The 63,480-nt window shown below is 40.2% G+C and overlaps 3 protein-coding genes across 3 annotated transcripts; 2 read left to right on the top strand and 1 right to left on the bottom strand.

The window, feature by feature from the left end:
- Positions 1-4,052: 4,052 nt before the first annotated feature.
- Positions 4,053-11,724, bottom strand: slc39a1 (solute carrier family 39 member 1). The gene is made up of 4 exons (XM_073464333.1): positions 11,441-11,724; positions 10,042-10,172; positions 8,962-9,288; positions 4,053-6,607 (listed from the first exon to the last, which is right to left on the bottom strand). The coding sequence occupies exons 1-4, from the start codon at positions 11,553-11,555 to the stop codon at positions 6,254-6,256; spliced, it is 927 nt and encodes a 308-aa protein (XP_073320434.1). The 5' UTR covers positions 11,556-11,724; the 3' UTR covers positions 4,053-6,253.
- Positions 11,725-13,250: 1,526 nt separating this feature from the next.
- tmem208 (transmembrane protein 208) lies at positions 13,251-18,182 on the top strand. Its single transcript, XM_073464367.1, has 6 exons — positions 13,251-13,475; positions 15,188-15,283; positions 15,485-15,544; positions 15,659-15,795; positions 17,309-17,393; positions 17,498-18,182. Exons 1-6 carry the CDS (start codon positions 13,470-13,472, stop codon positions 17,633-17,635), a joined length of 522 nt encoding a protein of 173 aa, XP_073320468.1. The 5' UTR covers positions 13,251-13,469; the 3' UTR covers positions 17,636-18,182.
- Positions 18,183-36,771: 18,589 nt separating this feature from the next.
- LOC140994778 (mothers against decapentaplegic homolog 6-like) lies at positions 36,772-60,210 on the top strand. Its single transcript, XM_073464556.1, has 4 exons — positions 36,772-38,200; positions 40,202-40,255; positions 40,825-40,902; positions 59,224-60,210. The coding sequence occupies exons 1-4, from the start codon at positions 37,462-37,464 to the stop codon at positions 59,868-59,870; spliced, it is 1,518 nt and encodes a 505-aa protein (XP_073320657.1). The 5' UTR covers positions 36,772-37,461; the 3' UTR covers positions 59,871-60,210.
- The last annotated feature ends 3,270 nt before the right edge of the window (positions 60,211-63,480 follow it).

Raw genomic sequence — 63,480 nt, 5'->3', positions numbered from 1 at the left:
CACTCTGGTGTTACGGTGGTCCTGAGGGGCCAAACATAAGATTTTTGCTTCAGGGTCTAAAAAGGGAACCATTAAACCTGCATCCTTTCTAATGGCCAGCAGGGGACGACTCCACTGGTTGCTAAAAGAAGTCTGATTGTATGTAAGCATATGAGAAGATGATCTTACCTTTCACTTGATTATTAGCTCAGTAAACAGTTTTCTAATGACTTTATGGTCTCAATCGCTAGAATTAAATCATCTTCAATCCAGCATGATGTTCATTTTGTACATTATGGTCCCATTTAGAGTCAAACAGATGATATAGCAGGGCATGCTTTAGGGCGTGGCCACCTTGTGTTTGACAAGTCTTTAACATGGTGTGTTCTCGGGTTCTGAGTCAGATCCAATCAGGATATTTTTGCCAGCTCCAACCTCTGATCCAAATATGGCCAAATCTGGCTCCAGAAAAGCAAGATGCCGACGCCCACAATGCGAAATCGGGCTTCAAAATGGTAGTCCACGAATCCATGGGTGACATCACAGTGGGTTTACACTTGGATGAAACACATTAATAAAATAGAAAATATAACAATATTTCAGATTTGGAAACAAATGAACGAAATAGAAAACAGCAACATTTTTCGAAAACACATTACCAAATCCAAAAACCTAACAATTCAGAAAACATGTTAACAAGTCAGAAAACACGTGAAGAAAACTGAAACTATTTTGTTTTGTTCAGGTGTTTTTCAAATGTGTTTTGCACCTCTGGGCCACCGTACACTGGTCTGATTATCATTTTCATCACACAATAAAGTTTTATTTTGAAACATAAGCAAATATAAACAAATCTCGAGAGAAACTAATGAATACAATTATACGTAATCAAGGTTTTTTTGTGATTGTCTTTTTCATTTATGATTCCAGCTCTACACAGTTTGTATTTAACATCACATCATATTGTATGAAACTTGAGAACTGCAGGTTTTTCTCACAGCTGTCTCACACGTCCGTCTTGTTTCCAGTGTGGTGCCTGGTAAGCTTGTTGTTACCCGCTGAGACTGAACGTTGACCCAGCACATGTGACATGAAAGGTGGGATTTGAGCTTCCTGAACAAATGTCATATGAGGGAGGTGACCACCTGTGAAGAACTCACACGTTCAGCTTCATATTACACATTCTTTGAAATCCTCATCAGAGGGAACCACTTGTTTTGGGGCCCAGATTACGGATTAATTATCCATGGCTGCACAACATCATACAACTGGCCTCTCCTCTGCTGCCAGTCGTTAATTACAGTCAGTGAAAATCAAATCATGTTTGCTTTTATTTTTGAGGGATTGGTGGCCATCTGTCACGTATCTCTTTCCATCTTCATTCAATCCATCTTTCTTACTTACAGCAACGAATAATTTCAGGGTAACTTTTGCTTAACTTGCAGAAATCTACATCGGCAACGGTTCTTTGATTCAATGTCAGACGATCGGTTGTGTGCCACACATATTATACAGTCAGTCATGATCCCCAGAGGATGTACCCTTTTAATTACTAATGGACATATGGCCATGAAATTTGATGTAGACATTTATGTTCACCTGAGGATGAATCGTAACGGCGAAACCCTGATTCTTCATCTGGTGCCGTTATCAGGTCAAACCTAAATTTGTCCAATACTTTGGATTATGACCAAATACTAAAACTAATCACAGTCCCTTCAGTCTCAGCTATACTTTTTGTTCAGCACAAGTCAGCAATTGTTAGCATGCTAACATGCTAAATAAGATGGTGGACATGGCACCTGCTCAACATTGTTTTATACACATTTTCTGCATTGTACTGCACTCCACATTAGCTTCAGTTAAAAAGAGCTGGAGTTTGGTGCTTTGTATACATCCATACCTGCCCCAAAAATGCTAATTCTAAGCTAACCATCACAATCAGAAAAGCAGATTAAGATTTAGACTGATTTAACTGTTTTTTTAAGGCACTTCTGAAGATTTTTTTTTTTACAATAATATGAAAAGGACTAAACTGAACTGTGCATTTATAGAACAATGGATTTATGTGACTGAAAACTTTTAAATGATCCAACATGGCATGTATGTTTTTCTCTTCTCTCTTCACAAGAATAAAGCATGTCATCTCTGCATGAAGGAGCAGACCTTGTGTTAGACAGGACATCATCTGAGTCCTATCTGAGAGAGGAGAACACAGCTGAGTTGAGCTGATAGAAGAGGTTAATGAGCTGCAGATGGGTCTCCCTCCTCCACACACTGAGGCCTCTGTCATCCAGAACTGGCAGACTTACTGTACTCTGCTATTGTTCCTCCATCAGCACCTCTCATTAGTGGACGGTCATGAATAAACTTCTATTCCCTCGCAGAGACAAACAGGGGTTAACAAAGCCTCCATGTATCACATCAGACATGGCCATACGAGTGTTTTTGTATGCAGTTGGCTTCTTTGATGTAAAGGAATTTCTGGCTGTTATGTCAGGCAATGAGGACTGGGCCACCCTATGTACTGTTGGGGAGTTTAATCTACAGATATGCATAAAAACAGGCCCCTTTTAGCGTTGTGATGAAGCATTTTACAGCTAATCTAAAGGCTTTTTACCTTCTTTAAGTAGAATTTTCGCAAACACATTAACGAACACTAAATCTTTCAGTTTATCACAAACATTGAAAAAATCAAAATCGCTGTATTTGGAGATAAATGGTGTTTGCTGGACAGGAAGGGTATGAAAACCCTTATGAAAATGTCACGTGACATGCATGTGAAAACAAACTGTCCCACGTGAACTGGATATTTTCACAAGTCACATATGAATGAAAATTTCTCATGTGAATTTTACCTTTTCAAATGGTAAATTACAAACATTCACATGTGAGTCTTTTTTTTTTTTTTTTTACATGTGAATTAGAATTTCCAGCCGTAGATTGTATATAGATTGTAGATGGTATTTGCCTCTGTGATGCTGTGGCAAAGTTTTAAGCTGCATTAAATCAAATGTGTAAGTACCTCAAATTTGGTTACATTCCACCACTGCATAGGTGTTTGTCGTTTGGTGTCTGCTCTACTCAAGTGCTCCAGTTAGTCATGAGAGTGTGAACGTGAGCAAGCCTTATTATTTTCATTAATTACACCACACCTGCGCTTTTCCTCATGTCAAACGTCAAAATGTCCTCTGAATAAAAGGCAAATCAATCGAGGTAGCAGAGGGCTTTAAATAGTTAAAATACCTTCTGAAATTGTCAAATTAATATTCTTAAACGCGCATCACTAAATTACATTCATAAAACTAATATTCAAGTCCTCAAATCCTGAAAGATCTTTCAAAATGCTGTCTTCACTGGGAGAGTATGACTCAGAGGATCAACACCTCCACCTAGTGGCTCCAGTCCTCTGCTGTCATGTTACCTAAAGTCTGGCGGATAAATGAAACATTCAGTGTCAGTCAATAAAGTCGTTTCATTTAAACGTCTGTTGGTTTAGAATCAGAGGTGGGTGAAACTAAAACCTTCAAAACATGATCTTAATTGTTACACTATTCTAACACTAGTCTCACTGGCACCCACACATAACACATCAATATGTTTTAACTAAGAATAACACCACATTTAGTCTCCTGTGATTACACACTGCACAACAAAGAAGTAGAAAAAACTTAGATGAAGTATACATAGTATATTTGTATTCCTGATTTATTTATCTAAGGTGTACTAAACTTAAGTTGTGCTATTTTGAGACACTATTTTTTTTGTAATTAAGTGAACCAAAGTAATTTTAAAAGTAAAAAAGTAAAAGTACATATAATTACATTACCCAAGATTTTGACACATTTTACAGTTATACAACATCTGTTCATTATACAAGAAATATCTGTTTGACATACTTTAATATATAAGTATTATTCCAAAAAGAAAATTTGAGTAAATCTAAATTATGTTCCAAGAATGTCTAAATTAATTATAAATGAGGTTTTTTATTTATCATAATGATTCTACAAACCAACATTTCATTGATTTCAGGGTCTGCTGCCTTTTCACGCAATAAACAAGCAGAAAACTCCTTTTAAAAATCTTTACTCTGATCAAGCGAACACAACAGACAACAGTCTCTTCTCTCAAGAGACGAGGAATCATAAGGCACAAAAAAATACATGTCGGTCTACATGCAGAAGGACAGTTGATGTTTTGTTTTACTTTACAAAGAACTCCTTACACATTACAATGCACCAGTGAGTGTTGACAAAATGCACATGAACAACACAGCAGCGAAAGCTGTGGAGTCCCTTTTGGGCAACAGTTTCATCCTGTTACTTTCATTAGTCGAGTCACATGACCTTTAACTGAAATAATGTGCACATCTGCAGAAAATATGGGGCATGCCACATTTGATCCGGCATCAACTATTTTAAAAAAAAATTTTTTGCTGACAACCGACCCACATCCTCCAGCTTCCTGTTGTTTGTTCTGATGAGGAAACAATGTGACCGTCACATGACTGACTAAAACAGGAATTGTGACTACACAGACAGTTTATTTTACTAGTATTGCATACATAAACTTCACATGCTAGTTGAGTTGTGTATAACTGAAAGCACAGATATACTGGAGCTTTTTACTGTGACTGTTTATTGAATGTGCTGTTTTTCACTTTCTCTTCACTTCTTTGTTAAAGCTGCTTTACATGTGTGGATTGGCCCATGCTGTAGTTTAAGAAAGAATTAATTCATTTTAATCTATTACCGTACTGTGGTGTCCTACTTGGTTTGATTTCTTGATGCAAATTAGAGCTGCATCGATTAATTGGTTGGTTGATAGAAAGAAAATTATTTGCCAACAATTTTTACAATCAATTAATCATTTCAGTATTTTTTTAAGCAAAAATATCAAATATTCGCTGGTTGTAGCTTCTTCAATGTGAGGATTTGCTGCTTTTCTTTGTCATTTATGACAGTAAATGAAGAGTCTTTGCATTTTGAACTGTCGGTTGGACAAAATAAGCAATTTGAAGACGTAACTTTGGGCTCTGGGGAACTGGGATTAGCATTTCTCACAATTTTTTTACATTTTATAGACTAAGTGATTAACCAAGGAAAGCTGCTTTCAGCGTTGTCGTTAATTTTATCTCTCACTTCTCTCTGTGCTGATTTAAAGTGTCTGTATTTGTTCACAATAAAAATAGAGAATTAAAATCACTTTACATAAAGAAGTGTTTTAGAAAAGCAGCATTATGTCTATATTTGCAGTGCACAGCAAGTCACAGTGGGCAAACAGAATGGACTAAACCAGGGCAAAGTTCATCATGACGTTAATAATAGTGATCAGCTTGTTTAAATTTGTGGAGATAAACACTGATTCTTTCTTAGAAAAGTGCAAACAGAATAAAAATAAATCCCACATATTTTGTCATCATTGTCTCTTTTTTTGGCATAAAACTTCTTTTTAAGGCATCAGGAAGTCAGTTCACATTTACATTAGTGTACTGGACAAATATACAACATTTTGATTGATTATCCAGAGAAGTAAAGGCAGCCTGATGCTGGAAACTACATCTAAAAGAATTGCACTAAAATGCCAGTTTTTAGCAAATAAATGGGTCAGTGAAGCAACATTTAAAAACAAACTGCATGAAATACTTCAACAAAAGTGAAGGCACAAACAGTGCTTTTTGGAAAGTCGAAGCTCCCTGTTTGAATTAGTTGAAAATAAAATGTAAACATTAATGATCTGGAGGTACTGATGTGCTGACGTGATTGAATTAATGACAAGGTATTATGTACTTGTAATGTAGCCCTTTGTTTCCAGTAGTTTCCTCAATAGTGTCAAAGGTCAGAGACTGTTTGCAGTCCAAAGCTGGTTTAAAAACAAGTGATAAGTGAAGAGACTCAGTGATAACACACTTCATTCCCCTGTGATTCTCTCGGTTGTTCAACAAACTTATAGTTTGCAGGAAGTGTTTCCTCTTTACATAAAATCCTCTAAAAAAAGAAATTATATATATGTACATATTGTTCAGGCTGATCCTTTTTAGAAATGTACCATGAAAGCAATTAAACACAGATCTGTTGTCGTGCTTCCTTTGACAATAAAACTCCAGAGTTGGGTGCAACAGTGCGTCAGTAAACCTACTTCTTCTTTTCTTGTGAGGACAGTTTGTCTTTCTGTACAAAAGTCATCCATTAACTTGTGGGATCTGCAGTAGTTGGCACAAAGCATCCAGGTCACATGCTGACAGATGTGCCAACTGAAAGATGACTTGTTCTCAGCCCAGAAATGTCAGAGCGGCCATGATGCTGAAGCCCAGCAGGATGAAGAGCACCTTGAGAAGCTGCTTCCCAGGTGAGTTGAGCTCATGTGGGAGGATCTCCAGAAAGGTGATGTACACAAACGTCCCAGCGGCAAGCCCCTCCAGGACAGCCTGGATTAGCGCTCCAGCTGCTAGCTGAGCCTCCATCACACTGATGCCGATGGCGATGCCTATAGGTGACATCATGGCGAACACGCCGATGTAAGCGGCCACCCATAACGGACGCACTGCGCTCTGGACCAGCTTCACTGACAGGCTGAACACTATGATGCTCTTGTGGACGAGTATAGCGATGCAGATCTCTAAAACCTGGAGAAAACAAAGAAGTTTTATGGTTATTTATAACTCCTTCAATAGCTTTTACATAATGGTCAATTAAGAAACAGCCTGCAAAAATAACTAACCCTAACCCAACAGTAGTAAATATGGTTGAGTCTGTATATGAAGCCTGAGTCCGATTTTAGTGGGTAAACTAATGAGTGTGGCAGGGCGAGGAGGGGTGTTTACATCACTGATGCTTAGTGCTCACATGCAGTCAAAGTTGATGGACAGTGTTTCCTTGATGTCAAACTTTTAATAGGATGATGTCGGTCATATTTTTGTGATATGTGAGCACGGCTATTCTCTGCTGCTGCTCGACTTGGAGGTGGAGCATGAACATTCTCACGGAGGTTTCCTGTGTTCTAGTTGTTTTGAATGCACCAGTAAGTCCAGTTATTTATTTAATTAGCTCAGCATATGGCCTAAACTGTCATCGTGCATAGTATGAGCAGGCTTCCAGTCGTGCTGCCTCGTAATCCAATTTTGTAATAACAGGCCAATACAAAACTAGTCAGCCCCTCCCACGCATCATACCTACATCAGCTTGCTTTTTCTAGTGCTGGCAATGTTGGCAATAGAGGATTTATCCATATCGCCTACTGCCAGTGGGTAACTTGTTTGTTAATATACGTAAGTACTATAAAAATGTGTTGTATAAGTCAATAAATACAAAAAAAGTTTATTTTTGTTGTTATATCTCTGTCTGCTAGTTGCTTGTTTGCACCTGTTACCATCTCCAACAGTGATGTGAGCGTGTACTGACCACATCCTTTCGATGATACTGCATCACTACAGTCTACAATAGAATCAGATCCATTAAACTGAAGTGTGTTCTGCATTTAATCCACAGCATGGCACACTTAGGCGTTTTAATATTTTATGTCTATTTCGAAATTGTGTTTCCTTTGTCCTACCATTATGATTCTTTGGCATCTTGTTGGATTTTAAGTTTCACTTCATCATGACATTTCTTCGGTCCACCTTGAAAATGTTATCTCAATTGCAACGGCATAAATCTAATTAAATTAAGTTTATATATATGTTCTATTTAATTAGTTAACCATCTAATGTGTACTTTTCGAAAGAGCGAAGTAAACTTGCTGAAAACACAGAAACAACACACAATTACATATAGATGCAAAGTCTTGAGGGAACACTGAAAGTATGCTGACTGCTTTGGCAGTCTTGTGACCAGAAGGCAGAAGATCAGACTCGCATGACAGCAGGATTCCTTCCTGTCAAAGCGTCCCGAAGCTATAAACTGAAACCCTGCTTTCTTCTGGCTACATGAGAGCTCTATAAATACGATTCCATCTTTATTTGTGCAGCACTTTTCCATGACAAATGTTTGTCTTGACATGTAAGATAGCGAGAAGAACCAGAGAGATAGCTTTAAAAAAATATATGATTCTTTAGAAGAGTGGGGGAAAAAGGAAAGTGCAGAAAACAACAAATGCTATATATTAGGAATTTTCAGACTCTGAGACTGAGGACTGTGGAGAGGTTGGAAAAAGGTGCTCCCTCGTCCCTTTACTTGCTTAGTTTCGTTTAATTCCTGGATGCCTATGGGATCATGATTATGTTATTTAAACCCAAAGACCAGTGATCCTTAACTAATGGCCCACTGAAGGGTGCATAGTGGTCACACTGGGAATGTTTTTGTTTGTTGGTACCATTAATAAATGTTTAATAGTGTATTTTAATAATGTTTGTTTGATAACTGGCCCCTGGCCTCTTGTCATCTTTCAAAAGTGGTCCCTGTGCAGAGAAAGCAACTTGAGTATCCCTGCCAGAGACACTGAGTAGTTGAGCTAAGATAGCCTAATATTTCTGTTTGACATTATGTTTACCAAATGCATAAAAAAGGTCTGTCCAACGGCCTTCATTGGTTTTTGACTCCGGGAAAAAATCCGCTCATCTCTTTAACCAAATCACATACATTCAGGCTGTTCTATCTGATCTACTTATGATAACTAATGTGATATTTTTTCACTCACATTCCCTGAGCATCTCCTGAAACTCTATGGAGTATTTATTTGATCAAGCATCCGTGGGACGTGCTGGAAACTAGTCCGATCCATTGAGGCACCATCGTAGATTGGACTTGGCTCTGACCCATCGAGTCATGGAAACAGAAATTCTGGAGTGAATCTGTGGTGTCTGACACCAGGGCATTGGTGGCAGATTCTTTGAGTCCTATCAGTTGCTAGGTGGGGCCTCCATGGATTGGTATTGTACCGGTGTGGGGAATTTGGAGGATGGAGTGGCTCCCTGTTTCTTCTACGATAAAAGTCCACACATGACCCTTTTAACATCAGCTGAAGTACTTTTTGTCTTCTTACCTTTGAGTCAGTGTTCTGCAGGCCGATTGCAAGACCCTCAAAGACCGAGTGGAGTGAGAGGGAGAGGAAGAGCATGAAGGAACGAAAGGGGGAGTGAGCCTGATGGTCAACATGGATGTGGTGGCCGCTGCTCTCCAGATCAGGACTTGTTCCGTGACTGTGACCGTGACCATGTCCGGGTCCATGTCCATTTCTGTTGTCTGATATCAGGGGCGCCCTCTCCTCCGGATCCCCTCTCATCTCTCGACAGTTCAGGACGATCCTCTCCAGGATGAGGACAGTGAAGAAGCCGGCAGCGATGATGAACTCTGGAAGGGGGAAACTGATCTGTTTTGAGACCAATAGGGAGAGATTAGTCGGTTTGCAATATGATAAAGAAAACAATTAGAGAACAGAGATTGTAAATACATTACAGTACAGTATGTCTACTCAGTCCCACAGTGATCAAGGAGAGAAAATCTAAAAATGCCATGTAACTGGAATAGCAGCTTTATTTTAAAAAATATATTTTTAGTCGTAACTGTTGATCACTCGTTACTTTACTCTGTCTTTTTTGGTCTTTCATTTTTTAAAGAATAAATACAGCAAGGGTTGGAACAGTATGAGAGTTTCATGGTACAATAACCATCTCAGAAAATATAGTTTCATGACATAAGGATTGATTGTTATTACCTCCGCCAAGAAGGTTAGGTTTTCACCCATGTACATTTGTTAGTTGGTTTGTCAGCAGAATTACACAAAAACTACTGACCGATTTCCACAGTGTACTTGTGTAGAGTCTAAAGTAAATTATCAAGTAATAAACACCAAACATTCTCTGGTTACAACTTTTCAAATGCGAGGATTAGCCTCGTTTTATATTGTTAAGTGTTTTATATCATTGTGAATTGAAATTTTGGGGATTTTGGACGGCTGATTAGACTGAACAAGTAATCTCAAGAGGTCAACTTTGACATTTAGACTAAATGATTAATAGATTAATCAAAATAAATATTAAATGATTCATTTACATTTAAAATAATAAAACAAAAACAGTTCAGACATTGAGTTTTGTCTAAATCAGTCCATACTCAGACATACCTCCACTTTCCGAGCATCCAGCTCGCTGTTGATGTCTGAGAGATAATCTGGAATGATGTCGAGCAAACATGCCGCCAGGAAAACACCTCCAGCAAAACAGCTGATGAGACTCAGAACTGTGCGGTGGGTTTCTGCAAATGAAAACATGAAACATGAACCTACTAGAGACAAAATGCCATAAACTGCAGAGCAAATGTTCCAATTTTAGCCTAAATTATGTGTTACTCTGAATTTGTGCATTTTTAAGAAAAAAATTACCCTGTCGTGATTCTCTGTGTGAATTAATGGGTCATTTCATATTTCAAACTTGCCATTATCACTTGGTTAGATCGAAAACATTACATTTATGACTGAATTAGTTTATAACTGGAGGGTTGATTGTCCATCTCAGAAATGACACTCAAAATGAAATCACTGCCACTCCTTCCAAAATTTGAATAACTGCTGGAAGATCATGTGACACATCACGAGTCAAAATGACTCAGGAGAACATTAAAACTCACAGAGGTGTGACAGAGAGAAATGATACTTTCACTTCCAGTTAAGAAAGCAAAAGTTCACCAGCGATAGACAAAGCCCTGGCTTGTTACATACATAAGATCAAATGTATGTGATCATGTGTTAAGCAGGCTTTAGGCTTCAGGCTTCATCCCTGTCAGGTGACTCCAGCCCAGGGGAGCCAGGAGGGTTTATTAATGGTAATAATGAACTTAAACATGACAGATTAAGGTTGACAGTAACAATGTAATGGTTCAAGAAATAGTTAACAGTGTAAAAGGTCATTAAATAAGCCATATGGATAATGTCCTGGGTAAATACAACATTAAAACAAAGAATCCTAAAGAAATGTTGTTTTTTGCTCTTAATGCTGGTTGTTGACTTATAATCAATGATCCCTCCAGTCTACTACTACCTTATTATCTCTTTGTCAATGGTTTCTGTGTCACAGTTCATAAAATCAATAGCAGTTAATTGCCTTAACAACACTATCTACATTTTAAAGATGAGATTCAATGAGACAGAGGGCTGGTGAGAGCACTATCTACAGACCCTGTTCCTTTCGCTAATCTTGGGCGGGACCTTTACGCCGAACTTCATTCAAACTTCTAGTGATTTAAGAAGAGCTTGTTTATTCAGTACTCTTATCAAGCCGTAGACAAAGAACGAAAAGTGCACGTGATCAGTGAATTTCACTTTGTAATTCGGCATCGGACTAAAGCAACATCAAAGTGACACATGTGAATTATTCGCCATACACCACATTTTCACTGAGATTTGAGTAATGTTAACGTCCCATCTTCACTAAAGGACTATATATATTATAACCGCACAGTCTACTATCATACTGAACACCGTGCTAACGCTAACAGCTGCTTATATTTTATTAACGTGCTCTTACCTGTCCCGGTTGTGCCTCTGAACCATTTGACTCGAGCAGGGATGAAACCGAAAATCAAAGTTAAAAGCAATAAGCCGATCAGAGCGCCTATTTTCACCTGCAGCAGATAGTCCATTTTGTGGCTCAAACTGTCAGTTTAAAAATTAGATTCACTCCTTAACTGTACTATCATTTGATTAGCTAGTATTAAGCAAGCGGAAGCCTGCTGACCGATACGAAGATAGGAGCAGAGGAGCAGAGGAGCAGCCTCCCGTGTTGTTGTTTGGAAAGCGTCTGAGTGCTTCTGCTGCTGCTCAAGCTACGGCGGCCGAGAGAGTCAAAAACAGTATGGAGGGGGAAAACATGAAAATGGCGCCCCCACCTCATTACTACCCTGTTCAAAGTGTAATTAGTCAGTAGTACTGATTGTTTATAATATTATTTTCTTTCTTTTAATTTAATCAGACCCTTTATAAATACTCACAGGTCTCACACACTGACTAAAGTCAAAAGGTCAATTTAAGGGGATTTCTGCTATACTTAAAGAAGCACTATGTAGTTTTGGAGAAGAAATTCAAACTCAGAAATGTAATATTTACAATACTAATAAGGTAATAATAAAAACTCTAAATACATATCTTTTCCATAAGTGAATAAACGAGCTGTTCTCAGAGGAAAATAAGGTCCCCAGAACACTGTTTGAAGCTAGAAAAGTGGCAGGGTCCGCCACATATAAACCAAGTCAAACAGTATGAAACTGTGTTGTCCTTGAAGGTCAGTTTGTTTATTCAGTCATGAAAACAAAGAGGCATAAAAAAAATCACTGAATGAATTTCTTCCCCAAAACGACATATTGCCACTTTAAATGATAAAAGACCAAGCAAACAGTAGTTCATAGTCTTTTGAAGGTGGCAACTAGTGATTATTTCAATTGTCGATTAATATTTAGATCTTTTTCTCTATTAATCGATGAGTTGTTTGGTCTAAAAAATGTCAGAAAATGGCGAAAAATGTTGATTAGTTTTTCCCAAAGCCTCAGATGACCAGTGTTGTAAAAAAGTCCCCAAAACTCATACTTACATGCACACAAAAAATAAAGATATGGTGTTACAATATTAAAGTGAATGTCAAGTGTAGCACTTGAGTAAAAGTCTTGAAGTTTCTGGTAAAAAATATACTTGAGTTTAAAAAGTGAGTTAAGTATCAAAAGTGCAAGTAAAAGTAAATTATACATATATTTATATATCTGTATGGACTGTATACAATGGTTTGAAGGTATTCAGCATGGAATCTGCAAAATAAATGTGACTACAGTTATCAAATACATTTAGTGAAGTTAAAAGTAAAATACTTGCCTCCAAAGGTAGTCGAGTGGAAGCATAAACGTTGCAGAAAATATCAAAGAAATGTATTTAAGTACAGTACTTGACTAAATGTAATTAGTTACTTTTCATATTGAAGTTGATGTCCCTAAACATCTTGCTTCATCCACAATCCAAAGATGTTCAGTCTACTCTCATATAAGAGTAAAGAAACCAGAAAATATTCACATTTAAGGTGATGAAATTAGATCATTTTTACTGTTTAAAAAAAATACCTTCTTTGTAGCCTTATATCACTTCATGTAGAAACTAAGTCAGAAAGTGTTTTTATTCAGAATAATATTAATCTTATAGGTGCAGTGTCTTTGCTAAGTTTTGGGTAAGAACTGTCTGTTTTATTAGAAACTAAAACTAAAGATTGTGTCCATCACTTTGCCTAATAAAGGTGTATTAGAAATGACCAGCAGATGGCGCCCTGGCACCAAGCTTCCCCATCTGTCACTACACTTGAGGATGAGGAGTTGATGACGACACATTCATGCGCCGGATATGTTGACCCTCAGAAAACTCAAATGCTGATGTGTTACAAGTAATTCCACCGCTGATAGACTTTAGAGTTTGATTTTTGATGCTGTGATACAACAAACGGAGAGGAGCGACGGCGGGTCACAGGTCGATGTCAAAGAAGAGGCAGTGGAAGAGATCAACAGCAGCGGGTCAGAGAGCCGATGGCGGTGAGAGAAGCTCACACATGCAGCTGCAGCACTGGCACACTGACATATGAGTCACTAACCCTACATTTACTACTACGTTACAATTATAAGTAATATAATGTGATTTATGTCAGCTTCTTCTACAGACTGAACGTTTCACAAAGCTGAATCAGCTACGACACGTCAGAACGGTACACAGCTAATCTGAGCAGGTTCAGACACATCCAGACTTTAGATTTTGTTTCATACTAACTTAATTAAACATTACACGTTGTATTTACTGTATACAACCGTGCAACAGGGTACTGCCATGTGAAATAAACAACCACATTTATATCTATCTATTGTAAGTTCAATATGTGTCAGGATTTAGTAAGAATGGCTATTTTTGTATTTCATCTTCACTGAAAAAATTAAAAAATGATGATGTACCAAACAAGCATGTCCCCTCACATCTGGACATTATGATTTGAAGACTGGGGCAACTCTGTAGTGCCACAATGCTTCATTTATTACAGTGTAAGACATATTGTGACAGGTACAGCATGTGACACATTCACTTCCTGCAGTTCACATATTGCAAGTGGGTATATTGCAATTTCGATAATATTTTGATTAATTGTTCAGCCGTACAATGTATTGTTTGAATGTATTTAACTAATTTTTACACACAAGAAAGGGGGTCTAGAGTTACACATTTTACTTTATTTACTATATGTAGAAAACTAGAATGGCGCTCAGTACTGAGCCCCCTTTAATTCAATCAAGCCTAATCCCATATCTTGATAGTATCACTTTATATTTTAAACCGCTCGTAACCGCTTAAAGGGGCATTATGTAGTTTTGGAGAAGAAATTCAAACTCAGAATTTTAATATTTATAATATAAAAGAAGTAATAATACAAACTCATGAATATGTATTTTTTTCCCATAACTGAATAAACAAGCTGTTCTCAGAGGAAAATAAGGTCCCCAGAACACTGTTTGAAGCTAGAGAGGTGGCAGGGTCCGCCACATATAAACAAAGTAAAACAGTATGAGATTGTGTTTATTCACTCAGGAAAACAAAGAAAGTTTGTTTATTTTGTTTGTGTAGGCATTAAAAAAATCAATCGGTGAAGATCTTTCCCTCCTGATTGAAATTTCTTCCCCAAAATTACAGAGTGCTCCTTTAAACATAATTTAAGCACACCAGGATCCACATCAGATTATACTCACTCGTAGATACCAGCCACCTAAATACTCCTTATACTTTTTTTTTTTTAATTAAGATCTGTGCATTATTCCCTGAGAACTTCACAAAAAATTTGGAAAAACACGCCGCTCACAATTTTACAGAAATTGAGAAAAGTAATACCTGGATCCGTTCCTTTATCACGTTCTTCACCAAAAGTTATTAGCATCTATTGTGGGCCGAGAACCATCCTCAAAGAGACAGGGGTTAAAAACACAATAACAAGACAGAAATATTCAGTCAGGAACATACCACCGAAAGTTTCCAGTGTGGAAAGTTAAGTGAGATCTCAGTTATTGTTTTTGAGTGGAAATAGTATGATTAATGTCAGATCCATTTACTGCCTTCAGAAAGCAGGAGGTCTGTCAAAGTACCATCAGAAAGGAATGTCTGAAAGGCCTGTTTTGCACCTGCTTTGACTCAGAAAGCATTGATTGGTTAATATGGTTGAAAAACAGCCTGATATCACCAAAACTGATCTCTGTGTTTCACCCAACAGCCCAAAGGTAAAGTTGGCACAAAGGGAAAGAAGCAGATCTATGAGGAGAATGAGGCAACGCTGAAGTTCTACACAAGAGTCATCCTCGGAGCTAATGTAAGAACATCAACGCTGTGTTTGTGTTTCAGTCGACAGAAATGTTTAAATGTCAAGAAGATGGATGCTGCAGTCTTTGGAACCAGATAACGTTTGGCATTTTTGCTTCTTGTAGATCGATTATCAAAATAGTTGCAAATTTGTTTTCAGTTGATCGACTAATTTATTAATCACTTAAACGTTCCTGCTCTTCCTTTGCAGGCAATATATGCTGCCGTAAATCTTTTGGTTTTCTACAGTTCGTCTACATTTTGGACATGGGTGAGTGTATTTTTACAAGATGATTTAATATACAGATATCCACATATCTAATGTAATTTCCTGTGACACCAAACCCTTCCTGGGCCTACCCTAAACCTTGTATTCCTCCTGTAGCTGCTGCTCATGTTTGCACTAGCAGTGTATGTCGGGAGCTACCGCTCCATGTCTGCTATGGCCAAGCCGGTGTTTGCTGAGGATGGAAGTCTCCTGGACGGAGGAATCGACTTAAACATGGAGCAGGGAATGGCAGAGTGAGTCATCCCCAGAAAACAAATATATTGGGAAGAGAAAGTCCGTATTTAGTCTACGTGCACTGGAGAAACAACATGAGTAAACACACAAGTGAAACTTTTTTCACAGATTATTTAAAGTGGTTGATTAAACGTTCACATTCAGACAATATTTCACTGGGATTAACGATGCTGGCTTTCATCTGAGAAATATGGATCCAAAATGACAATGGACTATTATTTACACATTGTATAAGATGGAAAAACGTCTCTATTGCAAACCCTGCAACAAACTATTTTTGAACGCCATTTCACTGCAGGGGTCAGGGATCTAACCACCAGTCTGATTAGTGAACAGCTGCTCTGCCATCCCATGTACTTCTCGCTCCACACGTCTCAGTTTGAAGTTGTCAGAGCTGTAATGCTTGAGTACTTGTGCATGCACTTTAAAGCAGTTATCGCAATGTCTTATTTTACAATAGAACTGCTCCTCTTATTACAACGTCCTGGAAGCTTCTTGCTGACAGCTCACAGCCTCTGTAGTTCCATATTTAGGATATTTTATTGAAACATTAAATAAGTTGAAATTACATTTTCATGAAGACCACATTTCGCCTGCCTGTGAAATCTGAGAAATAAAAGTAAGGAAAATATCTTCTCTTTTTAAATCTACAAATGAACAAATTCTAAAAATGATTACACAAATTTGTGTTTGTGACACGATGTAACTGAATTTTAGCTGGTTCTAAGGAGGGTGAAAAGACGTCTTAGACGTTCAGACTGAATATCTACGGAAGCCCTAAAGGGCCATGCATTCATACATTTTATTTCCTCCGTTTTCCCGTGATAACGAGTTAATTTCATTTGTTTTCTCGAGATCTCGAGTTATTATCTCGAAATAACAACTGCCGTTTTCCCGAGATAACGGGAAATTATCTCGAGATCTCGAGATAACGAAACTTTGTTTTGTTTTTCCTGAGATAACGATATAATTAATTTGAGATCTTGAGAAAACAAAACGATAGTGTAGTATATTAAATCATTGCAAGAAACATCATTCGGTGTAGCAATGTCAGAGGAGCAGGAGCATATCGATCACCGTGTCACATATCTTTTCAATCAAGGCCTGACACAGGCTGAAATAGCATTATGCCTTGCTATTACAGATAATATACACATTAGTGTGCATAATCTAAAAAAAAATCTCGGAAAAACAAAATTTCGTTATCTCGAGATCTCGAGAAAATTATCCTGTTATCTCGGGAAAACGGCAGTTGTTATTTCGAGATAATAACTCGAGATCTCGAGAAAACAAATGAAATTAACTCGTTATCACGGGAAAACGGAGGAAATAAAATGTATGAATGCATATTTTCATCTTAAAATATTGTTTTTGGTTTGTTTTAATGCCATTTTTAACATTTTTGAAAGTCTTATCTCAGTGGATTTGTGTGCCCATGTAAAGCACTTTGAATTGCCTTGTTTAAATGGTACTATAAAATGATCATTTATTGTGTGTTTGTTGTGATTTTAGGCACCTGAAGGACGTCATCCTGCTCACAGCCATAGTACAAGTCCTTAGCACCATCTCCTCTTATTTCTGGTATCTTTGGCTGCTGGTAAGAGCTTCTGCAGAACACGTTCTCCTATTAGTTTGCTGTTATATTTCTGTGATTCATGTCTCATAATTTGATCTCGTCTTCTGTGTGTGTGTGTGTGTCAGGCCCCGGCCAGAGCCCTGCACCTGCTGTGGGTGAACTTCCTGGGCCCCTGGTTTATGGCAGAAAGTCCGTCAGCACCAGAAGAAGTGAATGAGAAGAAGCAGAGAAGACAAGAACGCAGACAGATGAAGAGATTCTGATGCTGCGGAGCAGATGGAGCAGTATTTTTTATACACAGAATCTAATATACAGATAGTGAGGGACTCGTAAGTTATTTAGGAAGAAATTTTGTTATTGAGTTAAAGTCGATCCGAATCTGATACTGTGGGATCTTGTTTTCCATGTTTGTTTTCTTTCTGCTTTCTCCTGTAATCAAATCTTCTCCCTAAATTATGAAATGAAATCTTCCCTATTTAGATAATGTCACGGTCCAAATATCATTTGTCCTCATGCAGAGATTTGAGAGTTTTACTGTTGCACAATCCCATCACACTGCAGATCTCCATCAGATATTCTCGTGGGAACGACCCTCCTATACAATGACAAAGTGAGTCAAAACCACAGCCGGCTGAATTTACTCTGTCAGAGCTGCTTTCTGTCATGCCACGTCTTTTCCTTTTATTTAATTTTATTGTTCAAAAATGTAACAGAATTCATCGGCAAGCCTTCATTACAGAGCCGAGATATTTTGTTCGAAAGCTGTTCAGTCTTATCTCAACAAGTTTTGCAATAAAAGTTTGATCATTATATGTTCTTCAAGAGGTTTTATTTTTGTTGTTGTGAGAAATCCTCAGTGTGCCTGTTGTGTTATGCCTTCAGTCATGACTTAAAGTAATTATTTTCCATTATCCGAGAAGGCTGAATGAATTAAATTGGCTGGGTCCACCTGAAAAGTTCTCTGACATTGTGTAAGTGGTTATAATGTAATTCTCATAGAAAAGTTTAGACTTGTAGCCTCCTATATAATGCTGAGTTCATTCCTGTTTTTCAGTATCTTAATTCATATTTTGTTTTCTAAAACTTTGAATTATTTTTACTTTTGTTGTTCCTCCATATTCATGTGCAACTAATCATGTCTTCTGGCCATCGTTTTCATTGGGCAATATTCTGACAGTCCACTCATTCATAGAAATGAAAAAATTCATTGGAAGTAATAACGGTCCTGACATTTGTATGACAGCATGAACATTTAATTGAGAATACATGGGCACCAATTGCCAGATTTGTTTCATGGCAATCAGCACGAATGTGAAATAAAAACACAAACTGTATTACTGCATTTTAATTTTTACTCTAATAACACGTGACATTACACGATTAATGAAGTCAGGATTGTACGCTCAGAGCTTTTAGCAGTGAAAAGCTATATGACATCTTAAAAGACTATCAAGGTTTTTTCATATTTTAACCATTTTAGAGCTGCAACAAACCAATATATTCATAATCAATTAATGTGTCAATTATTTTTTCATATCTATGAAAAACCCAAAATCTAATTATTTTGCTTGAAAAATTTGTATTTTTATTCATTTTCTGTTGATACAGTGTGTTGGGAGGGTGTTGTTGATCCAGTCATGTAGTCCTTTAATTTATCTGAGAACAAAAAGTCACCAAATCTGGAAATTTGTGGTTATAACTGGACAGTGACATGCTTTGATTAACTGTAAGATACTGTAAGACCACAAAAATAACACATAATTTAGTCTTTTAAAGGAACCTGATTTCATTTTCTGGCCAGTATTTGAATCTAAAATGAATTCCCATGAGCCCTGCAGATGTGAGCACTGCAGCCTCCTTGGCAGCTCCAGGTTTCAGAAAGCAAACAGGTTGTTTTTAAATATGAGATGTGGACACGTTAATTAAGATGAACGTCGCATTAAAGTTCAGGCTGCAGAGCTTCACACATCATCACCTGTCCTTCCTCAATGGCTCTTAAATCTGCTCACATATTTGGGATTAGATCTTTATTATCAGATATGACAAATCAGCGTTTAGATGACAGTTTAATCCCATGATACCGAAGAAACGTCGACCGCAGCTACATTCAACATTTGTGTTTCCATCCGGTGAGTTGAGCCTTGTCCTCGGGGGGGAACTGTTGTTTATTTTCAAGTCTTCTAAGTGACTTTATACTGTCTATCCAGTGTTGACAAAGTGTATTCAGTGATTATGTTCATGCTCAGACTCCAAAGAGAGTGAGTGGGCTGGCTAAGCCCAGATCTGCTCCCGATATAATTACAGATTTCTCATTATTATTACATTCATGCTTACCCAACTCAACAAGCTACGACCTGCAGGCTTCTGGTTTGAAGGAGAATCTCTGCGATGGTGTGAATCCTGTTAAAAAAGAAACAAACCAGCGCCGAAGCTACAAAGTTTTTCTTAATCTAATACATGCAGGAATTCAAACAAGTCTTTTTACTTTTCCTGAAATGTCTTTATCCCCACAAGCTCCTACAAAATGACTGCTTTTACTTTGCCCTCCTTCATTCCAGCCCTGTGGTCCTATACTGTCTCTATTATAGGGTTATAAACAAAGTAACCAAAATTAGAGCAGCACGGCATCCAGTTGTCAAGGCCAATCCCAGATGTGGGCTTTGAGAGGGACCATGCTGCAGTGTAATTTAGCGCTGGGGACACTCGCTTGCACGTTACCCCACCCCCTCAAAAACTCACATATGCACTCTGTTTTCTGGAGGAAGATGTGCAGAAATGAGGATGTTTCATGTGTTTATCTCAACCAAAAAAGAACACATGATTGTTTTTTCATGTGCCAATGTTCCCAAACATGAAATTGTCTCTGCTCTTACTTTGGGGTGCAGCACAAAATAGAGAAGTATCTCTTAAGATAGCGTGCTGCATGCGAGAGGACCTGTCCTGACTGCTGATTTAAGACGGAGAGAAAAGAAAGGAGTGGGAGAGAGAGGTTCTTGTTTACCATGGCAGTAAAAAACGGTTCATCCTGACAAGATGAAATGAGGGAGTTGAGGCTGCATTCCATTTTCCAGGCTTTTGTGTGCAGCTTTACATGCTATAACCTACAAAAACCCACTGTTCTTACTGTTTAAGAGTAAAATAAATGCTCATTAGAGGTCAGAGGTGGCAGAAGTATACACATGCTTGTGATACTCGTGCAAAAAAAGAATTACGTACTGATTCTACTTCTTTACTCAAGTAAAAGTAATAAAGTACAGGCTCTGAAATGTACTCAGAGCATCAAAGTAAAAAGTTTCCCCCTGAAGGACATTTCTACCGTTCATTTCTGTGCAAAGCTAACTGAAGCTCACGTCACATTAATATAATTCAAAGACAATTAAACTTAAAGGTAGAATCGGTAGGATTTGTCCCAGCTGTTCCGAAAGACACCACAAGGAAAGTTGGTTGTTGACTCTCATTCCAGGTCGTCAAATAGCCACATTCTGGGTTGGTAAAGTGTCCCGAGCAGCAACAAAGTGAGAAAATAAGAAGATCCAGGCAGAGGGCTGCAGGGTCTCTGCAGATAGGAGACACTAACACGCCTTTTCTCACCATTCCAGTCTCCCTCTCTGTCTGTTTCCATCTTGTTACGTCATTTCATCCCGCTACATCTGCCGTGCATGATGTGCACTGACAGGTTAAAATAAGCCTTGTGATGTTGGGAAGGCGGCGTGCGATGAGGCAAAATAAAAATAATCCATAATTCCTCTCAAATGCATCAAACTAAAGTAACAAGCCTGTTTTGAAAATGTAAGGAGGAAACAGAACAGATAATTGTGTTCAATCGTAGCGTGGAAACGTCAAAATACTCAAGTAAAGTACAGATACCTGAAAAATCTTCAAAAACTCTGCAAGAGATAGAGAACAGGAGGGAAGTGGAGCCTTTTGTCTCATGGGCTCGAGCAGAACATGGCCTTCACATTTTAGATCCCTTTACGCTCACAGCGCCAGACAAAACAGGAAATTGGGGGGCATTTGGGCAACAGGCGAGCCTTTGACCCTTGAACCGCAGCCCTCCCTGTCTTTGAAGTTAAGAGAGAGAATCACAACCAATTATATACGATGCAGAGTGTGTTCCCTTGAACATTAAGCCTCCACTGTGTAAACAGAGTCAGAGCTCTTTGAGTGTGTTTGGTGGAGCTGTGGGTGTAGTCGGCTTCGAGTTTATAATCTCTGTTTCCACCTTGTTTTGACTCAAACTACACAGACCCAAACACTCCTCACAGTTTGGGTTGCAGTGAAGGACCGTCTGGTTTTAGTACAAAACACTCATTTGAATCTTTAATGTATGATCTACATGCTTTCTCTTGCTAATAGAAAATGAGCATCACTATTTCCAGCATCATCATTTAGCTTAAAGACGACATCGGCCTGGCAGCGTTCACAGCTCCCACCATGACCTTAAAAGGAAGCTGTCAAGAATTCCTGCTGCATTTGACTCCTGGGTGTGTGTGTGTGTGTGTGTGTGTGTGTGTGTGTGTGTGCATCTTGAGCTTCAGACTTGGTGGCAAATAGTCCACCCTCCTCAGAGATTGTCACCTACGTTTCACATCTGCTGCTGTTTGTCACCAGCACCAGACTGAAGACAGACATGATGAATCAATCAAACCATACACGTAATGTCTTATCTGTCAATGTACCAAAGCTGTTAGCAGATTAATTTAAGATACCAGAGCAGTTCATAAAACTAGGGGATGCTCTTGAGTCATGTGCTGCTTTTAAAACATGAGCTATTTAATGATGAATAATGTGTCTGCACAGAAACACCTCCCTGAAAGAGATTTACCCTGTTGTCTGCCTGTCACATAAATTAAAAATAATAATGTGCACTTTTATATTGTAGTTAAAATGTAGCTCTGCTGCCAAAGTGTTACCATCACTAAGGCAACACGTTGTCGAGAGTCCAGTGTTTATATTAAACTCACTTTAAGTTGGCAAAATGTAATTTTCTTATTCCCAAAACACTAACTGTGAAACCAAATGAGTAGTTTTAAAGGGAAATTTCACTGATATTACACATGAAGAGGTCTATTAAATATGTGAACAAAGTTGTCAAAAGCCTTCTGTGGCTTCAGAGTCACCTTGAAAGGCAGCTGGATTTATGAGATCATGTCATAATGTAATCTTGCAGATCCAGTGTGGTGTTGGCTTTAAAAAGCAACAATGGAGACTCCTCAAGACGTTAGCGTAGCTGCTATACCATCAGTTGTATCTCCACTGGTGAGTATATTCCCAGAAAGAAGAGCAAAGAACAGCAGGAATGGCTTTTATCAGTGGAAATAATATTTTCGCTCTTCTCCTGACTGTGTTAGCAGCGCTCTCCTTCTGTTGCTCTGATTGGTTGAAGTAAGCCCGTGATAGACGGTGGAAGACAGATGGTTCGTCCAATCCCCTGCTAACAGCTTCTTAGGGCGACTTCCACAAACCTATTGAGCAGTTTTAAAGGGAAACTCAGGTCTTGGAGAGCTACTTCTGAATATATGTGGACAAAAGTTGTGTAAAGCCTTTTGTGGATAAACAGGGGGCTGTTTGAAATCTGATAAAGTGCCTTGAGTGATGTCACTTCAGTCAGTGTCAGGTGTGCTGAAGACTACAAGTTTGAATCTGGAGATGTGGCGTTATAAAGAAGTGAGTTTACTAGTCTGCAGTCTGTAGCTGCTCCTCTTCTCTGCTTTAGACTAGCAGCTCGATGCTACATTAGCGCGACTAGCATAACACACAATTGCAGCACTTGAGTGGCATTGTTATGTATTTTCAGTGTAATGAATGGATGTTTGATTACTGGTATCTAATGATGACATGGGGATACATGTCAAAAAATCATGATCATAAGTGTACACAAGTAATCTGACCAGAAGGCGAAGCTTTTGATTTTCCAGTCGATCTACGTTCCAACCCTTACCTATGGACATGAGCTTTGGGTACTGACAGAAAGAATGAGATCACAGATCACAGAGTGAGTTTCCTCCGTAGGGTGGCTGGGCTCAGCCTTAGAGATAGGGTGAGGAGCTCAGACATCTAGAGGGAGCTCGGAGTGCCTTCATGCCTCCTGGGCACCTCCCTTTGGAGGATCCCCAGGAGGAGCTGGAAAGCATTGCTGGGGAGAGGGACATCTGGAATACTCTTATTAGCCTGCCGCCACCACAACCTGACCCTGGATAAGTGGAAGAAGATGGATGGATGGTTTGATGATGTCATGAAGTAGTGCGGGATCATAGGAGTTGTTGTCTTCATTGTGAAACCACCACCATTGCTAGTGAAAATCTATCTGATCTGACTCAGGCAGAAATGTTCACAGACGAGGTAATGTTATGAAATTGTATTCCCGTTAAGTTAAGTCATGGTCACCAACTTTCTGCCTCAATCTTTGATGAATCATCTGGTGTTTCCCTGGATGCTGTAGCGACAGGCGACCAGATGAAACACACTGTTACCTTAAGTAAAAATATGTTTTTTTTCTGGGTTTGAACATTGTTGGGATCATGTGGGATGATGTAAGTGCACAACTCTCTGCTACAACAAACGTCTAGATGTTGACATTTTAATGCAAAAATGTCACATATAAATATATCCACAGCGCAGGCAGCCGTGCCACAAAAATAACATCATGATTTGGGGCTGGACTCTAACGGGAAAATCATGAACATCACGACTGAAAACATCCCGAGGATTACAAGGTTTGTTGTAGTCATCAATCTCAGTTTAGCCTTGTTAGCTCGTCCATATTAAATTACTCACTGCTGTCTGCCAAACCCTCACTGGGAAGGTCAGGAACTTGAAGGCATAAACGTTGTGTATTGTGATGGCAGCAGCATCCCCATGCATCTGGTATCTTATGATGAAATAGTCCACTGATTAGAGAGACGGTGAGAATTGAGATGAATAAAGTGCTTCATTTGTGGATATATGATGGTGTTTCAAGGACAAACTAGCTGCTTTGGAGCCAAATCGATCATAAATAATTCACGGTACGTGCAGGAATGTGTATAAGTTTGTGATGACTTGCTCACACCGTGTCCATTAAGTCTTGTGACACTAAAACGTCTTTGTACTGTATATCACATCTAGAGTCCTGCTTTTCTGTACTTTTCACCTTAATATCTCCTCTCTGTGTCAAAAGTGGTACCTTAACAAAATCACACTTACTTTAAGCTAAATCTAAAGAAGTCCACGTGGAAACAAGGTGACTAGTCAAAAGTTTGGTGTTTAAACAGTGATTTCTATGGAGACTCAAAGTGTGCGACATGAAAATTAAAAAACGCGACATTATGAAATAACTAATGACTAAATACAGACAAAATGTACAATATAACTATGTATACTCAAATCCAATTTTAAAACAAACAGGACAGAGTCAACCACAGAAGAACACAGAAGAAGACTTTTGTAGGTTGCAATATGAAGAAAAACAACAATTAGGAAAAATGCTTTTATGAAATATAAGCAACATTTGTAAGCATTTCAAGACAACAAAACTGCGGCATGAAAGAAAAGTGGCATGCCAGAAACACAGTCACTGTGAAAAGCAGCATTTTGTCTGTTATTCATATGATTATTTATTTCAGAGTGGCCTGTTTGCCCAACACACACTATTTTTTTTTTTTACTAACAATCACAAATCACAAAGCTAACAACAGTGGCACCCTGCTGTCCTTGGGTTAAGGTGCTGACCATGAACCACAACATCCCAGTTTGAATCCGGCTGCAGACCTTTTTTGCATATGATCTCTCCACTGTCTCTGTCTTCTCCTTTCCTGACCTTCCCCTGCTGTAATCAGTCTAACAAATTCATAAGATGCCCAAAAATACTTAAAAGAAGGAGGAGGATGTAGCGACGTGATGCACCCAGTGAGCTGTAAACGTTCACATGAGTATTCCTCCGAGGCCTGGACCTCAGTCAGTGTCAGTGGCTGTTTCTAAATTCGGATAACAACGGAAACACGCCACATCAATTCTCCCTCCATTCATGATTTTGTTTGCTTGTTTGTGCTTTAATTTAAAATAAATAAATAAAAGGTCTTCTGTGAACGACCACAGCCATTAGTTGCAGCGGTGGCGCCACTGTCCGCATGACTCCGGCTGAACCAGGATCAGTGAGGGACAGACTCCATCGCACTGGGTTCCCTTCCTCTTCCTTTGTTTTCATCCCATTTCCTTCCTCGTTTTCTTAGATACTGTTCCCCCCGATGGAAGTCTAAACAAAATACAATACTGTGAAAGTAAACAAACGCACAAATATCATGCCCTACAACCTTGGCCTTTACCAAAACCAGACCCAGTTCTATGAGGATCTGAGGACGAGGTTTTGGTGTTTTATTTTGGTACGAGCCCAAAGACCTGCAATGCTGATTGACTGGAATTCCATATCTATGAATATGATGTGTGACTGGTGCAGCAAAAGACATGATTACTTTGTGAATTTGAATATGTTCACGAAACTTAAGTGCAAATTCAACCAGGTACCGTGACATCATCAGTCATAACAGTCCCCTGTGCAAAACGCTGAACCCTACATGTACGTCACCAAACTCACTTCCTTGTTTCTGGTTTATGGAAATGTAGACATGATACAAACAACTCACATTTACCGACAACGCAACAACCATGTAAGACAATTCCCTGATGTTCTTCACAAAAGTGGGTTTTAGGGCTGAGGATTGTCTTGCTCGTGCCCAGGACAAGATAATCTCCGCAGGCCACCCCAGCACATTATTTTAAGAGTTAGAGGAAACTTCTGGGGCCTCTCGTGACCCAGGGCTAAACTGTGGTGCACTGCATGCAACGTTGTAGTGGAACACAAACAGAAGTCATCCATTGACAAACACTTTTCTGTTGTAAAACACGCCTGGAGAATGACTAAAACGCGAGGACAAAAACAAATCACCATGACAGGCTGTTGAACGGCAGATATATTAGTGCCTAAAGCAACATTATGCACAAAATTCCAGTTTCTACATAATGTTGCTTTAAAGTATCAACTTGAGTTAAATCAAAGCGGGAGGATAGTTTGAATCAAAAAGTGGTGTGTGTGTTGTATGTGTGTGATACAGAAAATAGTTTAGGAATAAAAAAAATTTCTAATAAAATGTTCAAACATGCATTGGAATATTTTAGAGAAGCGGCTGTGAAATCGGGCATTTTAAGCCAACACACTCACAAAAGAAGCCTGCAAAATCCTGAGGGACCAGTATAATAACTGGATGACAGGTTTGCCTCAGACAAACAGCAGGATATAGCTGCCTGGAAAATATCTGCATCAGCACGTGTACTGCAGAGTGTACTTCTAACTGCTTGGCCATTTTTTACTTTAATTTTAGACCAACATTGGATTTTAAAAAACTCTGCCAAAATAGCTTTTTGTCAAAGTGATTTCAAAATGTTTAGTTGAATGTTGTGCCCAGAAAGCAAAGCATATATTCTAGCAACCAAGTTTCCAGTGAACTGGTTGACAGGAAGGATATTGTCAAACCTCAAATGTTCTTTGAGTGTAACAGGATCTCAAATCGAGAGGAATTTATGCTCCAGCAGCTCTGTGAGGCATGAGGAAATATGATGCAACCATTGATACTGATAATGTCCTGATGTTCTGATGGTCTGTGGCATGTACTGTGTAATTACAATGTTCTGTGTGTGAGCTCAGTTTCTCTTAAGTTAAATCATCATACATTTCCCAGATTAGTCAACATGTGAGTCTGCATTAGTGCACATAAACACAACCAGATTCCTTTCTAAATATTCTGAAACGTCTCTTTGACCATGCAGCTAGTTGATGCATCATCCATCAACCTGCACACTTGTTAACTCAGCTAATGCCTGCATTAACATTAATGAGGTTTTACACACTTTTTTAAGCAGCTCTTGTTTCCAGCGTCGTGTTACTGTCATCACCCTTTTCCACCATTTCAAACCCATCCATCCCCGCCCACCTCATGCTATTAGACCTATAATGGAAGTCTAGATTAATGGTTAATTTCCAGGAAACCCCTGTGTTCTGTCATAAAGTGCTTTCCATTAATTAGTGACTCTGTTTCTCAGAACGAGGCAGAGGAGAAGAGTGATTAATGAGCTAACTAGTGCAGTCAGCGGCTCGCCCGGCCCCAGTGGTGAGCGTGAGAGTCGGACCCACAAAGAGAGAGAAACAAAATAAATAAGTGGCCCTTGAAAAAAAAAGAAATTCATTGAAAGGGTAGCTGAGTGCAGTTTCAAAGGGATGGTGGAGCATTAGAGCTGAACTGTGAGTGAGAGGGCAGAGCGAGGCTTGATTACGCCCTCTCTGGTGCCAGAAGTCCAGCAGACAGGGATGGGTGTGTGCTCAACTGAGATCTGTGAACAAGGAAAGCAGTTCAGGCGGCTTCTTGACTCCTTTCGCTCTCTTAAGGTGTGAGGTTCCTGCCCGGAGCTAGATCAGAGGCCCGATACCACTTTCATGTTTGTATGCTAAATATAAAGCTACAAAAAGCAGCCGGTTAGATTAGCTTAGCATAAAGACAGGAGAGGCAGGGAAGCAGCTAGCCTGGTTCAGTTTGATCTTTTTTGTTGTTTTTGTATGAGTTAACAAACAAGATACAACTTGTTAATAATTGAGCTTTAGTGGTGCTGATATACAGAACATTTTTAACCTTTTCGGCCGAGCCAAGTTGGCTGTTTCCCTGATTTTAGTCTTTGTGCCAAGCTAAGCTAACTGTAACTTAGTATTTAAAGGAAAATGGACTATGGCCAACCACTTTCCTGCATGTGATTATATGGGAATATTGATACCAGTCTCATATGTGTGGTTAAATATGGAGCAACTGACAGCAGCTAGTTAGCTTAGCATGAAGACTGGAGGCAGGGAAACAGCTAGCCTGGCTCTGTCTCATAATTAGGCTAATTTCTTTCTGGGTGAGTAAACAAAAAAGACACAACTTGTTATTTAGTAAGCCTAAGTAAATTTGTCATGTAGATTTGTTTTTACCTTTGCTAGGAGTCAGGCTAACTCTAACTCTAACTCGCCAGGCTTAGCTAACCTGCTACTATCTGTGACTTAATATTTAAATTAATGGTTATGGGTATCCACCTTCTAGCAAAGAATTAGATGAGAAGATTGATATCTAATACCTCTACCTCATGTTTGTTGAGTATGAAGCTGCAGACAGCAGCCAGTTAGCTTATCCTAGCATAACGACTGGTAATTGTCCAACGACAGCATTTCCACCCACCAGCACTTCTAAAGCTCACTAATAATGACAATATCTTGTTTGTTTAATATGTAGCTATATGAAACAAAGTCAAAATTATTAGTAAGCTTCAGTGTTGCTGGGTTTTTTTCCATTGGAGAGAGCAAGGCTAGCTTTTTTCCCATGTTTCCAGTCTTAATTCCAACTATACATATCTTAATTTTTTAAGATAGTGTGTTTGGGAAATGTGGGTATCCACTTCCTTGCAAAGAATTATAAGAGAAGATTGATATCGCAGAGGCCTATCTCATGTATGATAAGCTACAGACAGCAGTCAGTTAGCTTAGCTTAGCATAATGACTGGAATGAAGAATGGTTGGAAAATATGATAATCCACTATTTTGCAGAAAATCAATCTCCTATTTGTTAAAAATTAAACTGCACTCAACAGCCAGTAGCCTACACTTAGCCTAACATAAACTGTTCAAGGGGTCGAACAAAACCCACCAACCAGCACTTTTAAAACTCTCTAATTATGATGCTATCTTGTTTTTTAATGTGCATAAAAAACAAAATCAAATTCATGAGTGAGTTTACAATTGGTGCTTTCTTGTTTTGTTTTGTTTTGTATTTAATTACCATTGGACAGAGCTGGATAACTGTCCGCTGGCTGTAAGCACATATGTGAGTGGTATCCGTCGTCTCATCTAACTCTTTACAAGAAAGTGAATAAGAGTATTTCCTAAATTGTTGAACTATTCCTTTAAGTCAGGATCAGCTCCAAACACATAAATATTTTAGCTGGCTAACATTACTGACCCTTGGCAGTGTTTCTGTGCAGAGATTCCTATGGACCTCATATTAAGAGGGCAGCTTGGCGTGAGTCCAGAGGTCTGGCTAGACATTATCTCCAGCACCCCTGCATGTTTTCATAAGGGGGCCTCCTAGTCTCTCCAGTGCTGGCCTGTAAGTGGATGGGAGTGGGCAGCAGAGTGTTTGTGCGTTCATGAATGTTTATGTACGCATGTGTGTGTGTGTGAGTGCAGAGTAAACTGCCGCCTTGGTGGGGCAACACACTGTCTGCCATGTCTCTGGTCTAGAGGAGGGCCATTAAGGGAGCGATGAAGCTGATGACATGTTGTTCCTGTGACGGGCCGCCTGGCCTCAGACTCCTCTCTGCTGCTGGAGCTGTGGGAGCCCGCGGGTCTGCCACTGGACAGACAGAGACACAGGGACTGCGTTTATTTTGGGAGGTGGTTTGGTGCCGGACACGCTGTCTACTCTCCCACCAACCTTTATACACCACCACCCGCCTCTTCCCACACACACCTTATCACCAACACACACGCAACCGGGACACTTTTACATGGCGTCAGTAGTGATTGTTGGAGTGACACAGATTCTATTAGAAGGTCAGTTCACCCAAAGTACAAGAAAATATTTTCATACTGGAGTTTATTCACACAGATATTTGTGGGTTTTTTGTCCAGGTTTGGAATGCTGACATTTTATGATCTCTGAAATTTCTGCCTCTCATCCAGTCAACCAAACTGGCAGAATAAATGTTGGATAGATGTGTTGAAACTTTACGTTTCTTTTTTTTCTTTTCTTTTTTTATCCGATTTACAATCTCTGTTGTAACAACTCTGTGCTTGGTCTGGTTAGGATTAAGCACTAAAACCACTTGGTGAATCTGGGGTTAGAAAATGTTGATGTTTTGGCTTATCTGGTTCTGCCGGCAAAAATATGGCTGGAAAATGTCCCGATGTCTCCTAAAACTCACCCAGTGTTTTCAAGCTCGCGCTTATGTTTAGATGGCGTCTCAAACAATGGTCTCTTGCTTGAGAGCCGTCTTGCTAGATATTATGATGGTCGGACATATAATATTTCACAAAAGGCTGAATTGAAGGCTGAATATCTGATCTGATGATTGGCCGTAACAGTAATCGGTCAACCCATAGTATACAGTATATACATTTAAATACATGTATAATTTACTTTTACTTGTACTTTAGTACTTTTATTGCCAGAAAACTACTTTTGATACTTAAGTACAATTAATATCAAATAACTTTAAGACTTTTTCTCGAGTACTGAGCAAGTACATCGGTGAAGTGAGATGTCTGCACAGAGCCCAAAGGACACTAAAAGACAACACCTACCCAGCCACAGACTGTTCACCCTGCTGCCATCTGGCAAATGATACAGAAGTATCCGCTGCCGTACCACCAGACTACAGAGCAGCTTCATTCCCCAGACTGAGACTCCTCAATTCATTAGCAACATCGAAAATAGATATAGCAGGACTCAAAGGATTGGTTTTTCTAATGTTTGTGATTTTAAAAAATGACAATAAATGTGCCTTTACCTTTACTTTACCTTTACTATTTGTGTGGGTGACCATTTTAACATGCTATCTTTACTTTTACTCAAGTATCTGCTGATTATTATTGCTCCCTTTACATATTAGCTGTCGATTTATTGCAGATAATCCTCGTATCGCACTATGCAGGAATAATGTCAACATATTGCACTTGGTCGGTATGTATTTAGGTCACTCATTATGTACACAGTAATTTTTATTGCACCCTATGAGAACTGTATTTGTCCTTTACAGCGTACTGACTCACATTAATTACCACTTGGTTGGACTTTGGGTTGGGCCTTTTGATGTCATTGTTGCTGTTATTACAACACGGTTTTCCTGCTGTTGGATTCATATCACACATGTGTTTTGTCCAATCACGGGGCAATATGATAAAAAAGTATTACAAATTTCCCAGGTATCCTAAATTTATTGAGTTTTTCCTTTCCTGCAAGTTTGAACTGACTGTGAGTGGTCAGTGGTCATATTGGTGTGACAAAAATGCATCTGGTTATTAAAGCCACACCTGAACTGGTAATAAATCTGCTGTGTTTTCACTTTGACAACAGGCTGTGTATTTGAGTGTTGACTTATAGGTATGTGTGTTACGCCCACTTTGATTTATGTGTTTCACTCATCTGACTTTTTCTTTTCATGTTTTTTTAATCAATAATGACTTACAGGAAACAATAATTTATGGAAAACAACACCAGTTTTGACAGTAAATGATGTCTGCTGATGTTGGATGGGCAGTGCTCCTCTGAGAATCGTTTGATAACATATATGTGGCTATATGTTGTTTTAAGGAGCAATAAATCATGTTTCCCATGGCTGTGAGTCCCTGTGGTGTTTATGTGGCCGCTGAAACGTTCAACTCTGGATGAAGCTCTTCCAAAACACTCTCTCTGCATCTCTGGATCTGATTGAGTTACACAGGGGAACACATTTTGAACAGGTGCCCAGTGAACCCCTCTGCAGCCACACACACACACACACACACACACACACACACACACACACACACAGCCCTCCTCTTCTTCCTCGACTCTCTCTCCTCCTGTCATTGTAACTTGACTCCCACGTCTTCAGCCAGCCCTGTCGTCCCTCACATACCCGAGCAGAGTTTGGGCACACTGGTTTTCGGTTTTCTTACTGGACGTGTCACTGACACGCAGGGTTAACGCTTCTGATACGAGGTGTGAACGGTCAGCCACCGGGAAGCTAATCCTGCGGCCATAACATCCTCTTGAACCAACGTTTGTGGAGTTGTTAAAATGCCACTCTTGAGCGGTGGTGGAGGCGGTCACGTTGGCAGGGCTGTTGGAGGACTGGCGTGATGCCACTGGGGGATACCCTAGCCCCCTGTTTACCCCCGTCTACCCCCCATGTTCCTTGTTACTAATTTTCAATAGGTCCCTCTGCTCAACTGTGTGTACACTCTCTATTTAGGCAGTTGGCATTTGCAACTTCAACTTCCTCAATCTGTAAAAGTCTGCATTTATATATGGCTTTTTTCCAAAGCGCTTTACAATTGTCCTCTCATTCACAAACTCACAGATGGCACTGAGCTACTATGAAAGATTCCTGACCAATTTGCAAGGATTTTACCAAAGTCTTGCATAATTCTCACAAGTGGAAAATTAATGTCTGACCACTTGAATGTGTGACAGGTACACTGAAGGACAAACTTTTTGTGTGGTATGTTGAAATTTTATGTTTCTTTATGCTCAATTTTAAATTTTATGTTGTGACAACGCTGTGCTAATGTTCAGGTTATGTTTTGGCACAAAAACCACTTGGTTATGTTTAGGAAAAGATCATGTTTTGGCTCAAAATACCTGTTTTGGTTGCCACAAACACGGCTGGTGATGTTCCGACTTCTTGTCAAAAATATCTGTTTTTTGGTGCGACTAACACAACTGGAAATTGTCCCGAGGTCTCCTTAAAAATATCCAGTGGCTTCACACTTATGCGTATGTGTATGTTGAAACGCAGTCTCAAACGGTGGTTACTGGCTGCAGCCTTCTCGCCAACCTTAACTCCACCACCACCCCCTCCACCTCCCCATATGAAATACAGTTTATAAACATGTAGCCTAATACAAAACAGATATGACACGTTTTGTAGAAATGTCTATATGGTACATATGACATGTAGTAATGTAAACATATCAGTGGTTTGCAGAAACTGACAACATTTTCTCTGGGCGACTGGGCTTGGTTTTTAGCTCCAAACTGTTTCATCAAAAATATCCAGCCTGAAAAATGTCTTCTTGTTTAAAATATCCAAAACCTTTACAAAAGGTTGAAACACATCCTGAACAGTGGTCTCTGGCTTAACAGCTTCCTCGCTGGCCATGATACCTGTTGGAGGTCAGACAAAGACATGTTTAATTAAATATTGGATTTTGGATGGATTTGCTGTAAAAAATAATTAAAAATAGGACTTGATGTGATGAAAAATAACATTTAAAATGTCTTGTTATTTGTTATATTAACATTTCATGAATACCTTAATGTTGTACAATTATGATCTAAATACTCAAACAATCTGGTAACTCCACCTGTCATGCAGTGGAGTTAAAATCAACACATATTTACTACTGAATAACTGTGACCTAAAATTGTCTCACAATCTGAGTCCCTCATAATTGTACATGCTTGAGAAAATGTTGAGTACTAAGTTACTTTACACCTCTGGACACACAGGACAGTTGCTTTTCCTCTCTGAGTAAAAAGAAATATCAAGAAAAATTGACATCAAGGGTTTTGAGATTTTTTTGAGATGCAAGTGCATTTAAATATTGAAGTTAAGGAGTTAGTACAATAGGGTAGTAATAATAACGACCTCTACCTCTCTATAACAATAATATTATACTTAAAAGCACATGTCCCTTAGAAAGTTTTTATATTACTACTACTCCATCACATGTCAGGGGAAAACATGGTATTTTTTACATTAATTTTACAACAGATATTTATCACAATATGATAGAATATTTATACATTGCCCAGTCCCACAACTCCTCATACGTAGTATACTGTATATGCAGTAGTTACTTGAAAAATCAAGATTTTATGTATCAAAAATATAATTGATGATGCTATTAATTAAACAATGTCAGAGAAACTGGACAGACGTACAAAAGTGAGGGACGGAAAAATGTTAAAAGTTAGTTCATCTGTATGTAACTTTTTATGAAATATGCATGTTCATATATGTATGTATATGTAGGGATGTAATATAGGTTTTTCATTGTTGTTTTTTCACTGTTGTTTCTGGTATCACTAGGTTTATAAAACACAGGAGAAAAAGGAAAAAAAATGCAAACACAACAGATATTTTCTGGCTGCACTGAAATATAAATTAATTGCAAAAACAGTATTTAAGAATATAATTATAAATTACTACTGATTTAACTATAAATGATTTAAAACCCTGCTTTAATTAAATGCTACAAAACTGAAATGCTGCTGGACATTAATGTCATCAAATAATATGACCAAGATTCAGCATAAAAATGTATAGGAGAACAGACATATGGTCAGTTGTTCATCTAATTCCCATGAGCTGCAGGGAATCACTGTAATGTACAGCTTTATATGTTCACAGTTAAACTCTTTATGTCTCCATCTGGAGCTGAAACTTTAAAGTCAGGACTAATAAAGACACATAAGCAGCTTTACATTCTTAAAGCATGAGGTGGCTGTGTGACTCCACCTTTAAAGTCGTTTATTCACCTTTAATGAGTGTATAATTATAAAATGGACACAACATGATGACACACGTCAGATTCATTAGTAAATCTTTAGGTGTTATATTGTTATTGTTCTCATTATTGAGTTTCTGGAGAGATGTATCTGCTCATTCATATTTCCAGGCCATGAAGGGTTGGATTGTTTTCTTTATATGTTTCTGTTATCATGTATCTGATCGGCCGGATCGATGTGATTTATCAGTGTGATCACGACGCTGCAGGATGTTTCCAGTGTGTGCAGAGCAGAGCAGAGCAGGATGTTGCGTCTTTAAGAGTTAAGAAACTTGAAACCTGTTTGCGCAACAATCAGTGCGGCTCCCAGCAGCCGCCAAAGTGTCTAGACTGGCACATGATGGCGGGAATCAACCAATGGCTCCAGAGCTTTCCTCTGGGGCCCCGAGAGAGGGGGGGCGGGGGAGAGGGGGGGAGGGAGAGAGAGAGAGAGAGAGAGAGAGAGAGAGAGAGAGAGAGAGAGAGGAAGGAGAGAGGGAGAGAGAGGGGGAGAGAGGTAGGGAGAGAGAGGGGGAGAGAGAGAGGAAGGAGAGAGGGAGAGAGAGGGGGAGAGAGGTAGGGAGAGAGAGGGGGAGAGAGAGAGGAAGGAGAGAGGAAGGAGAGAGGGAGAGAGAGGGGGAGAGAGAGAGGAAGGAGAGAGGGAGAGAGAGAGAGGTAGGGAGAGAGAGGGGGAGAGAGAGAGGAAGGAGAGAGGGAGAGAGAGGGAGGTGAGAGAGAGACAGAGAGAGAGGAAGGAGAGAGGGAGAGAAATAGAAAGAGAGAGAGAGAGAGGGATGGAGAGAGGCAGAGAGGGAGAGAGAAAGGGAGAGACATAGGGAGAGAGAGAGAGTCGGTGGGGTAGAGAGAGAGCGAGAGAGAGAGAGAGAGAGAGAGAGAGAGAGTGCAGACAGGATCACACGGGAGGCTCAGGGATCTGGGTTTCAAAATAAAAGCATAATGTTTACGTTTCTGAAAGATTAAATGTTTACTTGTTCATCATTCTCTGTGACAACTACGGTGGCCCTGAGAGTCAAAACAAGACAACATTTCAAAAACGTTTTGTTTTGTCGAATTTTGTTGTGTTTTGACTCTCAGGGCCACCGTAGACAACTTTTTTAATTGATTTTTTCGAAAACAATAAATAAAAATAATAAAAACGAATTAATAGCTGACTTATCCTTTTGAGTCTTTTAGGCTACTGTAGATAGGGTACAGCAGGGTCAGTTAGACATACAAATGTAAACTATCAAACACACATAATGAAGAACGTTTTCAATAATAAGTTAAAAATAAATTGGTTTGAAAATAGGTTATTTTTTCAAGCAGTAACTATTTTCATAATCAGTAAGATAAATACATAAATAAAAATATAGGTCACCTTCCCAGGAAATTATAGATTTGTTAAATAAAATCTTACAAAATATACTTTTTCATGATAAATGACTGAGAAACATCTTTCAAAAGTAGGTTTACTTAAGTTATTTTTCAGTATTATTTCCTATGCAGAGGCCCTTAAAGATGCACTATGTGGCTTTGGGGAAGACATTTTAATCAGAAGAGAAAGATCTTAATTTACTTTTAAGCCTAAGCAAAATAAATAAACTCTCTTTGTTTCCATGACTGAATAAACTGAATAATCAAACTGGCTCAAAGGACAACACAATTTCATACTGTTTGACTTTGTTTATATTTGGTGGACCCTGCCACCATTACGGCTTCAAGCAGTGCTCTGGGGACCTTATTTTCCTCTGAGATCAGCTTGTTAATTCAGTTTTCAGGAAAAGATAAATATTTCTGAGTTTGTATTATTGTATCATTAATATTGCAAATATTGAAATTCTGAGTTCTTGAGCTTCTCCAAAACTACACAGTGCCCCTATAAGCATATACAGCCTTTTTAGTATATGTACTTTAATACATACTTCTGGATCACAAAAGAAAAAAAAAACTTTTTCACACAAGCAACCACTTATTTCAATTTTTGACACGTTTTGTTAACAAACATTTGCAGAATATTTTCTCTCTATGGGTTTTATTTTGAAAGTCTTAGTCGAACAAGCCCGGTTATGTTCTTTCTGCCTTGACTCTGGTGTGTGTGTGTGTGTGTGTGTGTGTGTGTGTGTGTGTGTGTGTGTGTGTGTGTGTGTGAGTGTGTGCAGGGGAGTGGAGAGTGGAGTAATTCCAGCTCTCTTTAAAACAACTTCTCAGCACGGAATCCGTCCCGGAGTTTGGCACCGGAGTCCCCGACCACCTCTGCTCTGTCCCGGGACTCTGCAGCGGGATTACTGCCTCCACCTCAGCGGCAGAAAATCATCGGGATTTTTCAGGATTTATCTCGGGGTGAAGGAAGGATTTTACGGATCAGGGGGTTCACGGAGCTGAAGGAGAAACTCTGGGAAAACTTTTGGATGTATGTTCCTGATGCTGTTCGCGTTAATGTAAACTGATACTGCTCCTAACTATGGTTTGCGGGTTGTGTGCGGGATCTCCGGAGTGTTGGGGAGCTGAAGGCTTTGCGGCAAAAGTTGTGGCTTAATTGAGTTGGCGACAGCAGGTCAGCCTTCTCCTTCTTCAGACGCTCAGTGATGTTTAACGCAACGCATGATTGAATATTTCTTTCTAATGCTGCGGGAGAGCCAGACGACGGTGACCACCGGCTGCGCATGTTGTGCGCACCGTGCACAAACCCACGGTCTTGCGCGACGAGTGTAAATCGATGTGGCATCTCCCGGGACCCGGACGGGACCGACAGGACGCATCCAAAACTGTCTAGGTTGTCGTATGTTCAAGTCGAAACGCTCAGGTCTTGTTCGGCGACTCTGGAGAAGCCGTCTGGTCACCGAGAGCGACGGGCGGGATGGAAGCAGACGAGGTGAGGGAGGACGGAACGGTCCGTGCGGCAGACACTCAGGAAAGCTCCACAGGCATGAGCAGCGGTCGGTGACACACACTGACCCGGCTCCGGGACTCACAGGGGAGGCTGGAGACCTGACGGAGAGCGCGGAGAGGGAGGAAGAGGAGCAGCCGGACGATGACCGGGGTGCCATGTGCGTCCCGGAGCACAGAGGCTCCCGGCGGGGACAGGAGGGCGACAGTAGGACGGTGACGTGTTGTTTGTTTGGGGAATGGGATCTCAGACCTCGGAGCGCTTATTGGGCCCCGAGAAAAGACGGAGGGGGCCCTCAGTGCGCACCGAGGCATGCGGGGCTGGAGGAGGAACTGGCGAGCACTGCTCACGCTTTTCTGAAAAGACTCAAGGAGAGATGTCTGGACGCCTTGGTGAAGGCTGTGGAGACCAAAGGAGGGATGTCCAGCGAGTGCGTCATGGTGCCAGGCACTGAGCTGCGGCTCGGGGCTCATCACGTCTCTCCACAGTATCTCCTGTGTAAGATGTACCGCTGGAGCGACCTGCCGCTGTCAGCCAGGCTCAAAACGCTGAGCCACTGCCAGAGCTTCGGCGCAGTGGACAGCGCAAAGGTGTGCTGCAACCCCTATCACTACAGCCGCTTATGTGGGCCAGGTAAGGACAGCACCAGTGGAGAAGAACCATCTCCCTTCAGACCTTTCAACTTGCAAATGATCAACAATGATAGCAGTTAATAAATGACAACCATCACACACCTTCACGAGGGCCCCTGGAGGTCTGAAGTCAGGTGGAGGGCCTTGCAGAGACTAAAAATCTATCTCATTAATTTAATTACTTTATGCATCATAAATATTGATGCATTATGAAAGATGGGGATTTCCAATAAACCAGAGTGTTGACTGCCTGAGGCCTGCAGCTAAAGAAGAATGCATTGTTGATTAAAGTGTCTTAAAAAGAAGGAAAACACCCATTAAATCATCCTTTTTCTTCAGTTATTACTGATGAAGTCATCTTAACATTTGCAGGCGTAAATATATAAACTGAGCGCCACTGGGAACAAATGTCACCGACACTCTTGTTTTATTGCCTGCCCTCCAGTTTTATTTTAATAACTCGCCTTTTACTTTGTTCAACCATTACTTTGATTTCCTCTCCACATTCCAAACACATTACACACTTATTTAAATGTGCGCACAAACTTTGCTGCTTCCCACATCATCCAATTGAAGGTCGCTCTCGAGTTGCACTTAGGCTCTTTTTTCTCTGACAAGGAGGTCCTCCTCTTGTTATTTAGGTGAAGGAGTGCCGATAATATACAGTTTGCATAGTGCTGGCGCCAGACTGACTCGCTGGGTATCTGACTGACTGAGGACTCCGGCAATTACTGGCTCTGCTCTTAAAGGGGCCGCAGCCACAAACCCATGTCCACTTTGGACTGAAGGAACAGCAGCAGTGCTGCTTACAGCTCTCAGCTTTCATACAGAAGTCATCCTGAGAGTCTGTGTGAATGAAAATGTCTGTTAAAACTAAATGAAGATGGAAGAAAAACACTTTGAGAGTCAAGCCGTTCTCTTAGAAAGGACAGATCCAGTGTTTGGGATGAAATACTTGGATCAGAGTTATGATGTTGGATTATGCAAGTTCAAAACAAAGTCTAGATGTGTTGACAGTTATGCAGTCATAGGGTATAAGAGTAAATCATCTCTTCATGTTTGGTACAATCCCAAATTATGAACATATTTCATGAAAAACAGTGTGAAGAGCCTTATGTGAAGCAGAAAAGTAAAGATATCTTGTTTAAATATTACTTGAAAGTCACCCATACGAATAGTACTTGGGTTAAAGTCTTAATTATCTGATATTAAATGTGTTTAAGTATCAAAAGTACGAGTAAAAGTCAATTATACATATGTTTACATGTATATGCGGGTCGACCGATTATCGGATCAGATCAGATGGTCAACCTTTTTATGATTATCTGAATTAGAGTCTTTCCAATCAGAGTGTCAATAAAAAAAATCATTTTTTTAAAAAAAGCACGTCTTTGGCTCTGATGCAGCATGTAATCTGCAAGGTAGCTAGTAACTAAAGTTATCAAATAAAGTAACAGTGGAGTAACAAGTACAAGTAGCAGAAAAATGGAAATACTCAAGAAAATACCTCAAAATTGTACTTTTCAGTCTCTACATCACCATTAACTCTAGAAACAGGTGAGTCCGTTTGTTTGTTATGTGATTTAGGTGAGACGTTCATTTAACTTTTTATGTTTCTATTTTTATTATTTGACGATCTAACAGCTACAGTTTTCTTGAGTTCTTCTTGATAGATAATTGTAATTAACATGAGCTGTATTTCAGGACGGAAACCTTTTTTGCGGCAGAAAACTAAATTATTTGTTTGGAATTTAACGTAGGAAGTTAAACATGTCTCCTGTCTTGATGAGCACTTGTGAATATTCATGACACAGTAAAGAAAATATGAGCAAACTATGAAACTTGAGGGCATTTTCCAAACAGGTGAGGTGGTAGCAACCATTGTACAAGACTTGAAGTTTTAAAGACATGATTAGTTCAGTAGTTTTATTTCTCAGTTGATAATTCAGCTTAAAGACCAGACAGCCATAAACTTAACCTGAATTGTTTGTTGTATTTCCAGATTCACCTCCTCCCCCGTACTCTCTGTCCCGTTCAGATGAACACAAGCCACTGGGTGAGTTTGGAAAAATGTCCACCACATTACAAACCAGGGAAAGACACAGAGGATGTCGTCACCATCATTTTTTGAAGACTGGAAACACAGATTATCTTTGAAAAGCTGCAGACTTTACCTGTTCTCATTTAACCTTTTGATGAGCATGACATCTGAAGTTTAAAAGAGGCAGGCTCTGTTTGTGCAAACATGAAGTCTGCTCTTCACTTTGACCGACTGTATTTGGGCTAAAATAGCTTAGCTTTTTTTCCCTCACCCTAAACCCAAAATGTTTATAACAGCAAATCCTCACACTTAAAGGTAGGGATTCTGGAGAAAGATAGTTGATTTTTTAGTTTCATTCCCAGGTCGTTGAATACCAACGCATTGGGTTCGACCCGAAAAGTGCTCGGAATGAGACTCAACAATCAGCTTTCTTTCTTTCTTCCTACCTTTAAGAAGCTCTAACCACAGAATATTTAAGGGACAGTATTGATGAATGACTTAAACGATTAATCGACTGCTAAAATTGTTGTCGACTGAAAATCTGGATCTCACTCTTCGTCTTGTGCTTCCTCTTCCTCTCCTAGACTCAAGTCTGTCTTACACTGAAACTGTGCCCCCCCTCCACTCCAGTCCGCCTCACATTACGCCAAGAGACTACACAGGTGAGACACTAGCATCGTTGAACATTGTGACCAGACAGATGTTTGCTTCACGTTTGAAGAAATAGGTTTGGAAGCACAGCTGGAAAAAGTTTTTTGAGTTGTGTGTGTGTGTGTGTGTGTGCACTTACAGACGCACACACTCATGCACGCAAACACACTTAGCATGCATCCTCTCTGACTGTTTACATGAAAGGGTAAATTACATTTGCTGGTGTTATTATGTTGTGCTTTCCTTCCCTTTTTCAAAGCCTGTTAAGACAACCAAACACTCCCCTGCATAAAGCTCCTATTGTCAGGGAGGCATGGAGGGCCCGGTGGGGGTCTGGGGTCTCTCACTATCTAGATGCCCCAGCAGTGTAGCCTTTCTGTCTCTCTCTCTCCCCTTTACTTTTTCTACACAGCAAAATATTTCAGTGGGATGAAGCTGCAATAAGATCCCCGTGCATACTCCCAATCCCCTCTTCCTCTCCAGCCACCCATCCCCCTCTTTCCCTCTTTCTTCCCTCAAATCCCTCCATTCCTCTCGGCAATTGAGCAGTGGAAAGAGGCTGGCATTTTGGGGGCGGGGGAGCTGAGCGGCTCTGATGAGGCGGAGGTGTAGAGTTTTGTGTGTGTATATGTGGAAAGGGGGGTGGGGGGGTGCGCAGGCTGAGGGCTGCATTTGGACAGGAAACAGCCCCCTCTAGATGATGAAACTGGAGCTTTATTTGTTTACGTGCTGGGGTCGGCTGGAGAGGTCCTTGTAGCGTTAGAAGAAACCCACAAACCCACTCGATCAAGCCTCCCCGGGCTCACTTGTGGACGGTGTTGAAAGGCGAATGGGCACCTATGAAGTCTGTTTAGTGTAGTCACGGCATCATGGAGCTGTCTGAAGAGTCAGCAGGACCTCAGTGAGGCGTTCTTTAGGGTTGCTTTCCTGTCATGTGTCCAGGAATTAGCTTGAGCTTGAAGTCATTTATTTTGTTGTTATGTTTGTTTTTCATGTTTAGGGGCAGGGCCGTAGCCAGAATTTTAGAGATAGTGAGGGCCTGATTCCTCCCGATGGACACCTCACTACTCCTGGAATAATTTGACCAGAAACAAGATGCTTTAATTTCTTAGATTCTACTTTCTGGGCATTTTTTCCTAACATGAAGGTCTTTAAACCGTTTCAAAGACTTCTCCACAGTGTCTCCAGGGAATAAACACTGATATCCCCATTTATATTTTAAGTTGTTACCTTAAAAGCAGGGCTGCAACTAACGATTATTTTCATAGTTGATTAATCAGTTGATTATTTTCTGGATTAATCGATAAGTTGTTGGTCTATAAAATGTCAAAAAGTTCACTGATTTATTGTAAAAATAATCAGCAGATTAACCGATAAGGAAAATATTTGTTAGTTGCCCCCTGCCTACTTTCAAACGTACTTCTCAGTGGATTTTCCCTGACATAATAGGGAGAAAAAGTGTTGTTTGTGGAAGCTGCGTTCAAAAATCACCCAGAGTCTCTTCTGTCAAGGTTACCCATCAATCAGAAGTCAAGTTTTATGTTGTGATTTTAAGCCATGTTCAAGCTGAGCAGTGAGAGAGGCGGCCTCCTATTGTCTGCCTGGTGAAACGAGTGGAAATAGATCGGTTTTCATACACGATGTGGTGTGTGCAGTGTTTGGGTGACTCTGTCTATGTGTGTGTGTGTGTGTGTGTGTGTGTGTGTGGTCTGATCCCCTGCCCCCCACACCAGAACGCTGGAGCCAAGAGCTGGAGCTCAGGCCAAGAGCATGAGTAGGAAAGCTGAACGGAGGCAGCCAAGAAATCTGCATGTAGCTTTTGTTGTTAACTTCTGCAGGTTGTCAGACTTCTTCTCTTTGAGCTAAAGCTGGTGTAAGAACAGGAAATAAGCTGAACATGAAGCTTGTATCAAAGAATTGTCTGGAGCTCAAACAAAACCATTGATGTTGGTGAGACCTTTAAAGAGGGTAAATGAATCTTTTTTTGTGCAGGTGATCCTCTGGCAGATCATCTAAAGCTTCTGATGTTTTCTTTAGAACAAATACAAGCATTGAACATGTTCTCCAGCACTTCAGCATCTTTTTTTTTATTCTTTTCAAACTGACTGTGTACCCGAGCTTATAGAAAAACACAGTCTGCAGCAGGGTGTGGTCCATACATACCTTTGCCCTGGCCTCTTTTATCATTCGATCAGTTAACGTTCCCTTTAAACCGCAGCAAACAGCCCCGGCTTTGAAAAGAGGGAAACATCTACTGGAAGTTTAGTAGGCTTATATCTACACGGACCATCCCTCTGTGACTCCAACGGAACGTGTCATTCAGCTGCTTCTTGTCAGTGTGTGCGTGCGTGTGTGTGTGTGTCTGTGTGTGCGTGTGTGTGTGTGTGTGAGTGATAGGGAGACAGAGAGGGAGGAATTTCTGTCTGACTCAGTGATAAGATCGTCTCAGAGTACTCACATAGGGGTTCTATCAGGGCAAAAACACACATACACACGCACACATTCACAAATCACGCGATTTGTTGGAGGGGAGACAAAGTTCTGCTGTTTTTCCTTCATAATTGCTCCATAACATCAAGTTAAAAGTCTGCTATTTGACAAAGCTTTTGTTGCTTTTTCTCTAAATGCACATTATTTGGACTATTAGCATTTTTTCTCCTTTCTGCTTGATATTCTCTTTCTTTGACAGTACACAAATTATTTTTACAAGTTACTTTTTACAAGTTACTTAGGCTGTATTGGCAATGTTAATCATTTGGTCGTGAAATTGTTACTGACATTCATGAGCCGAATTCATTTGGTGATGACTAGGGTTGCAACGGTGTAAGATTTTCATGGTTTGATAACCATCTCAGAAAATGTCACGCTGTAATGATATAACAGTATCCGGTATTACACAAATATTATTGTTATTATCAGCTACAATGAGCCTGAATGAGGAATGAAAACAGCAGAGTTGTTTGTTCTTGCTTGCACAAGCGTTTTACAGACATGAAAGTCGATATAAACTTGAAATATGTTTATTTTTTATAACTCAAATACAGTAAAATTCAATACCCAAGAAAAGTCTAAGATCAGATTTCGTATCAGAGTATACCTTAAAACCTGTATACTGCTGCAACACAAGTACAAGTTCTTGTCAGGTTAGCCATTGTTAGCCATTGTTAGCGATACAAGCTGATGACAACATATTACGCTGTATTTTGTGCATACAAACACCGAAACAACATTTTCATAGCTAGAAGTTGGACTGTACTGTGTGTAAGACTGATTTAATGAGACACAAATACGACAGACGTGCTAATAAACGGTGTATTTTACGGCTTTCATAGCTGTTGGTATGTGGAGCAGCCATCTAAGATTTTGAGGTCAGGGTTGGTGAAGTGGATCTGACTTTCCTTTTAAGAAATCCGACTTCAGGGGAACACACCATATATTAGCATAGGCTTGCATTAGCATACTAGCATGCTAAATAATATGTATTAAATCTCACTGTGTTGACAGCCAACAGTCGTCGATAGATATGATAACATACCTGATGGCAGGTTAGCACTTCAGCAACGTCACACCATATAAATGAAGAAGTAATATAAATCAGCAATTTTCCCAACATTTTAATAGTTCTTCATTAGCATGTTAGTCAATATATAAACAAACTGCACCATATATTAGCATATGTTAACATTAGCATAATAACATGCTAAATGATAGCCTATTTGCTAAATCTCACTAGGCTAACAGCGAACAGTAGTTGGCACACATGTTATATGTTGGCAGGTTAGCACACCATATTAATGAAAAAGTAACATAAATGAACACATTTTCCTGGCTTAACATTTAATAGTTCTTTGCTAGCAGGCTAAACTAGCCTACATATAAACAAACTGAGTGGGATTTAGCTCATTTCTAATGAACTTAATCAATATTGGAACTTATTTATATTGAATTAAATCTTGTTGTTGGCACTTCCGTACTTGTTTCTTCCTTGAAGCAGATGCTATACATGTCAGAAATTCCACATTTCTCCCCCTTTCACATGAATGGTGGTTGGCTGCTCATATTTGCAGTCTGTATGCAATTAAGCTGATTCTTACTCTGATGATAAAGTCAGTTCTGTCATAAAATATCCACTGTACAAGGGATAAACCCTTTTGATTTATGCAACACTATGTTGTGCAATGAGCATTTCAGCCTCATAGCTCTGCTAGCTTAAACAAAGTACACATCTACTCTTGTTTTTACCAGCGTTTCACTCTGCGATGTATATTTTTATTTTAAGGGATCAAGAGACAATGCCAAAAACTAAGTGATGTTCCCGCAAGCTTTTACCATCTGACATCATTGTACATGTCAAACATTCGTCCACCTTGTTGTCATTAGGCTCTGGCTTTTGAACATGTGGAAACAAGTAAGGCAATGATACTTAGTGGACATTAGTACGGCCTAGATGCACTGAAGTAAGACAAGAAGACTGCTCCCTCTCTGTCCTCAGTAATCATATTTTGGTGGCTTGTTTGCCTAAGCAGAGCAAGGTATCAGCCAAACATCCTGTCTCAAAGCCCTGTCTGCACTCGCTGCTGCATTAACCCCATGAATTGGCCCTTTGACTGATGGGGCACGGCCCAGGAATGTTGGGAAATTGGGAAGGTGAGGAGGGGGAGTAGGGTCTCTGAGTGAAAGAGGTGGGAGGGGGATAAGGGGGTCTGACTCTGGAGAGTGACATCTGATACATGTTTGAACATATCGCCGTTAATACTTAAGGAACACGGAGCTGAACCGACATTCTTGGAAGTTTGGGAGACAGTTTTAAGAGTTCGACTGCACCGTGCTGTTTTTGTGAGTTTAGTTCAGAGAGTGTGAAGCTTTGCAGGTCAGTCCAGGTTGGACGAGGTTTTGCAAATTACCTACTGAGGCCTTACCTGTCTCCAGTCAAGATTTAACTCACAGAAGTATGAAGATTAAATGAGACACCTTCTCAGAATTCATTTGAAATAATGCAAAGAGAAAAAGTAAACACCCACATTCAGCTGCGCGCAGTGAGAATCTATCCATCTAAGTCTGGACGGGTCCTCTCAGTGACCTGAACCTCCAGCCTGTTTGCTGGCACGCGTACAACACTTGCTCTTATGCCTGACTGAGACACATTAGACTATGGAATTCAACATCAAGTGCTGGCCCATTAAGCATTTGCCATTTCCTCGAATATTTTCCATCATGGCTCTTTTTCACCACAAGCAGGCTACGCAGCCGGGGACGCAGCTCATAACTCACCCAGAGCTCTTTGTATCTCATTTTTAACTTGGTTTTTGAATGTTTTCACATTTTAGGCTGAATGCCAGAATGTTAACACTGTCATTACAACTCTTTCTCTGTTTGTTTACATATACCTAATTCACAACAGCAAATGCATTTTGAAGGAAACTGTTGAAGGAAATATTGTTAAAGGGTAAATCCACCAAATTTAACACATTAAAGTGTGTGTTACAGGTCTTGGGGAGCGCTCTCTGAAAAAGAGTAGTATAAAGCCTGTTGTGGCTCCAGAGGAAGCTGCATGTAATCTGATAAATTGCCTACAGTGATGTCACTCAGTGGCTAAGTTGCATTCTGGGTGATGTAGGCACAAGGATTTGAAAAAGAAGAAGAATGTGTGAAACAAAAAAGGTGATATCTCTGTTTCTGTTTTCAAAACCTGCGCCTACATTACCCACAATGCAACTTAGCCACTGAGTGACATCACTGGAAGAAATTTATCAGATTACATACAGCTATTTCTGGAGCCACAAAAAGCTTCATACTACCTTTTTCACATAAGTAGTCCTCCTAAGAATTGGTGGAGTTCCCCTTTTACTAACATACAGTTGTTTGCACAAGATCAAATAAAAGATCATTAAAGTAGATGTGCATTTCAAGTGAAACTGTCAGATTCTCAGAACAATGACTTACAATATTGCTCAAATATTGTTGAATTAAGACAACTTATTTAGCAAAACTAATGATTTGTTTTAAAAAAAGAAATGACCATCTAGTAGTAAACCATAGTCTGTTATGTTGTTATTAACAAAAGAGCAGGTATTAAAAGTTTTTCTTCTCCCTGCTCCTTCTCCAATCATGGAATGTGTGTGAGTAGTTTGGGTTTCAGTGTTTTATTTGTTTTGTAGAACTGGTTTTGGAAATCATACACTGAAATAAACCAAATATAAAACAAAATTAAATATGAACTATCCGCTCATACTGACTGTAGCATTATTAAAGTTTTTATGGTTAACATTTAGCCAATGCCAACACTTGGGCAAGGTTTAAGGAAAGATTGTGGTCTTGGTTTAATACAGAAAATGTCTGCAGTGATTAAAATCGGGAAACACAACGTGATTGTCAACATTTGACAGAAACCACAGTCTTTTCCTCAACCTCAACCAGAGTGCCTTTGTTGCCAAAGTCAAACCACAGACAGGACTCAGGATGCAGACCTCACTTTCTGGTGTCAAAGTCCTGCTCATTGTTTGTCTATCATCCGCTGCAAAGAGCTTTTTTTATAATCTGAAAAATCATAACAACAGCAAATTGAGATTGTTGGTTTTCCAAAATGGCAAACATACAAATGTAACTGCCTCAAGCATCATGTCGGTCACCAGAAAATAGTAATCAACAGAGACCTGACGGTGTCTGAGGCGCCCAAACACCAACACACATCATTCTTTAGTTTCTTATGTTTTCACATTTCATATCATTTTTAGGGATTTCTGTCTTTATAGATGCAACATTGCTTGAACTTGTGTTAACACTTTATTGAGTCTGCAGGCAAATACCAAAGTGTTGAGAGAAGCATGTCATTTACATTTTCAGACATATTGCAACAAGTTCATGGATTTAGGATATGTTACGCATCAGATTAAATCCTGATTCTCATGTAGACATGGTCTGAGATTGTGACGAATCACATTATGTTTTTATTAGCTTTTCTCCCTTGTCTTGCTGTCCCCCTCTCTTTCCCCTCTCATGTTTAATTCCACTTTTACTGCTCTTTGTATCGGTGTTAATTCGACATCTGCCCTTGTAGCCTCTACTGTTTGTTGTACACACGTTTTCGCTCTCTTTCAGTCTCTTATCCCGTTTCTCTCCGTCTTTCTAACTCTTATTCTCGCCCCCTCTCTTTCAGTCCATGTTGTCAGGCCATCACAATTTAAAATAAGGTTTAAATTACAGGACTGGCTGTGGCTTTCCGTTGTTCCCTCAGAGTTTTTGCCAACCCGCAATTTGGCTTTTAATGGAATCCTGCCATGCTGCTGAACCTAAAGATTCTTTGCAGATGTCGACAGGCTCTGACTCTAAGAAATGTTGGAAACTGTCGCCTGTGCTGCGAGCGCTGAAAGCAGTGCTGAGTTAAGACTGAAGTATGTTTGAGGGAGGTGACATTTTCAGGGGTTTTCAGGCGATGTAGCTGCCTGTTGTAAGTGAGAACAACTGTGTATGTGTGTGTGTGTTTTTGTGCTTCACCCAAGAGTTCACCTAAACACAAACAGTATTCAAGCTTCACTATCAGATTTTGCAAACTGCGAACTCATGCGTGTGCATCGTGGAGTACAGTCATGTGATAATCTAACCCTGACCCTAACCCACTTAAAGAGATATCAAATGCCACTTCTTTTGCTCCAAAGTTGTTTGTCAAACCAGGAAGCTGAAGTGTTTGATGTACAGCATTTCTCTGTTAGCTCCCTTATTATCCTTACTAAATGCTAAGAATGAAGTCAAGATGACTAGATTATAAGTGCAAGTGTGTCATGTTTGTGCAAAAATGATCCTGTTTCATACTGAATTGATGTTAAAAGTTGTCTGCATTTGATTTAAATAGATCAACTGATGATTTACTGTTTGCAGTGGCAAAATCATGTGCGATTAACACAACAGAAGCAACATTTGCTGTTTGTGATGTGATTCTTAGACTAATCTCTGTTCAAAATATTGTTTTAACGAACACAACAATGATCATCATACACAAAAGATCAGTTAAAAGTCTTACTTTTTTATTTGGAGCGGTGCATAGATATTTTCTTAAATAAGAATACTTAAAGCAGCTACAAGGGACTTATTTTGTGTTGATTCTGGCGGCCCCTGTGGTCAAAAGTAGCATGAGCACTACCTCCTCCTGTAGTAAAGATCATGGCTAGCATGTGCATTTCTTTTGGAAGTGAGGAAAAGCAAGCCATATATTCAATATTATTTCAAACACAGCTGTTCACAGGGCGCACAGCAATGAGCTACTGTTTCATCTATGTAAGATTAATAACTATATGTAATATGATGATGACGAAACAAAACAAACTCTTTACCACCAGACTACAGAGCAGCTTCTTTCCTCAGGCTGTGAGACTCTTCAGTTCATCCTCAGCACTTCGTCACAAAAAATAGTTTCAAATTTCTGACACATTGGACCTAGATAAATCAGAATCTGACCCAGTGACTGGCACTAAAAATAACTCTAATGCATGAACAGAAAGAGCCAATCTTCTCGCTGATTATCTTGCTTGCTTATGTAGGTCATATAAAGTCCTATTAAACTGAGAGGGTTTTATAACCAGTTAGAAACTTATGATGCATTTAATTTCATGGATAAAGCAGCATAAATCAATATAAACAATCAATCAGCTTAATATGTGCCATGTGAGGGGTTGCTATAGTAGCGATGAACTCGCAGATCGTCAGACTCTGCAGTTCCCCTTCACTCTACAGCATCTCTCAGATCATTGTTTAGGTTTTATGGCCACAACTTTGGTGTTTTTAGCGTAGTTTTCAGCTGGGCCGTAGCTGTTTTCTGCAATAAATCTCTGATAAGCTAATTAGTGACTAGCCAGTGAACATAATGGAGCATTTAGCAGCCAGATATTTCTCTCAGGAGTTGTTGGAGACTGAAAGAGAGGTGAAAGGAGAGTTAATACTGGACATCGATAGCGTGTTAGGTTGTGTTGCTTCACTCCCAAATGAAAGCAGATTTAATTAGTGAAAAATACAAAAAAATGTCTTATACGCTCATGCAGAATGTGTCTGCACTTGCTTTTATACAAATTGTCTTTGAAACAACTACTCACTTAGTTTTCACAGTCCTTGTTGCACCTCCTGACTGTTTGAGTTATGTATAGTGATTGTGCATTGTGTTATCAGTCCACATATCAGTGTGTCTGCATTGAGAGAGTTTCAAATTCTCCCAAATCAAGTTTTAGAAGGAATTTCATAATTCCTTCTTCATAGTGGAACAAATGGATCCATTCCACCAATAAATGCGTGTAATTATGTTGTGAGGAGTGAAGGCCATATAGTCGGACCACGTGAGGCTCAATGAGAGACTTGTCAACTTGACCCCAGTGACTGGCTGAGCGGGGGGAGGAAGTGTCGAGGAAGAGGGCCTGTCCAGGAATGTGTTGGGAGGGGAGGCTTGTCAACTGCACGGCTCTGCTTCTCTCTGTCTGCTTTTGTGTCTCTGTTCAGAGTTAAATCATCTTTCTTGAAGGAGTTTGTGCAAAACTAAAGTCTGGTTATTCTTAAGAAATAAAGGATCTTCTTTTGTGAAGCAGTAAAGTGTGTCTCGATCAAGGCTGATTTAAGTCTCTGCTGCAGTGCCTCTGTAGGTAAAAGACAAGGTTTTGTCTGCACCTCTCAGAAAATGTAACCACATGTTATAGGGGCTGAACATGAACTGTGATTGAGCTGCTGTGTTTCGTTGATCGTGCAGACAACATGCAGCAGGCTGAATGTTATCAAAAATGCTCAACATCTTAGCTCATCCTCTTCTAGCAATGACATTTCCAGCTCAAACTTTGACTTTGATGTGATCGTTTCCATCCTTTTCTGTCACAAGTAGAATGAATGAACACGGTCACATCAGGAATAGCAGGAATGCACCGCGATCGATCAAACAATCTACTTTAACACTGGTGCAGCAACATTGAGGAGATTCTCTGCAGAACAATAAATCACTTCATGCTGTAGCTGCTGTGACACCTTAATGTACTGTAGAAGTATAATTTAGGCTCCAGCCCCACCCTCCTCCTGCTAAGTTGCACTAAAAACAGTTGCAGTTGGAAATAAACTTGCTTCAGCAATCCAGTCAGTCAGTCAGTTCTATTTAGATTAATTCAGTTTCCAAAATCAAAGAGGTTGTCCCACCAGCTGAGAACACACAGTAAGTTTTAGCTCATTAAGCTAATAAAGCCCTCTGGTGAGGTAGTTAGCTGTCAAATAGGAATAATAATAGCTGCAGTGCGTCGTCAGTATTCAAGTTCCTCGTCTATTGCTTGATAATTGTCAATCTTCACTTGTAAGGGATGTTTTTCATGCGTCAGAGCAGCTTGTGTTTTCTTAGCATTTACCTGCAGAAAATGTTGCACTCACTACCAAATTCTCGATCTCCAGTGGCAAGGTTGTTGTGCAAAAAACAAGCTGCACCAATGAGAGCTTTGTGCTGGAGTCACCGAACCTGAGCATTTGGACAACAGCTGAATCAGTGCCTTTACAGGAACTGCATTATTTTGTAAATTTTCCTTATTCTGAGTTTTGCAATTGAACCAAAAACAAAATGTCAACAGTTTCCCTTGAGGAGCACCGATCCTCTGGATTCATTTCTTACTTTTTCTCCTAATGTTAAAGATGCAATATGTAACAATTGTCCACCTGTTTGAATTCATACTCACAACAAATAGGGGGCAGCAAATCAAAGTAGCTGCCAACTGCTGCTAACTCTAGCTGCCCTTAGCTAGTTAGCTCAGTTAGCCATGCAGCTAGCAGTCCAGACTGGGAGCTTGAAGCACTGGAGAAGCTTTGGTTTTTACACTGCTAGCACAAACTATTTGGACCAGAATGGGCTGCAGCCAGCTGGTCAGCATGCTAAACATGCTTTGCAACCCAATACATACCCAATACTCAAAAGCACATTGATATCACATAATCAACACATTGATTGATGATGAAAATAATCGTGTAATGCAGTTCTAGTGAAGTCTGATTAAAAGCAAGGGAACATATCCATATTTCAAGATACTTGTATTTACTTTTTGGCCTTTATTTGAAAGGCCAACTGTATGAAGAGACAAGACAAACAAGAAGATAAAACCATGATGACAAGCAACAAATATTATTTGCATGTTTGCATCTTACTCGACCACCAGGACACCATGTGTTTATCTATAGATGTGTTTTAGAGTGTGAAAGTGCTGACAATTTCAGAAGTAATTTTTAACTAAATAACAGAGGAACAATGTCAACAATGGTACATAATCAATTAAGTTTCTAATCTATGGGTAATATCAGCTCAAACCACATTTTATTTCCAAAGTGACAGTTTTCAGAGAAGAACAGTCAGCAAGTTGACAAGCAAACTGTTTCTTTAACTGTAATCATGCAGCCGAACTGAAAACATCAAAATCTGCTCAATTTAAATTTGCAGTAGTTTAATGCACACGGCACAACATGTCCTGGACGTCTCAGTGGATGATATACAACATGGCAGCAGAGTTTGTCCAGGATGATGTATGCAATCCTGAGACAGTCCTTGGCTTAAGTTTTCTGGCACTTTGAAGTAGCAGCAGCAGAAATGCAGGAAACTGGTTACTTTCTCTCTTCCTCTTGGAGGAGCTTTCCAAACTGCCTCCGAACACGTCTTCCTAGGAATTTTACCGGGGCAGGCTGTAACTTTCCTGCGGCTCAGTTGACCTGCAGGTTCAAGGAATGTGGTCGTCTGTTTGTATGAAATGATGGATCGCTGTTTGAGAGTTGTATGTCTTGTGTTATTATCCGAGAAGCAGGGAAAGATGTCTTGTTGCACGCTGCAGGCAGGCGTCATCACAAAATCCACTTTATAATGGAAAAAGAGAGGGAAGGAGTGTGTGTGTGTGTGTGTGTGTGTGTGTGTGTGTGTGTGTGTGTGTGTGTGTGTGTGTGCATGCGTGCAAGAATGTGTGTGTGTGTGTTTGTGAGCGAGAGCCCCGTTGTGTTCGACTGTAAAGCCCATGTCTGGCGATAACGCAGCCCTCTGATGGCAGAGATAGTCGAGACGCCAGCTTAAATGTGGCTTGCTGGATTGAAGTTGCTCTGTAATGATAGTTGTCTCAAACAACACAGAACCTACCATTTGTAGCCAGGGAGGGGTGTTTTCTCCCCCCCCCCACCCCCCCCCCCCCATTTTTATTTTATTTCAAGTTTTTTTTCGATCTTAAGGGGGAAATTTGAGGAAGTTGAATCAAAACAAAGCATCTCAGAGGCGAGCGACAATGGTCAGTAGCTGAATTCTAGCCTCCCTTCTCGTCCCTCTGTCCCCCCCGACACTCCCTCCCCTCCTCCTCCCCTCTCCCCAACCCACCCACTTCTTTCAGCACAGTGGAAGAGTCTAATAACTGGAGGGGAATCTAATCCTTGGCAATGGATGAAAGACGAGGGTCTCCCTCCCTCCCTCTCTTTCTCACAGTCTCTTTCTCTCTCTTCATTTTTTCCGTGAATGCTGGTTATGCTTGGCAGGTTCTCTCCCTCTCTCCCTCTCATTTTCCCGCTCCCTCTTTCACCCAGTCTCTCTCTCTCTCCCTCTCTCTCTTCTATTTTTTTTTTTTTACTCCTCTACTCCCCCCCCCCCCCCCAACTTTCTTCCTCTCTGTGCAGGTTAAGGTTAGCAGGAGGAAGCCTCCACTGCTCAGACTGGAGGGAGAGAGGAAGTGCAGCGAGTTTACAGGAAAAGTTTGGGGAAATATGTTTATTTGTTTTTTGGCCGAGAATTTAATGACAGAATTGATCCCACCTTCAGGTTTGTCTGTATACATGAAGTTACAGCCAGTTAAGCTTAGCTTAGCATCAAGACAGGAAACGGGGAAACAGCTAGCCTGGCTCTGTTCACAGGGAAAAATCCACCTACGAGCACCTCTGGCTACACTGAACATGTTAAGCGTAAAGCATGAAAATCGGCCAGTTTTCTAGTTGTATATTTTTGTGTGAGGTGTGCACGGCCTTTTCAAATTTGGGGTCTTGATCCTCCTGTCAGCATTAAACCTGACATTGAACTTGAAAAGTTTGAGATTCACAGCGTAGTGCTGGGTCCAAAAACTGAAGATATTGTTCAAAAAACGAAACAATCTTGTTTTGCCTTGTAGGCTCACACAACCCAACACCATACGTGCGCTCGGGTGTAGCGAGTTAAAAGGATATATTTCGCTTCACGTCAGCTCTGTAAACAGCACACTTACTATAACAGTTTGGGTCTGTGTTTCTCGGTTGATGTAGCATGAACCTGCAAAATAAAACAAAACACTTTTCCCTTTGCCAGTAGACGAGTTTGCCTTTCTGTTTCCTTTTGTTTTTTCTTTTGTTTTGTTTTTTCTGATGTGTCACATTCAACGTCAAAAGCGTGCTGGAAAATAGGAAACGGAAAGCAGCATGGAGGCCACTGACCATGTTATGATGGTTACTTTTTTGAATAACCTTTAGCTCAGTCTCTTTTTCAAACTCAACATCAAGTGAACAGTAGTCGAGCCCTGCTTGAACTGTGTCCACCTGGTTGTCATGTGTCAATCACAGGTATCGAATCGGAGATGGAGCCGATGAATTCCTGCAATTGCTTCAGAGTCATTTAACCCAGGAATGAATGTCGATTATACCTTTTCACATTGAAGACAAAAGCCAGATGTTAGTGGGCCATTTGTCTAGTGTAAAAGGACTCTAATAAACATGTTTTGCCCTGTTTATTTAATTTGCACAATTAAAGAGAGTACAGAGGATCAGTTGAGTGACTTCCTGGAGTCTTGTCATCACAGTGAGCAAAATGCAAACACTCCAAGCTGTCACTGCTCCGTGTGAACAAATAATCTGGTGCACAACGCCCCATAAAACTACAAATTGTTGTTTCAACACTTTGTTACTATTAGACGGAGCCAGGCTAGCTGTTTCCCCCTGTTTCCAGTCTTTATGCTAAGCTGAGCTAACCATCTGCTGGCTGTAGCTTCATATTTACTGTACAGACTTGAGCGTTGTATCATTCTTCTCATCACACTCTCAGCAAGAAAGTGAATATGAGTATTTCCCGAAATGTCCAACTGTTCTGTTGTGATGGGAGAAGCGAGGAAAAGAAAGAGGAAAGTGTTGCTATTATTGTTTGGAGTTGACAGTCTGTGTGGAGCCGGCAGGAAACCGACTGTCTGACCTCTGAACTGTGATTGCTACTGCTTTTTATCAGCCCACAAACAAACCTGGTCCTGACATATAAGATGTGGATGCCTGTGATTTAATTACAGCTGTTGTTTGTTTTACATTCCTCCACTTTATCTCTCCACCTTTGTTCAGGCTGCGGATAAAAACAACCGTAAAGCGTACTGGCTGTTTCGATGAGATTGGCACTAACAGACAGTGATTTTGAAATGAAATAACAAAGGCTACTTATCTAATTGGTAAACAGAGCTGTTAAATGGTGGTCGGCCTAAACGCTTGCAGGACGGCGTAATTGCTGCCAGCCCTCACATACAGACGCAGGCATGCACGTTCACGCAGTCGCACACAGTTTTTCGACTTCCTCCGCTCGAACATAAACATACTGATAACCTCCAGCTTGAACCCGCCTTTAAAAAATTCCATTGAAGACGTCGGCCGTCCTCCTCCCTTCCTCCCCCCCCCCCCTCCCTCGCCATTCTCACACGAGCTCATTATACCTTTAGCTGGATGATAGCCAGGCTGAGCATGATGACACTAAGGACGGTGCCAGAAACATTAAACATGACATGCTGTACCACTCGCGCTGCCAAACGCTGGAAATCATGATTGAGTGTTTCATACTTCACAGCTTATCAGTCGATCTCCAGAAGACTCTGGTGCTAATGTTTAATGTGACATTTGTCTGTTTACAGCCTTTTGATGACCTTTTAAACTTTCAAGACTTTTTATTTGTCTCTCAATGCTCCCTGAGAAGATTTATGAACAATTACACGTGACAGAAGACAAAGAGATATAAGTGGAAAGTAAGGTTGGATGGGTTAGGGCTATCCGATTACCATGCTAACTTCTGCATAACTGTCACGACTGTTTTGTCTTCCTGTTGATAATTTTAGCGATTTCTTTAATGTTTTCAACTAAAATTCCTACATATTGCACATCTAAAAAAAACAATATTTGATACCTGAAAAAAAGAGAAGATGACAGTTGCTCTATTCAACACAGTGCAAGCAAAAATTGGGTCGGGTGCTCGTGGAAAATGGGAGAAAAGGGTACCAAATGCAATCCAGGCACTACAAAGGGCAATCATTAATAAAGCCAGCATGTTTTGACCATTTTCATTATTGAGTGAACTTTATATTGAAGTCTTGATTGAGATTATTTTCATTTTCGATCAATCTGCTGATTGTTTTCACGATGAATCGATTAGTGTTTAGTTCGTAAAATGTCAAAACAAGTTGCCAAAGCCCAAATTTACATCTTCGGGTCACTTTTTCTGTGAAACCAAGAGTCCAAAACCCAAAGAGTCTTCATCATCATCATCAGTCATAAATCTGGAACCAAAAAACCTCAACAACTAATCAATTATTGCAAATTTCTTTCAGTCGACTTATCACAGCTCTTGAATCATATCATATTCTTGAGTTTAGGCCTCTCTCTTTTGCAGTACACTAACACTGAATGCATTAAAAACTTAAAAGCCAGGATTTAATACTATATCTTCTGCAGCATCATTCATTATATGACAGAAATTAAAGTGCACCAAGTCTAAAAAACCCTAAAAAGTCCCAGTTTGTTTTATGTCCTGGGAATTAATTTGATCGTGAGCTCATAAAGTCTCCCTGTGTTTCCCCAGACATGTTTGTGTTACCTTATTACAGGGAAGAGCATGGCTTGTAAAAGTGTGTGTGTTTTTATGTGTGTGTGTGAGAGAGAGAGAGAGAGAGAGTCAGGAAGAGATAGAGTGAGAGAAAGAGAGAGATCCTGCGAGCTGAGCAGCCTGCTCTCTTATTGGAGAGCTGTAAAAAACTCCAGACCGCAGGAGTTGCCAGCCTGGAATTCACTAATGACACACGTGGGCCTCAGATGAGAAGTGCAATTTTGTGTGTGTGTGTGTGTGTTATAGTCATACTGTTTGGATCAGAGGGCCCAATTTGTGTGTGTACGTGTGCTTGTGTGAGGCCCTATCTCATCATCTAGTGTGTGTGTGTGTGTGTGCTTGTGTTTGCGTACAAACACCCACACACATCTCCTCCTCCTCCTCTTCCCAGCAGCTCCGCGTACCACCACCACCTCTTCTACCCCCATCCCCCCCGAAACAAAAATGGCCGCTGTGCAAACATAACACACCTAGCCTAATCTCAGTCTTGTATCACCCAAACGCAGCAGCTTGTTAACGGGAGAAGCGCCGCAGCCGTCCCAGCCCCTGGTGGATGAAGAGGGGGTGCTCTCTGAGAATATGAAAGGAATGGGGCCACAGGCACATGGGTCTTTAAATCCTCTGTGTCAATAGAGTCTCTGGAGCAAAATAATGGCATCACTCTGTGTGGGAGTTAATGTGAGCTGATAGCATGAGGGCTGGGGGTTCAAGGGTTCATGGGCTTGCGCTTGGTTGACAGAGAGCTGAATGCTTTCCACCCCCCACCCCCCGACTCCTCTCTCCACCGCTCTCCACCTCCTCTTTAACTCCGGACCTGAAGGAGTGTGATGGAGGGAGATGATGAGGGATGTCAGAGGAGGAAGTGGGCTGTTCAGTGTTGGCAGTTTAGTCTCAGATGAGTGAGGAGAAGCATGAATAAATGAGTGAAGAAACATGGTGAAGGCTGACGCTTGAGGGGTCACTGAGTGGTTTAATGAGTGCGGAAATGTGAATCACAAACAGTGGTGGAATGTGGCGAAGTACATTCACTCAACTACTGCACTTAAATATCTGAGGTACTTGTACTGAAGTATTTTCATTATGCTTGTAGTCCACTACATCGAACAGGCAGATATTTTTATCGACCGAATTTACTGCATCAGACAGTTTTAGTTACTTAATAGCTTCTTTTACGATTACAGTTTTTTAGCAGCAGGAAAATGCAACATTCACATTAATTTAGCAGAAATATTAATCCAGAAACATCAGATGTAAAACACTGATAACAGGGAACATTTTACTGCAAAGTGAGTACTTTAACTTTTGATACCTTTAAGTACTTTGCCAAGTATACTTGTATACTTTAACTGAGGGAATATCTTTTGGAGGAATGGTGAGTTCTCCCTCCAGTAAAGTTAAGACACACTGTACTGTGGGCTTATGCAGACGCAAAGTGTTACTTTTTTGTACGTTTTTCTTTTATTTTGTGAATCACATTCCATTTGCGGGGCTCCGGGTTAAAGGTTGTACTGGATTCTGCACATTAATCAGTTGGATGAATTATTTTCTTTTGTCAAGTAAATGAAAATGAAATCCCTCTATGGCTCGCTACTGTTGTTTTGAGGAATGCACATGAAAACTATTCATTTTGAGTGTGTTTTGAGTACCCGTCAGAATGTTGGATGTTTCTGTTGAAAAAGTGACATAAATCACTGTTAACGTGTGTTATTTTTGTGGAAGAGGAAAAGTTCTCTTTAAATATGTAGGTTCCCTAATTAGAGCGACGGTCGATTAAGGGAACTTAGGATCCTAGTTCCACTTTGCATCTTAATAATATAATACAGCAGGTGTTTGTTTTTGGCCCCTGACCCACTATTAAGCTTCAGTTTTGGCCCTCCAAGGGAAAAAGTCTGGGCACCCATTAAATAATAAATGGTCTTGTCTTTTAACATGCATCTAATTAAGTCATAAAGTGTGAAGAAACACTTGTTTTGTGGTATTTCATGGTGATGAAACACCACAAAGTCCCACTGATGATGTAAACTCCTCATAAATCACGATACATGACTCACCACTATTCTTAATAATAATGTTGGGTAATAATATCGATGATTCAGGCCCTTGTAATCAGATAGTAACCGAAAACAGAGAATGAGCATCCATAAGTGTGGCTCATGCTTTCTTGAGGACTTCCTCTCCCATCCTCCCCTTTAACACATCATTCCCCTCCCCTCAAGAGGAATTAATGTCATCAGAAATTGTAAACATTAATTCTTCTTCCTCTTTTCTTCCTCTCAGACACCTCCCAACGCGACACTGACAAGCCTTTTCTCCCAGTTTGAATCTCCCTCTCTGTCTGTTCCCATCTTGTCTTTTAGGTTTTTTTGTCTTGCACTGATAGGTTGAACAAATGTACAGATATTTCTGATCAAATATAGGGAGGAAAGTCAAAAGTTGTCAGAAAAATAAGTACTCAATACTTTGCAAACATTAATCCTTCCTCCTCTTTTCTTCTCCTCAGACACTGGTACCTCCATCGGCTCCTCGACTTCCAGCGGACATCGCTCTCACTGGTGCAGCGTCGCCTACTGGGAGCATCGAACGCGCGTGGGTCGCCTCTATCCAGCCTACGAGCCTTCGCTCAACATCTTCTATGACCTACCTCAGGGCACGGGCCTCTGCCTCGGCCAGCTCCATGCCAACGCCTACCACAGCCGCCGGGAGGACCCGGGCGGACACGGCACATCAGGTCTTCATGGACATCCCAGCCATGGAAGCGGAGGGAACAGCAGCAGCAGCAGCAGCAGTGTGCAGCAGATTCGCAGTAAAATCGGCTACGGCATTGTGCTGAGCCGCGAGCCGGACGGAGTGTGGGTGTACAACCGCAGCCAGCACCCGGTGTTCGTCCACTCGCCCACTCTGGACCCGCCCAGTGCCCGGGGGCTGAGTGTGAAGAGGGTGATGCCGGGCTTCTCCCTCAAGGTGTTTGACTATGAGCGCTCCAGCTGGATGGCGGAGCACGGCGTGAAGCCGGAGAGCCAGGAGGGGCCCTGGGACCCCCACAGTGTTCGCATCAGTTTCGCTAAAGGATGGGGCCCCTGCTACTCCAGACAGTTCATCACTTCCTGTCCGTGCTGGCTGGAGGTGCTACTCAACAACCACAGATAGCACACAGACAGACACTCACAGACTCACCTGACCCAGTATCCTTATTGTAATCTACCTAGATTTAATATAAAGTTTATATATTATATAAAATATATTATACATGTAAATACTTGAGTCATTTTTACAATGCAATTATTTATGTATAGTGTAATGTGTATATGGACAAAGTAAAAGGAACAAGAATATGCACTTTTGATTCTATATATGCATTACAGTTTCTCAGTGTCATTTTGTAAACTGTTCAAATAAAACAAACCTGGTTTATGTTCTCATGTTTTAGCAATTCCATCAAAAAGTATGCCATACACACGTTGTCAATAAAGTATTTGTATTAAATGAAGCTTTCTGTGGTCGTCTCAAGTGCTTCTGCCCAACGTATTTAGTTTTAAGTATTCTTTGACGTAGAGGTTTATGACTGTAATCTTCTGTTTACACCTTAGATGCCCCTTTCATACTTGCCAACCTCGAGACCTCAAAAATTGGGAGGATTTCAAACCAAAGCAGGGTTCCAGGACCCAACCCTCAAAAAAGTTTCAAGGACTGTGTTTCCTGCATTATGGCAACATTTAAAGGATGAAAATAACAAAATAATAAGTAAAATACAAAAGCAGGATGTTTAGGAAGCATCATGCAATTATGGTCAAAATGTAAAAAAAAATAAATAAAATAATTGACATGAAAACCATGTCAAATAAATTTGACCCTTCAATCCCAGAAAACCACACAGAATCGTCCCCCTCTAGTGTAAACTTGTGTATATCTGTGGTATAAAGTCATATTCATCACTTTTCATTCATTCATTCTATTTTGCCCCTGCCCTTAGAGAGTCTGTGCACGTCACTGCCCTGTTTGTCAGCCTCTTGAAGGGGATTTACATGGTGCAACCCCTGTGAATTGACAGAGAAAATGATGTGGCAGATTTTACAGTCCCTTTCCTACGAAACTTAACATAAAAAAAAGGTAATTTGTCCCTGCAGGGCGTCTGAAGGTAGGAAACCAGCAGAGGGTCATGAAAAATGGGAGTCTCCCAAGAAAATCGTGAGGGTTGGCAAGTATGGCTCCTCTCAGTCCTTACAGGAATGGATAGAGGTTCTGACTGTGTGACAGCCATGGACCGTATGACAGTCCCTGTTTGGCCTGCCTCTGTTTTGCTTTCAGGTTCTTCCTGCTGGCCTGGCCCCTCCCAACTCGTTGACAGAGTTACATCACCTGCTTGAAGCCTATATAAACCTGTTGGTTTCACGATGGCTTCCTCTCTCTCCCTCCGGGCACTTAACTTGGTTTTTGATTGTGTTCTGAGTTTATGACACATGGTTAAGTAGCTACATTTTCCAGGCATCCAACGCCCACACCCACTGTATTGTTTGGGTGTGGTTGCTGTGTGGCCCTCCTGAACGAGCTGGCCGTTCTTCCGGGATCTGATCCCAGGACCTCTAGCACCCAAAGCGAGACTTATACCCCAGACCAAAGTCACTCATGTAAATGTTCGTCTTCACTCATGTGAACCAAAAATATCTTAATATTTGAAATGGAACGATCCAACCATCTCATTTGTTTGTTGTCTTCTGGCATCAAAATTAGGAAGCGTCACATAATTATGATCAAAATGTACAAACAAAGTTATATGAACTATATTTCCCAATTGAATTCATAGTAACAATAAAAAATCACTCACACAACAAAGCCATCGCCACTGCAACACAGCTGTCATCACTTTCTATCATAGTGAATAAAAGAACATAAACATGGTGACATCACGATAATAGAGGTTATCTGGTGATACTCTTTAATGCAAATGAAAGACAGTAAACACAGTTACTGTTTGGAATATAGTTAGAGCACAACACAACCTGATGAAGTTCAGTACACCTAGTGTTGCAACGGTGCAATAAGATGGCTCAACACTCACCTTGCAGGTACAACTTAGCTCAAGGTGACATGATTACACTAGCTTTATTCACTGAGGAACACTGGAAAGAATGCCCCGTCAAAAATAAAGAAAATTCTGCCTATGTAACAAGTGAACATTGTTATAGACATGTATCTTCCTGAAATTTTGAAAAGCCCAAGTTCTAATGGGTGAAGGTCCTCCTCAAACAAATAGAAGTCAATAAAACTGAGTTTACACACAACGTGATTTCATTTGATCAAAATCACATTACTTCTCAAATGTGCAATCATAGATTCATAAATCATACATCTCCCCTAGTTTTTATCAGAATGTATTTATCATACTATACTCCATATTTGTTTTTTGTTTTTTTCATTGTCCTGCTTTGGGAAACAAGTGTTGAAAGGTGGTACAGTATGATTTGCCTGTTGTGGCACAGATATAAGGGCATTGATTCTGCAATAACAATGGTAATTTACAAGGCTTTAGTCTTCTGATGCATTATTTTATTTGCGAAATTGTATTCGATGATTAGGGGCGGCTTTATCTCTGTTAAAAAGGTATAAAGGTGTTCTTATGTGGTTGCATGTATGTGTGATTACCAGTTTACTTTAATGAGATATTTTTACTAGAAATCAGATGATTCTGAGTTTTTTCTAGTTAAGACTGTGAGATGCATTTAAAAGCTCTGAGAAGCTGAGTTTAGATTTGAGCTTAGATTTTTTGATTATACTGTTCCCAAAAGTCAAAAATGAACTTTCGGGCTCAGATGTTTTGTTGTTTTGTGTCTGTATGTATGCAAAAGCTTTCATTACATATGCACTACAAAAAAATGTGTTCAAACTGTGTGACTCATGATCAAGTTTAACTATCTTCTTGGCATTAAAAGGGACCAGTGGCAATGGAAAACAGTGCGAGGCGTCACTGTGCCAGTGGTAAGAAAATAAAGTGCATAACTGAGAGATTACACAACAAACCACAGCAGGGCCCAAACCGACTCTGCTCGGAGAAAGTTCTGTGTTTATAGCGTAATGGCATCCTGTTGAGTCTTTCAACAACACAATCATTTATGGAAACTCATATTTGTGTTAGAGCAAGAACAGTGAGATGAAAAAGCGATGTAAGCAGTCAAAGAACCCTTCCAGAGAGTTTAAGAAGCAGCGCCTCGCTCGGCTCTGGCAGTCAGGCATTTTTGTTTTTGACCCTGAACCTCTCCAGGCTGCTCGCTGAAACCTGTAATTAACTTTAGCTGTAAAAGTAAAGAAGGGTTGATTACAAAGTCGCAGCACTCCTGAGGAAAAGTGAAGCATTACAGCATTCAGAAATCTCTCTCCTGGGTTTAGAACGATGTCACAGAATAAAGGACACAAAAAGCAGTTACACATGTGCGCTGGATGAACAGTATCTTACTTTCTGAACTCTGATTTGTATGTAACAACATTCAAAACTGAATAAAGCTAGAAAAGCTCTGGGCATTCCCATACAACCCCCAAAAATTCCAATGTATATTTCAGTCGAGTCTCCTCTCTGCTTTTCCAGGCAAAGTGTGGGATTTGTGGTCAGGGTACAATGGAAGGATTCAGAGGAGGGAGCGGGGTGGGAGAGTTGCTGCTGGCAGAACTTGTCCAACAAACTTACCATGTTTCTCTTCCATCTCTTTTTTGGTTTTCTCATCTGAAAACACCCAGTCTCCTGTCTTAATTGTTTTCCTTTGTCAGG

The sequence above is a fragment of the Pagrus major genome, chromosome 4 (genome assembly GCF_040436345.1).
Source record: "Pagrus major chromosome 4, Pma_NU_1.0".
In the NCBI taxonomy this organism is placed as follows: domain Eukaryota; kingdom Metazoa; phylum Chordata; class Actinopteri; order Spariformes; family Sparidae; genus Pagrus; species Pagrus major.
The sequence above is the reverse complement of the archived record's forward strand: the minus strand, read 5'-3'. Positions and strand labels throughout refer to the sequence as shown.

What these genes read in the sequence shown, in the direction of transcription:
- slc39a1 (XM_073464333.1), bottom strand. Translation starts at nt 11,555, where the DNA reads ATGGACTATCTGCTGCAGGTGAAAATAGGCGCTCTGATCGGCTTATTG. An exon ending in TGGATGCTCGGAAAGTGGAG is followed by an intron (nt 9,289 to 10,041) that starts GTATGTCTGAGT and finishes GTCTCAAAACAG; the next exon opens with ATCAGTTTCCCCCTTCCAGA. An exon ending in TGCAGAACACTGACTCAAAG is followed by an intron (nt 6,608 to 8,961) that starts GTAAGAAGACAA and finishes TGTTTTCTCCAG; the next exon opens with GTTTTAGAGATCTGCATCGC.
- tmem208 (XM_073464367.1), top strand. An exon ending in GAGTCATCCTCGGAGCTAAT is followed by an intron (nt 15,284 to 15,484) that starts GTAAGAACATCA and finishes CTTCCTTTGCAG; the next exon opens with GCAATATATGCTGCCGTAAA. An exon ending in ATGGAGCAGGGAATGGCAGA is followed by an intron (nt 15,796 to 17,308) that starts GTGAGTCATCCC and finishes TTGTGATTTTAG; the next exon opens with GCACCTGAAGGACGTCATCC.
- LOC140994778 (XM_073464556.1), top strand. Translation starts at nt 37,462, where the DNA reads ATGTTCAAGTCGAAACGCTCAGGTCTTGTTCGGCGACTCTGGAGAAGC. An exon ending in CAGCCGCTTATGTGGGCCAG is followed by an intron (nt 38,201 to 40,201) that starts GTAAGGACAGCA and finishes TTGTATTTCCAG; the next exon opens with ATTCACCTCCTCCCCCGTAC. An exon ending in TACGCCAAGAGACTACACAG is followed by an intron (nt 40,903 to 59,223) that starts GTGAGACACTAG and finishes TCTTCTCCTCAG; the next exon opens with ACACTGGTACCTCCATCGGC.